A 70,745-nucleotide genomic window follows, 5' to 3' on the forward strand; every position below is an offset into this window, starting at 1 on the left:
AGATTTAATGGCTTACAACAATACAGATATGTTCTCTCACAGTTCTGGAGGTCATAAAATAAAAGTTTCTTTTTAAAGGTTTTATTTATTTATTTGACAGAGAGAGCACACGAGCTTGAGGGTGGGGTGGGGCAGAGGGAGAGGGAGGCTGAAGCAAGCTCAATCCCAGGACACTGGATCATGACCTGAGCCAAAAGCAGATGCTTAATTATGTGGTCAACAGAAATGACTTATAGACCCGCTAGATAGGAGAAGGCAGTTAAATAATATCTTTAAAGTTCTGAAAGAAAGGGGTGCCTGGGTGGCTCAGTCAGTTAAGTGTCTACCTTGGGCTCAGGTCATGATCCTAGGGTCCTGGGATGGAGCACCGTGTAGGGCTTCCAGCTCAGCAGGGATCCTGCCTCTCCCTCTGCCACCCCCCTACACTTGTGTGTGTTCTGTCTCTCTCAAATAAATAAAATAATTTTTTTAAAGATTTTATTTATTCACAAGAGGCACACACAGAGAGAGGGGCAGAGACTAGGCAGAGGGAGAAGCAGGCTCCATGTAGGAAGCCTGACATGGGGCTCAATCCCAGGATTCCGGGATCACGCTCTGTGCCAAAGGCAGCCGTTCAACTTCTGAGCCCTCCAGGTATCCCTCAACCAAGTGTTCTTAAGCCAACTAAATGACAATTCAAGATTGAGGCTCAAATGAAAGCACTGTTAGGCCAAAGAGAATGAAAAGAGTTTACCCCTGGCAGTTCCCCAGTGGAAATACTACAGAAGGTTGTGTTTCCAGAAGAAGAAAATTTGGAATACCCATGTTCACAGAAGCACTATTTACAATAGTCAAGAGGTGAAAGCAATCCACATGTCCATCAGTGGATGAATGAATGAACAGAATTTGATATATACATTCATACACACAATGAATATTATCTGACCTCTCAAAAAAGAATAAAGTTCTGATGGATAACTACAATCTGGATGAATCCTGAAGGCCTTAAACTAAGCCAGTCACATAAAGACAGATGCTGTATGATTCCACTGACATAAGGTATCTAAAGCAGTCGAATTCGTGGTAACAGAAGGTACAGTGGTGTCACCAGGGGCAGAGGGGAGGGAGAAATGGGTACAAGGTTTCAGTTTTGCAAGATGAAAGAGTTCCAGAGATCTGTTGCACAGCAACATGAGTACATATAACATTATTGAACTTCACACATAAAATGATTAAGATGGTTTAAAAAAGGAAGAAAGGAAAATTTAACCCAGATGGAAAGTATGAGATTCAAGAAGCAACACTGAGCAAAGAAACTGTAAATGTTGGTAAATTTAAATAAGAATTGAGTTAAATAATCTGTTTGCAATGCACAGAATGAATTAGAGGAAAACAAATCTAGGAGTGGGGACACTAGGATGGTGTTACAGTAATTCATTCTTGAACTACAACACCATCTTAATTTAAGGGACAGAATCAGTACCACCAGTCAGTTGAGAAGATGTGGTCAATGAAGGAGAGGCTGTCAGTGATGACGCCCAAGTTTTTGATTGGGGTCTGGGGCAGATGGTGAAGTTAGTCATTGAGGTGTAGAACATGCAAGCAGAGGATTTTAATTTTCTTGATGGTACAAAATAACAATGGGTCTACAATCAGAAGCTCTTTCAAAGGTGCTAATTTGAATAACAGGGAAGCTGGCCATGTTGTAGTGTTTAAGAGTTTGCCATCTGCAGCCAGACTGCCTTTTCAAATCCCAAATTCTCCAACTCACTAGCTGGTTAACCTTGAATAAGTTACATAATGTCTCTGTTCTTTATCTCTCTTTTCTGTAAAAGAGGATGATAATAGACTTACATCATGAGGTTGTCATGGGGGATAAGTAAATTAGTAGCCATCTAGCACTTAGAATATTCATCATTGATTTATTAAGTACTGAATAAATGTTAGTGTAATGGGATATTAAATTGGAAAATTTGGGATTTCAAGATGTAATGTTTTAGAAAATACAACATGTATGATGACACTCTGAAGTGACTTGCTAGTCTGAGATGAAATATTTCAAATAACAAAAAAAAGCCCCAAATAAAGAAATAATGGTTATGCCATTCTTAAGCCCTGTGCCCACATCAGAGTCATATACTATGGCAAAAGTTGTTGGAAATTAGAGAGAGGATATCTTTGGAAAGAGATATGCTGTTAGTTCTCCTCAAGGGTAAGGGGTGAGGGTGCTGCCTCCTGCATCTCAAACCTAGAGAGAGGGACCATCTAGAAGATGGTTGAACAATGCCCCAAAGGCCCACAGGGGCAGCATCTGGAACTCTCTTCCATGGAGAGTGCAGGGTTAGCTCTGGTCAAGACTCTGTGGCAATGAGTTATTCTCTCACCCACCACCTGCTGACCCAGCCTTGCCCCTTCCTTCCTCTGAAGGAGCTCCTGCTCTAGCAATGGGGCCGGGAATGGGGTGTCAGGCAGGTGTCACAGGTCTCACTGGGCCTGGTGGAGAGGGGCTTTGGCTCCCTGAGTTCCTGAGGGACATGGAGCAGAGGCCCATCAAGCAGTTTCACCCAGCCACACACACACACACACACACACACACACACACTCACATGCACATTCTTTTGTGTATAAACTTGTGCTTTGGGTACTTTGGCCAAAGTGGGGGACAGTGGAGGGCTTCATAGAGATTTAAACTTAAAGAAATTTTATCTGTTGTTGCCTTTGTGTACTGACCCTCCCCAACCCCCAACATGCAGAGGCCACTGCTCTCCTTTCAGATGGTTTCCAAAATCCCTGTTTCAGCGCACTTAAAAGAGGTACCCCTCACCCGCAACAACAGAAGGCTATTCTCCAGAGCCCATTCTTCAATAGCAGGGCTGCCGGCTCCTCCAGCTGCCTTTCTGTGCCAGGCTGCCAGGAATGAAGAGGGGAGGGGGAAGACGTGGGTGGTGGCAGGAGGCAGGGCCTGGGGGAGAGCTGGGACCCTGCTGGCTCCAGCCTGAGGACTCTGCCCTGCCTCTTTTCTCCGCTGTTGGTGCTCTTGCTCAGTGCTGCCAGGTGAGTACTGGGCAGAGAGCAACTGGGCTGGCGCAGGGGCCTGGGGGCAGTGGGAGTGGGGGCTGCCTGGGTGCTAGACTGGGTTTCTCTAACTCATGCATATACCAGGGACCTGGGGCGGTATTAGTACAATTCAGATTTGATTTGCTAAGCCTGGGATGCAGCCTGAGATTCTGCAATCCTGGTGATGCCTGTGCATCCAGGGGTCGTATTTTGGGTGCAAGAATCTAGAACGTTTTCCAGGCCAGATGGGGCAACACGGGAGCAGTGAGCCGGGTCCAGCACTGCCCTTGGTGCACGTCTCTCCCTCATGCCTTAATTGGCTGGGAGGGTTTCTGAAACCAAGGGGATCCTGAATTTTTCTTCCAAAGAACAGAAATGCTTAGAAACATTCTTACCAAAATCATGATGGAATTTTTAAAAATCTATTTACATATTTGAAAATCCCCTCACACTCTGGGCTTTCCACCCTCCCCCAAATCTTGAGTTCACGGGTATTGCTTCATTAAGTAAAATCATTATGCTGAGTGAAATAAGTCAATCGGAGAAGGACAAACATTATATGTTCTCATTCATTTGGGGAATATAAATAATAGTGAAAGGGAATAGAAGGGAAGGGAGAAGAAATGGGTAGGAAATATCAGAAAGGGAGACAGAACATAAAGACTCCTAACTCTGGGAAATGAACTAGGGGTGGTGGAAGGGGAGGAGGGCGGGGGGTGGGGGTGAATGGGTGACGGGCACTGAAGGGGGCACTTGACGGCATGAGCACTGGGTGTTATTCTGTATGTTGGCAAATTGAACACCAATAAAAAATAAATTTATTGTTAAAAAAAATCTTGACAGGGCTCAAATACTGCCAACTCCTTCCCAAAAGAGTTATTTTTGAACTATTTCTCCACTTCTAGAAACAGAATGGTGTCCCTTGAACTGAACTTTGAAAACAATGCTGAGCCCTAAGCTCCCCTAGTCCCATTCTAACTTGGGGCCTCTGGACCCATGGGCAAAGCTGTAGATGTGTTTGTAGGAGGGGAATGAGGGAGACCAGAGGGCTGGGGATGGCTAGAACAAATGGGACTACAAGCTCCCAAGAATGCAGGAGATGAGGGAGGAGGAAGGCCTGTATTTAGGCCCTGGTTTTTAAAGAAATTGCCTTTGGTCTCTAGACTTTGGGAGATGGAGCACAGTTTTGTGTGAACTTTCCAGGAGGTCCCAGGATTAGTTTTTGGTGGTAACAGCCACAGTGCAGAGGATCAGAAGAGTGCTCAGAATTAGATATGGAAGCTCCAAGCCATGGGGTTCTTGGGCAAATCCTTTTGTCCTGCTTTTTCTGTTCTCTCTCTCCCAAATCTCCAAAGCTCTGGAGACCCCAGTTCAGTTCCTAGAGCCTCTCAGAGGACATTGGGTGTCTGGCTACAGGTCTGGAGTGGGCACAGGAGAGAGAGAAAGAGAGAAGAACCAGGGATAGTGCCTCCAAGAATTACTAAAATTCCCAACATCAGAATATGCCAAGCCTGCTCTGTGTTAAATTCCAGGTCTGCTGGGAATGTGCTGGAGATGTGCTTAGAGCATGTTGGGCCTGTACTTTGAAATGTGGTGAGGCTGAGAGCCAGACATGAGAATTTACCAAGTTAGCTTTTAGTTTGGCAATGCTCCAGGAGAACCAGGGCGGAAGCCCCCAGAGCCTTCTGCCTCCCTGAAGTGGAAGGACCCCACAGCCTCACATAAGACAGGGAGAGGCTGCAGGCTTCCTCATAGATGGGGCTTGTTGAATGACAATGTGCAAGCAGCCTGGAAATGGGCTGGTCACTAAATAAATCCCCTCCGAGATGCTCCACTACAGATGTCTTGCTTACAGAGCTGGAGTGGTAATGGTCAGTGTCCTCCAAAGGTGGTAGTTCTCAACCGGGGTGCATCTGACCCTAGGGGACATTTAGCAGTGTCTGGAGACATTTGGGGGTTGGACATTTGTGGAGAAGTGTGCTACTGGCATCTAGTGGACCAAGGCCAGGAATGCTGCTAAACATCTCAAAACACACATGCCAGCATTCCCTACCCTAAATAAAATGATCAGGCTCCAGATATCACTGTTGCCAAGGCTGAGACCCACGGCCAGCCGTGGAAGCTGATCTTCCTTCTGGTTCTCTGTGGGACTCAGTATCCCTCCAAATCAAAACTTGGTTGAACATTTACAGAGCAACTTCTTTTTTTTTCCCCAGGCACTCCACTAAGTGTTTTCTCATCAATAAGCAAGCTAGTGATTTTGCTTTATTGTGGTCTTGATTTTCAAATTAGGAAACAGATTTTCAATGACTCATTTTTCTTCCTCTGAATTCTGGAAGAATTACCCATGTGCTTGCCAGCACCACAATCCGATTTGCCTTCAAAGTGGATTTTCGTTGTGCCACTAGTGATCTTTCTCCTCCCTTGTAGTGGGTTTAAATACTTAACGATCCATCTACTCTCATTTTCTCAGAGTCTTGGGAATTAGAGGGGGTAAATCTCTATCTTCAGTCTGCCATCTTTAATCATGAGGCCATGATATTGCATCTTTCTAAGGACTGAAAGTAGGTTTCTTCTAAAAATCTCAACTCAGTTTTATGGAGAAGAATCTTCAGTGGCCTGATTTACTCTGAGTCTTCACAGTCTGTGACAGAGGTAGAAACATAGGGACTGAGTGGCAGGTAGAAGAGGTTCTGACTCTGATTGCTAGTGGTTCCAAATACGGTTTCTCACAGCTGGTGGATAATGATATGGTTCTCTGGTCAATTAAGCCCCTTATAACAGTCGCTTGGAAGCAACTCATTCTATCTGTTCTGACTGCACAGAAGTGTCCATTCTGCCTAAACTCTGGCATAATGGCCTGTTCTTATCTATATACGTCACACTTGAATAACACAAATTTGAACCCTGCTGGTACACTTATATATGTATTTTTTAAAGTAATCTCTATGCTCAATGTGGGGCTCAAACTCATGACCCTGAGATCAAGAGTGGCATGCCCCTAGCCCGCAAGATGCCCCAGCAGATTTTTTTTTTAAGGAGTTGACAGCAAAAGCCACAATAAAGGCATTTATTTACAACTGCCCATTCCACTTCATGGGATGGAATGGAAGGCTACTAGGGCAGGAGTTGAGCCTGGTGCCCTTAAGTTCCCCAGGGAGGATTGCTAAGGACGTTGGCAGGGCTGTAGGTCATCCCGTGTGCTGTTGGAGTGGTCAGGTCGAACACCTGGGGTTTGGTGCTGCCCCAGGGCAGCTGTGCACCTAGACTTCTCCCTGCTGGGCATCGACCCCTCCTCAAGGTAGCTTCCTGGAGGTGGGCAACTCATGAGTGGCTGCAGCTGTCAATGGCTTCAGGCTGGTGGTGCATGTCCAGGCAGATGGGGCAGCTGTACTGTGCTGCTGGATGGCTGTCCCTGCCTGAGGATCCACTTGGAAGCTGCGTCCATTGAGTTGGGGTCATCAGGCTGTGGAACATCACTATCCTGGAGCCAGGCCAGGCCAGTAGCTGCACCTGCTCCTATCCCTGCCTTCCAGCCTATAGATGGTTTTTTTTTTCAATATACATAAACTAGTGTGAACATATTTTCTCTTCCTTATGATTTTCTCAGTAACATATTTTTTTCTGTAGCTTACTTTTACTGGAAGAATACAGTATATAATACTCATACAAAACGTGTTAATTGACTATGTTGTTGGCAAGACTTTTGCTCAACAGAAGGCTTAAGGAGTTAAGTTTTGGGGAGGAGCCAAAAGTTATATGTAGATTTTTGACTGTGTAGGGGTCAGTGCCCCCTAACCCCCACACTGTTCAAGGGTCAGCTATAGTTTATAACATGAGTACCCATTTAAATTGCCTTGTGTGTCTTTTTAGGTATTATGATTGGGAAGCTGATATGAGGCAAAATAGGGCATGTCTCATTTGCTGCCATGTCAAAAACTTAGAAATCCAGGTTGTTACTATTACTGGAGTTGAAAGGGACGCACCTAAGCAAGTGCAGAGAGGAAACAAGGGTGGATAAGTCCTTGATGCAGCTGGCAGGGGGCCAAGGACATAGGTCTGGGAGGGAGAGTGGACTTGGACAAGTGGAGAGCCACTTCTCTAATATCCGACAGGAATAAGTGGCATGACAAGAGGGGGGGGGGCTGCGTGGCTCCCCATCAAAGAGTTTCTATTTTTCCTTGTGGAATAAAAGGTTTTCAGGATCTTCTGAGACTGAAGGGATCCAGTGTATAAGAGTTTGGGCTGATTAATGGAAAAAAGATGTCATTTCCTAATTTTGATATCACTTTATAGGCATTTTTTAATGTGGGTCCCACAGATTGCTGATTTTATTTACCACTATTTCTTAAAAATTTACTATTATTTAGAAAGATTCAAATGCTTTTAGGGCTAATGTAATTTAAAAGGATGCTTACATTTTAAAATGTTATTAGAATTATGTACTTAAATCTATAATTATTTAATTACTGTGGAAAAGTCCAAGTCATTAAATTATATTGGCTGGGTTTGAAAATTTGAAAATCATCACCCTACTGAACTTATAAAGTAACTTGAAAATTTGAAAAAGAAATCATTTAAAAAGATGAATAAACTGTAATTAAGGGTATAATTTTCAACTAAAAGGATCAAATATATGTAAAAAGTAAAAAGCACAAACTAAAAAAGCAAAACATTACAGTAAGTGGTGAACTGATCTAAAAAGCATTACTTGTACATTCCTTTAAAAAGTTATTATTAGAGGACTCTTGAGTGGCTCAGCGGTTGAGCATCTGCCTTTGGCATAGGTTGTGATCCTGGGATCCGGGATTGGGTCCCGTGCCGGGCTCCCCATGGGGAGCCTGCTTCTCCCTCTGCCTGTGTCTCTGCCTCTCTCTCTATCTGTGTCTCTCATGAATAAATAAATAAAATATTTAAAAAATAAATAAAAGCCTCACTTAAAAATTAGAAGCAAAACAGTAATTTAATTATCCTCAAGGGAAAAAAAAAGAGTTTGGGCTGAACAGGGATGGTGAGAAACAGTGGCTGGGCATTGAGGAGGGCTCCCTGTTGTGACAAAGATAAAGATAGCATGAGGGCTGCAGCAGGGTGCTATTCTGTCTGGAGAAGTGACAGATTTCTGAACCCTGTTCCTGACCATGGTCACCTCTCACCATGCAGGAGAGATGAGCCCAAGGAACAATGACAAAGCAGGGCCGAATTTCAAATTTTTATCCAGTCAGCTCTGGCTTTAGCCTTATACCTCATTGCATTCCCTTAGTAGACTCTGCTGGGTTTTCTTTCTTTCTTTCTTTCTTTCTTTCTTTCTTCCTTCCTTCCTTCCTTCCTTCCTTCCTTCCTTCCTTCCTTTCTTTCTTTCTTTCTTTCTTTCTTTCTTTCTTTCTTTCTTTCTTTCTTTTTCTTTCTTTCTGTTTTTAATTTTTTTTTTTTAAGATTTTTAAAATTATTTATTCGTGAGAGAGAGAGAGAGAGAGGGAGGCAGGGACACAGGCATAGGAATCTGATGTGGGACTCGATCCCGGAACTCCAGGATCACACCCTGGGCCAAAGGCAGGTGCTAAACCCCTGAGCCACCCAGGGATCCCCCTTGGTTTTCTTTAAAATGTTCTCCTTTTCCAAAGCTGGTTAGGTCTAAGGAACACCAGACTAAAGCGGGCCTTGACACTCACTCTGTTCACTTGATCCACATTGAGCCCCCTATCCTAATCGCATCTCAGTCGTACTACCTTGATGAGAGTGAAGGCCAGACCCACACACCTGTGAGCAGCTGAGGCATGGTGGCAGAGAAAAGCAGAGGGCAAGAGAATGCATGTTCCCCTGGGGTCGTGTTCAGGTGCCACTGACAGTAGTAGCACCAGGCTAGGTGGCCATCAGCTGGGGAAGTGACTGTTTTCAGAGGGCTCTGGACTCTGACTAGCCTTTGGGAAAGCGACAGAGGGAGAGAGGGAAAGAGAGACAAAGATAGACCTTAGTCTTCTACCACACCGTACAGAGGGGGGCAGGAGAGAGAGCCATACCCACATCCACTCACTATTTTACATAGATGACTCCATTATCTGTAATTAGGAGCCATCAGTCTCGGGAATAAATCAACCAGACCCTTGGAGAAGAGCAAGAAGGATTGCTTTATCTATCCTTGGATTAACAGGAAAGAGGTGGTCTTGCCCTCCTCCTAAAGGACAGGGAGCAACACACCCACACTCATTATTGTCCTCTGGTCCCTAACAGGATGTGTGGCAGTTTCCTGAGGCAGCTGTTGGCTGAAGACAGCAGGCATTCCACTGCCGTGGGGCACCTCCTACTTCCCGTGCTCCTGGGATTCCGTCTTGTGCTGCTGGCTGCCAGTGGGACAGGGATCTATGGTGATGAGCAGAGTGAATTTGTGTGTCACACTCAGCAGGCAGGCTGCAAGGCCGCCTGCTATGATGCCTTCCACCCCTTCTCCCCACTGCGCTTCTGGGCCTTCCAGGTCATCTTGGTGGCTGTGCCCAGCACCCTGTACATGGGTCTCATTCTCTATCATGTGATCTGGCGGTGGGAAGAATCAGGGAAGGTGAAGGAGGAGACCCTGATCCACCAGGGGGAGAAGAGCAGAGATGCCTCAGGGGCTAGAAGCCCCAGGCTGCTCTGGGCCTATGTAGCACAGCTGGGGGTGCGGCTGGTCCTTGAGGGAGCAGCCTTGGGGTTGCAGTACCATCTGTATGGGTTCAAGATGCCTAGCTCCTTTGTATGTCGTCGAGAACCTTGCCTTGGTAGTATAACCTGTTACCTGTCCCGCCCCTTTGAGAAGACCATCTTCCTAAAGACCATGTTTGGGGTCAGTGGGCTCTGTCTCTTATTTACTCTTGTGGAGCTTGTGCTCCTGGGCCTGGGGAAATGGTGGAGGACCTGGAAGCACAAATCTCCTTCTAACTACTCTTCAACTTCAGAGAGTACCAAAAAACACAAGGATCCGACTGATAACTTCCCAGCGGTGGAAGCCAAAGAGCAGTTCCAAGAAGCAGGTGAGAAGGCACTGGCATCCCTCCTTCTTCTTGCTTCTGATGTCTCTGTCCTGATGATCTCCCACAGCAGGTCCCTCCACCTCTGGGAGGCACAACTCCCACATGTTGCAAAACAGAAAACCAGGTTCTAGGCAGATGTCTTCTGACCACTGCTCCCATTTCATCTCCCAATCCACATCTCTCTCAGTTTGACAATTCCTTCCAATGAATCAGGACCAGGGTACTCAGTCTGTTGTACTTCCTGCCTTTCCACTTAGTCTTCTTCCTACTTAGAAAAAGTCTCAGGTCCCATTTGGTTTTCTACTTTACAGAGTTATGAAGCTACCTGACTCACTTCTGAAGGGAACCCTATGATTGGATCTTCTTCCGAACATCCAGTGAGTGGGGATTTACTTCCATGACAAATTAGAGGCTGTTGAAGCATCTCTAAGGGCCATAGTGGCCACGCTGCCTGAAGCATTTCCCGGGACAACTCTTGCTTATGCCTTCCTACCAGAACCTTCTGGTGTCAGCCGCACAATTTTCACGGGCTTGGTTCCAGAGTCAGCCAGCAGAAGCCTCCATAAAACTGTGCTTCTCCCCTGTCCTGCACAATAATACTGCTGCTTTTGGCATTCCTGTTGCTGAATACGATTTCACTGTCATGGTGACTCTACTTACCCTTCCTCTGTTGTTCCATGTTCTCTGCTCCCCCCAACTTGAAAGGCCTGTAATCTATGAATGTCGCCAGCCCCACAGCATTTGTCATATTCAGATTGGCCTTCTGCACATATATAACCCATTGTCCTTGAACATTCAGATTTAATTTATCCAAACACTCAGCCATATCCCTTAGGCAGATTACTGTGAACTCAGAGGCTTATGTCGACTTGAGCCCACTGCCAGCTCGGACTTTTGCTCAATACTTGTTCTCCACTGGACAGAAACTATCCTCTTGTCTCCAGACCAGCAGCAACTCACATCTAGAGCCAAATTTCTACTTTTTAAACTCATATCCCTCATTTCACCCAGAAAAGATGGTAGAGTTTTGCTGCTGATTCAGGGGTAAAAGGAAGGGAGGTTTATATCACAGTATGATTTAGCAGATAATTTAAAACTAAATATCAAGCTTCTCTTTTCTTGAACCTCTCCATCCCATCTGTCTGAGGGTGTTCCAGCCTCTTACCTTCCTGTAGAAACATCTTCCCCCTCAGATCTCCCTTGCTCTCAAATTCTCAACGACCTGGTTTTGTTTTCTCCTTCTGAATCCAAAATTATCCCTGGGCAAATCAGGAAGGCTCATTCCTAAGGAAATACATTTGGTCCCCCCAAAAATCATTAACTAGAAAATTAATAATTTTTCTTTCTGCTATGCAAGTATTTTATAAAGAATCCCTCATCTACTGTAACCAGAGTCCAGCCAAGTAACCAAGGGTGGAAAAAACATGTCATTTGGAATTCCCCTGATAACATTTTAAAATAGCTTTATACAGTTTCATATGTCATATAATCCATCCACTTAAAGTTTACAATTCAATGGCTTTTAGTGTAGTCACAGGGTTGTGCATTTATTAATACAATTTTAGGACTTTTTCATCAACTTGAAAAGAAACCCTACAACTCTTAGTTTTTACCCCCAAACTTCCATGCTCCTTCCCCCCAAATAAACAACCACTGATATACTTTCTCTCCATATGTATATTTATTTCCTCTTGTATACAGATTTTCCTGTTCTGGACCTTTCCTATAAATGGAATCAATCATAGAATATGTGGTCTTTGTGACTGGCTTCTTTCACTTAGCATGCTTTTGAAGTGTATCTGTGTTGTAGCACATATCAGTACTTCATTCCTGTTTATGGTTTAATATGATTTCATTGTATGGCTTACACACATTTTGATCCATTTTTCAGTTGATGGACACCCGAACTGTTTCTACTTGTTGGCTATTATGAATAATGGTGCTATGAACATTCATATACTAGTTTTTGTGTGGATATATGTCTTCAACTCTCTTGGGTAAATACCTAGGAGTGGAATTGCTGGGGCATATGGTTACTCGTTTTAAGGAACTACAAAACTGTTTTCCAACAGCAGCTACACCATTTACATTCCCAGCAGCGATGTATAAATGGGTTTCAATTTATCCACATCCCCATCAATACTTGGTTATCCTCTTCCTACCTTCTTCCTTTTTCTTTCCTTCCTTCTCTTTTTTTTCTTTCTTTTTTAAAATTGTAGCCATCTTAGTGGGGTGAAGTGTTAGCTCATTGTGGTATGGTTCACATTTCCCTAATGATGTTAAATATCTTTTCATGTACTTATTGACTATTGGTATATTTTCTTTAGAGAAATGTCTACTCAGATCTTTTGCCCATTTTTTAATTGGGTTGTTTGTATGTTTGTTGTTGAGTTCTTTACATATTCTGGATACTAGGTTCTTAACTATGATTCCCAAATATTTTCACCCATTCAGTGGGTTTTCACTTCACTGATCATGTCCTTTGATGCAAAAGTTTTTAATTTTTTAAAAGAACTGAATACATTCTTGTTTTATTATTTTTAAAAATTTTATTTATTCATGAGAGACGAGAGAGAGAGAGAGAGACAGAGACAGAGACAGAGACAGAGGCAGAGACATAAGCCAGAGGGAGAAGCAGGCTCTCTGCAGGAGCCCAGTGTGGGGCTCAATCCCGGATTCTGGGACCATGCCCTGAGCCAAAGGCAGCTGGTCAACTGCTGAGCCACCCAGATGTCCCAAAAGTTTTTAATTTTGATGAAATTCAAGTTTTTCTTTTGCTGCTTCTGATTTTGGTGTTAGGTTTAAGAAACTGATACTTAATCCATGACTGTGAAGATTGACACCTATGTTTCCTTCTAAAGGTTTTATAGTTTCAGCTTTACATTTAGGTCTGATTGATTTTGAATTAATTTTTATATATGGTGTAAGGGTTCAATTCATTCTTTTGCATGTGGGTATCTAGTTGTCCCTTCACCATTTGTTGAAAAGCCCATTTTTCTTCTATATAATGATTTTTGGCATCCTTGTTGAAAATCTGTTGCTTTTCCATATATAGCACTATTTCTGGACTCTCAATTCTATTCCATTGATCTGTATTTTTACTCTTACCCTAGTATCACATGTTTTGATTGCTGTAGTTTTGTAGTAATGTTTGAAATTGGAAAGTATGAATCCTCTTACTTTGTTCTTTTTCAAGGTTGTTTGGCTATTTGGGGTCCCTTGAAATTCCATATGAATAAAACTGCGACTTAGCAATCCTCAGTATTTTCAGTAAAGAAGGAAGTTCATCTCAGAAGTATGGCAGGATAGAAAAAAAAAAAAAAGAAGTATGGCAGGATAGAAGCCATAAGGACCTTAAGGTGTCATGGGACATTGTTTGCCACTCAATACATAGGCAGACATACAGACACATACACACTTACATTACATTCATGGTAAAAAATCAGTAAATCAGTAACTGATGAGACCACTTCTTCCTGCTTAGTCCATATTAAGACTCAGATTCTTCTTACAGTATTCAATAGAATCAGTATTATTGTAATAACTTTGTACGGGGACAGATGGTGATTACACTTCTCGTGGGGAGAGCTAAGTAATGTACAGAATTGCTGAATCACTAAGCTGTAGCCCTGAAACTAATGTACCACTGTAAGTCGGTTATACTTGAATAAATACTAAAAAATAAAAAAAATAAAAAATACAGTATTCCAATTTTCAAAGAATATGCATTTATTAGTTGTATAAAAACCCAAAAAAGTAGATATTCTGTCGGACTTTTGTCAAAAACCCCAACACAGAGATCACAGGAACCCCCTTTTTAAGTCATTTAACTGGACATTCAGTAACTACTTACTGAGCATATTATGGAAAGGCAGTATTTAATATTGAAACACAAGAAGAGTTTAAAAATTTCATTCATAAGAAAAAGAATAGAGTGAGAAGAGGAAAATAAAAAATCCTATGAAGGGAAAGAGACAATTCTCTGAAAAAGGGAAGCATGTTGTTTGTTGAAAGCCTCCATGGATGTTTCTTGAGAGCAAAATGGTTGCTCTTCACGTTGGGTATCACAAAGGCTATAGCCATGCTTCGGAATCTTAACCATTCCCACCCGAAACAACTGATTTCCTTTCCTGGTCCTATCAGACTGTTCATGATGTCCTCCTTATTGACAGGTGCAGCTCCACTCTCCAGGCTATGTTCTGTCACCCTGGTCTTCACCTCCTCAGGTAGGAGGGTCGAGAACGCTCCAGCAGCTGGGGCTGCAGCTAGACCTGCTCCTTTCCAGTATGTTAGGTAGATCCACTCAGCAGGTCACCCCTAGTTGGCTTAGAGCATCCCATACACACAAACCTACTGCGAGTTGAACCACCGAACTGGTGGGAAGTCTTCTATTTGGGTAACACCATCTAACCCAAGATTCTTGACCCTGACAAGTGTTAGAAGCCCTATTTGCGCTGGGTGAGTGTGTTCCATGCTCTAAGAATGAACTTCTTTGACCTGGTGTTTGTCTCCTGTGCTTGGAAAGAGAGGGAAATCAGGCTGAAGCGGGGTAAACAGCCATCCCCGAGCTCGAGGGGGCTAAACACTCCCTTTCCTGGGGGCCTCTCCGAATACTGGCTCTTCAATTCGCCTGACCCCTCCAACACCTGGAGAATATGTGGGCTTCACAGTAGAAAATCCTGCCTTTCCAAGAGCTCAACTAGCCCTTGGGGCTGGACACCGAGAACCAAGGCTGACTGAAACGAACGGAGTTTAATCGCCCAGCGCCTCCTTTGTCCCCACTCCAGGCCCAGCTGCACAGGCCCGGGGCTGCCGCACGCCCAGAGAACCCGCCCGGGTTGCAGCTCTCCGAGGACGTCGGAACTTAAGCCTCCCCGAGCCGGGGGCAGACGCGAATCTCATCTCCCCGACGCGAAGGAAGGAAAGACTCGTTAGTGCCTCCCCGCTCGGCTCTCGCCGCGGCGGCTCGCCAGGACTCCGCGCGTCCGCTCTAGGCGTTCCCGGAGCTAGTTCCGCATCTCTATGGTTGGCCCGAGGGCAGCCAGCGTCCCGTCGTGCCCCGCGGCCAGGCCCGGGCAGCCCTGCACCGCCCTCGCGTCGCGGAAACACCGCCGCTGCCAGGCTCGTGCCCAGGCTCCGCAGCGGGCGCGCACGAGGGAGGGCGGGACCCGAGCCTCGAGCGCGGAGCTCCCGCACTGCCCCCTTCCGGCCGCCCGCAGCCAGCCGGCCGCGCCCGCGCCTGGCGTCCGACACAGGGCCCGACCCCGGGACAGAGAGGCGGCATGGAAGCCGAGGACCTGCAGGAGGACCTGACTTGCTCCATCTGCCTGGACTATTTCGAGGAACCGGTGTCCATCGAGTGCGGCCACAACTTCTGCCGCGGCTGCCTGCACCGCAGCTGGGCGCCGGGCGGTGGCTCGTTCCCCTGCCCCGAGTGCCGCCATCTGTCGCCGCCCGCCTCACTGCGGCCCAACTGGGCCCTGGCCCGGCTGACGGAGAAGACGCGGCGCCGCCGCCAGGGCCCCGTGCCCCCCGGCCAGTGCGGCCGCCACCGGGAAGCGCTGCGGCTCTTCTGCGAGGAAGACCAGCGGCCCGTGTGCTTGGTGTGCAGGGAGTCCCAGGAGCACCAGGCGCACACCATGGCGCCCATCGACGAGGCCTTCAGCAGCTACCGGGTGAGCCGGCCGTGGCGGGGCTGCGGTAGTCTCGGGACCGCTTACGTTGACCTCGAGACCCGCCAGGTGGCCGCTATTCCCACTGAATAAGGACGAGCCCCTCCCGCCCCCCGGTGCAAATTTAAAGCGATTGACGGATCGCAGAGCTGGGCTTAAAACTGGGATGGGGAGGGTCTGCGGAGAATTTTCAAGGTACTGGCTCCTGGGAGCTCCTAGTTGAAGACAGTCATACCGGGAGGGTGTAGATCAGTGTCGCCCTATAGAACCAGGATGCGAGCCACGTTTATAATAAAACTTTCCTAGTGGGTAAAAAGAAACGGGTGGTGCTAATTTTAATACTATATTTTATTGAACCCAATTATCCAGACTGTTATTCAGCAGTAATCGCTATGGAAAATTATCGGTAAGATATTTTACTTTTGTTTTTCATAATAGGCCTTTGCAGTCTGTGTTTATGTTGACTGTCCACATTTTGGGTGCTCACCTGGCTAATGGGTATTGTATTGGACAGTACAGATGTATAGCTACAGGTGTAACAGACAACTGATGTTTTGGGAAAAGCCAGGCTTGGAATGATGAGGCGGGGGTATGTTATGATCTTTCTTTCATCATTTGGGAAAAATCACTTAAATGTTTGAATTTGAGGATTATGTGTCCTGCCAATTTTATGGGTTAAGGAGTTTCAGTTGAATAAATCAGTTTATCTTAATTCTGCTCCAGCCACACTGCCTTCTTGCTTTTGTTTCAAGCCTGTTCTGTTTCTCTTACCTCCACCTTCCGTCCTTTACATCTTTTTAGCTTTTAGCTTGAAGACTTTCCTTGATCATCCTTTCCCGAGTAGTCCTATATCCTTCTATGCTGTAACTCCAGTGGTCTCCCAACAGATTTGGTATCTAGTAAGTACTGGTTGAATACGTGGGTTGAATGATACAAGTGTTTTGTAAACTATAAAATGCTGTACAGTTTTATCAATTGATTACAAACAGGAGATACGCCAAGTGGCACTACAAAGTATACATCCATTCCTTCACCCAGTAACATTTATTTATGCTTACTATATGCCAGGTGTTGTTCTAGGATCTGGACATAAACGGATAAGAAAGACATAGACCTTGTCTTGTAGGGGACAGCAGCGTGTAGACCAAAAATTTCAGTGTGTGAATCAGTTACCCCAGTTTGTATCAAGTGGATCAAAGGTCTGAGGTTGATCAGGGAAGAGTGAGAAATGGTTTCACCAAGTTGAACAGAAACTCACTCTTGGAGGGTGAGTACAATACTCACTGAGAGGATATTCAGGCGAAGGGAACAGCATATTCAACAGTGTGGTGGCTTGGAATGGCTTGTGATCAATCTAAGAGGACTGGAAGTTGCTCAGTACTTCTGGAGAGTAGAGGGAGGGAGGACGCTTGGAACTTGGGTTGAAGAACTGCTTGGTGTTGCTCTCCTGCCACTTCGTGGCAGTTTCTGTTATTGCAGGGAACGAGTTTTCTAATCCTGGAATTCTTATTTTTATTTGGGGGAGTGGGGGGGAAGCTGTTCATATTCTAGCTGTGGCAGGATTCAGTCTTGGAATAGAACCAATGATACAGGATAATTCATGCATGCTGGAATTGTTAGGGTTTTTTTTTAAAAAAAAAACTGAAAAATGCTATTTAAAAGATTATTTTTTCATTATTAAACAAAAATGAACACTTAAAAAATTCTTGGTCATATTCAAAACAACTAATCTGATTACAGACCTCCCATGTACATCAAATTTGATAGTAATCACAAAGTAGCAGTTACATAATTGATAAATGAATACAATTATTTGAAATAGCTTCCCAAGTAGCAGGTTATATGCCTATTTAAGTTAACAATTAGGGATGATAAATAGATTACATAAGGTTAGAAAGTGTTGTATTAGAAAGAAAATAGCACAGGTGATTTTGTGATGTATAACAGAACTATATAAATCCCTTTACAACCTAATCTCATCCCCTCTCAACATTTTAATATGCAAGTTCCAAGCAAATGTGAAAGTTGGAGGAATTTTATAGTAACACAAGTATACCCGCATCTACATTCTGCCACTAGCATTTTACTCCATTTATCACCTGTCTATCCATCTGTCTTTTCTCTGCATCCATCAATTCCTATTTCCTTTTGAGGCATTTAAAATTGATTGCAGACTTCCTCCTGTACTTTAGCATGCATACTGTCTACCACACTTAATGTTTGTTTGTGGTGTTTTTTGAAGTAACAATACAATTAAATATGCACATCTTTAGTATATGTTTGCTGAGCTTTGACAAATGCACACACCTGGGCACCTTAAATCCTCAAGATAAAGAATGATACCGGGGTGCCTGACTGGCTCAGTTGGTGTAAGATGTGACTCTTGATCTTGGGGCTGTAAGCTCGAGCCCCACATTGGAAATTACTTAAAAATAAAATCTTATATACATAGGGCAGCCCCAGTGGCACAGCAATTTAGCGCTGCCTGCAGTCCAGGGTGTGATCCTGGAGACCCGGGATCGAGTTCCACGTCAGGCTCCCTGTATGGAGCCTGTTTCTTCTGCCTGTGTCTCTGCCTTTCTCTCTCTCTCTCTCTCTTTCTGTGTATCTCTCATGAATAAAATCACTCAATCAATCAATAAAACAATATACATATATATGAATAAAAGACCATTATCATCACCCCAGAAAGCTCCTCCACTCTCTTTCCCAGTTAATCTCTGCTCTCTCCCCCCATGCAACCACAGTTCTAATTTTTTCCACTGAAGATTAGTTTAGCCTGTTGTTCTGGAACTTCATATAAATGGAATCGTATTGTCTGTACTCCTCTATATAGGCTCCTTTTGCTCAGCATTAGTTTGATATTCACCCATTTTGTGTGATCAGTAGCCTGTAACTTTTTGCTACTGAGTGGTATTCTGTTATATGAACATACCACAGTTTGTTTATCTTTCAATCACTGCATACCTGGGCTGTTCCCAGTTTTTGGCTCTTATGAATGAAGCTGATATATTCTCATACATGTCTTTTTGTGGACACACACGAAGGGGAGAGGAGCAGAGAGAGAGGGAGAAGCAGACTCCCCATTGAGCAGGGAGCCCCATGCAGGACTCGATCCCAGCACTCCAGGATCATGACCTGAGCCAAAGGCAGGCACTTCACTGACTGAGCCACCCAGGCGCCCCTTAGATCTCTTTCTTGACCCTTAACTGCTAACTGTACTGATTCGGATGTCCCCCACACAGCTCAAAGTCAGTTTATTCAAGTTGAATATAATTTTTCACCTTCTATTTACATACCACTCATTTCCCCGTATTACCTAATTTGGTAAATAGCCCACAGTCCTAGGGGTCAAGCCGGAACCCAGGGGCTGAATCTGGACTCCTTTCTCCTGCAGCCCTTTGGTAGCCAGTTCCTGCTGGTTTTCCTCCCGTGTGTGCATGCCTTGAACCTGCCTGCTTCTGTCTTCCGGGTGCTGCCCCTCCATAGCCCATTTGGTTAATTCCTTTTATTTTTTAAAGCTCCCTCAGGTTTTTAAATTACAAAATGGTATATGCCTTTTGTAGAAAATCAAACAAAACAAATTTAAAAAAATTTTAGTCCTCCTTTGCCCCAATTTCCAAGCCATTTTTATTCCCCAGAAATAACCAGGGTTAATAATAATTAGATATATATTTTTCCACATTTCTATTTAAATACAAACACACATACACATAGGGGCACTTGAGTAGCTCAATCACTGGTTGAGCGTCTGGCTCTTGATTTCATTTCAAGTCATGGTCTCCTGATAGTGGGATTGAGCCGGGTGAAGGGCTCCATGCTCAGTAGGGCATCTGCATGCTCTTCTTTCCCTCTGCTTCTCTCCCTGCTCACACATGCCCCCCCTCTCTCAAATAAATAAATCTTAAAAAAATAAATACAGAATTATATGATACTATTGTCTTGCAGCTTAGTTTTTTTGTTTTGTTTTGTTTTGTTTTGTTTTTAACATAAGATAGCATCAGCCTTAATGGGATGAGCACTGGGTGTTATATCTTGGCAGGTCGAACTCCAATAAAAAATATACAAAAAAAAAAAAAAAAAAAAAGATAGCATGTCAGTATATAGAGAGCTGCCTGAGAGTGGTATAGAGTATCAATATGCCATAATTTATTTCATAATTCCCCATTGATGGATAATGAATAATGCTGCAATGCATGTTCCTATACATACTGATTATTTTTACCAGTGTTTCATTGGACAGATTATTGGAAGTAGGATTATGCACATTTTAAATGATTCTAAATCCTGCTGGTTGCCCTTCAAAAAGATGGCAACTTTTTACAAAAATCTCATACTATTATAGTGTCAGAGGCCTCCCTTGCCAATATTAGATATTTATTAATCCTCTAATAGTTTTCATTTTTTGCCAGCTTAGTAGGCAGACTCTATGTAGTGTTAGGAAGATTTCAGACCAGAATACTTTTTATGCCTAAGTCTGTAACTGTCTTCCACATTTTCTCAATTTCATTTCCTGTTGTATTAGGTGAGTTTTAGCTCTTGAACAATCAGGATGCTGGGGGAGATGATTTCTCTGATACGTGTTTCTGCCGGCAGGACAAGCTTTGTAAGACTCAGTGTAGTCTGAAGGACAAGATAAAGAAAGCCATGCATTTACAGGACATGGAAGTGAAGAATGCTGCCGAGTGGAAGGTAATAGCAGAAGCTGTTGGGCATTTCTTGCCCCTGGGGCCCTTTGGTATTGTTGGGAAGAGTTGTGAGTCTCCCTGAAGATAAAGTGATAGAACAGAAAGTGTGTGTCTTTGCTGACCTGTGGCTTTGGGTGATGGGAGTTTCACATACTTCATCCCCATGTCTCTAAGGAAATGTTTTCTCCTTCCCACTTTTTCCTAAGTATACTCCCTAGGTTGTAGTTGGTTTGGGTCCACGGCACTGTGGAAAGGAAATTGGCTTTGCTTTCAGAGATACTAGTCTAGTTGGGAGGCATGAGGTGCATGCATACATGCCCACCTAAAGTTTTAAGGAAACTAAATTGTAGGTGTTCTGGAGGCTAAACCAACGAAGAGATGCAAAAGTGTATTTTAGTTTACAAAGTATATGAATAAGGCATTGCCACCAGCAGTAGAGACTCAAAGGTTACAAAGAATGAACTAATACTATACAGGCCAGTCCAAAGATGCCAAGTAGGGTATAAATAGATTAGCAGAAACTTGCAGAGGGCGGGCAGGAGCTTTCTGGAGTAGTGATTAGGATGCAAGCGCCAGGGATGCTTGGGGAGTCGCATGCATGGAACTGAGGAGCAGGCCAGACAGAACAAGGACTGAATGAATCTCATGTGGCTCTAGGAGAAGGTGAAGAGTCAGCGAATGAGACTCAGCGTAGAGTTTGCAAAACTGCACCTCTTCCTGACTGAAGAAGAACAACTATTTCTTCAGAGACTAAGTGAGGAAGAAGAAGAGATGAATAAGAAACACGATGAGAACATGTTAAAGCTCCATCAGATAATCACTTCCTTGAAGCAGCTCATCTTAGAGATCAGAGAGAAGAGCCAGAGCTCCACCCTCGTGTTGCTTCAGGTGAGACAGGGGAGGGTTTGGTTAACACTGCTCGCCCAGCTGCCCTGGTCTTTAGAGAAGAATGTCTTTCCTGGTGAGTGGGTTTAATAGAAGTGTATTCTCACTGTTGATAATTGCATTACTACCGTCATTGTACAATTAAAGAGTTGAAGATTCACCTTGCAAAGGAAATTAACATGAAAGGTATGCTGAGCTCAGGTATTATGAGATGCCTACATTCACTTGGTCTAATAGTTTGCCTAGGATCTGAGGCACATCTAAGACTTTTCATTCATCTTATTTATACATTTATTTTTTATTTAAGATTTTAATTCTTTATTTGACAGAGAGAGCACAAGCAGAGGGAGCAGCAGGCAGGGAGAGAGAGAAGCAGACCCCCGGATGAGCAGGGAGCTCAAAGTGGGGCTTGATCCCAGGATCCCGGGATCATGACCTGAGCCAAAGGCAGATGCTTAACTGACTGAGCCACCCAGGCACCCTTTTTGTGTACATTTATAATTCTTTGTTAAAATAGTAAAGCAAAAAAACCCTAAAATCACAAAGTAGATAACTGTGTCAATAGATTTTAAGATAAATTTTTCTTACTAATTTTTAATCATTACTATCATAGCTTGACAATATCTTTGCTCTTAGCTCCAGATTTTGATTGGTATATTCATTTATTATTTTGTTAATTATTTATTTATTTATTTTTGGTATATTCATTTAAATAATTTCTAATATCTGGCAACCTTTAAAAGGTTATAATTCTAATTCATTAGCACTCAGGGGTGTCTGGCTGGCTCAGTCAGTAGAGCATGTAACTCTTAAGGTTGGGAGTTCAAGCCCCACATTGGGTGTGGAGCCTACTAAAAAAAAAAAAAAAGAAAGTAAAAAGTAATTCATGAACACTTAGATTTGGGACATTAAGCCAGTTTATTATCAGTAGTCCTTCCTTGGAGTTAATCTTTACCTTTATATCCTCAGCAGGTCAAGTGTCCTTATAACTATTTCAGTTTTCAGATAGGATTTAACATTTGTGACCATCTTCTTTTTTTACTGCTGAGATAATTCACCTTTGGTCTTAGATCCCTCAGAACCTCTCCTTTCTCCATATGATGTCTTTGAAGAGGAAAGAACTGTTGAAGGACCCTTCAGTCTATGATTAATTTTTTTTTCTCTCTCATTAGGAGACAGTGTTCTACCTTTAAGAAAGAGAGACACATGGACCCACTCACCAGTTATTTTCAGCAAGAAATCACTAGCAGGGTGTTATATGTCATCTAAGTGTAATGATTTCCAAGAATTGTCTAGAACTTTTGTAACTTGCCTGAGTGTGAAGTTCCAGTTACATATCCAAACATATACTCTAGGATAACACATGTAAACATTTTTTTTCAATATAGGTTTAATATCTACTCAGAATCTGAAATCTCAGGATCCCTGGGTGACGCAGCAGTTTGGCACCTGCCTTTGGCCCAGGGCGCGATCCTGGAGTCCCAGGATCGAATCCCACGTCGGGCTCCCGGTGCATGAAGCCTGCTTCTCCCTCTGCCTGCCTGTGTCTCTGCCTCTCTCTCTCTCTGTGACTATCATAAATAAATACAAATTAAAAAAAAAAAAAAAGAATCTGAAACCTCATAGGTACACATGAACGAGCAGAATGCTTACCAAAAATATATCAGCCGATATAAGGGCAAGGTAGGGAAATGATTAAAGAAGATAGAATTAGATGATAGAGTCTCAGGGCCTAAGAGAACTTATTTTACCGATTCTTTCACCCATCTATGTATTTATTCCTTTATTCCTTAATTTTTTGCCCATTAGTTAATTCCATTCTTAGAACTATAGACACAAAACAAAACAAACAAACAAACAAAAACTATAGGAACATCATAAAAACTATACTGTTGTACCTAATTTTTGTCTTTTTATTTGAATGTGTTCTTGTATAATACACAGTATTGCTTTGGTTTACATATTTTTAATTTATGCAACAATTTAATCTTGTTGCATTGGATCTCTTGCTTTTTTCCTTAGACACTATGTTTCTAAGATCCATTCCTGTTGTCATATATACATTGGGTTTACATGTCCATCTACCACACTTTGCCAGTTCCTTCAATCCAAGTTGCCCTAACACTATTACCACTATAAGTAATGCTGCAGTTTAATCATTAATACCTGAAATTCTTGTTTTTATTATTATTTTATTAGTTCTTGGGTTTGCTCCATAGCTCTAGCTCTTTCTCAGCCTCTGAAGCTGGCCTGCTTAGCTTATCTACATTGACCCTTTCATTTGCTGGTAAATGTTTTTAAGCTATATTTTCACCTTTAAGTATTGTTTGTGTCCACAGATTCAGACAGCCTTGATTTTATTGTAATAATACAATAAACATGTTTAAAAACATTTTAAGTATAATATCTGTAGAGAAAAATGTATAAATCATAAACTTGACAGATTATCACCAAGGGATCCATCCATGAAACCACCAGCCTAGTCAAGTAATAGAACACAAGTAGCCTGCCAGATGCCCTGCCCTCCACCCCTATGCTTCTCTGTGAGGGTGCTCTTCCTCCAGACTTCTCACATGGTTTCATTTTGCCTGTTTTTGAATAAGAGTTTCAGTATGTGCTGCTTTTGCTTACCATTATGTTGTGAAATTAACCCATGTCACTGTAGATGGCAATTTGTTTCCTCACTGTGTAGTATTTCCCAACCAGGAGTGATTTTGCTTCTTCGGGGCAGTGCTGGAGACATTTTTGGTTGTCACAACGTGGGGGCGGGGACGGGGGGGACTCCTACCAACATCTGGTATGTAGAGGCCATGGATGCTCTTAAGCATCCTATAATGCACAGAACATGCCTCCATCCAGCTCCCAGCAAAGATTTATCCAGCCTAAAATGTTAATAGTGCCAAGGTTGAAAAACCCTGCTGTATAGTATTCCATTGTATTAATATACCAAAATCTACTATTCATTTTACTGTTAGCAAAATTTGGGTTGTTTCTAAAAGTTTTTACTGTTAATTAAAAAAGCAAGTTATGAACATGACTTTTTGATGCACGTATGTCCACATTTCTACCAGTTGTGTATCTTTGAAAGCAATTCCTAGTCACAGGGCATATATGTTGGTTCAGCTTTGCTATAACAAACTATTTTCCAAACTGGTTGCACCAGTTTGCACTGTGACTTGCAATATGTGAGAGATCCAGTTGCTCTCTATACTAGGCAGTACTTAAAATCGTCAGTTCTTTAATTTTGGCCATCCTGGATGGTGTGTAATGTTATCTCAGGTCCTCAGTCAGCACCCTTTCTCTCCCCCAGAAAAGGTAGATGCATTTCCCTAATGCCTAATGAGGTTGAGTATTTTTTTATGTGGCAATTAACCATTCTCATACTTTTTTTTTTAAGCTTTCTTGAGATATAATGTACATACCTTGTAATTCATCCACTTTAAATGTACTTTTTATAATTAAATAAGTGATTTTTTACAACTTTACCAAGTTGTGGAAACCTTACCAAAGTCCAGTTTTAGAGTATTTCAAACACCCCAATAAGATCACTCTGTGCTTTTTTATTTTTTATTTTTAAAAGATTTTTATTTATTTATTTATTTGAGAGAGGGAGAGAGAAACAGAGGGAGAGGGAGCAGGGAGCCCTGGTGAACAGGGAGCCTATGTGAAGCTCTATCCCAGGACACCAGGATCATGACCTGAGCAGAAGGCAGATGCTTAACTGATTGAGCCACCCATGCAGCCTACTTTGTGCTTGTTTATAGTTAATCTCTGTTCCTACTTCCAATCTCAGACAACCTACTTTATGACTCCATAGAGTACCCTTTTCTAAATATATAAACAGAGTCATACAGTGTGTAGTTTTTTGTCTATGGAATCTTTTATTTATAATGTCTTTGAGGATCATTCATGTTGTAGCATTTATTAGTATTATATTTGTATTCCTTTTTTTATTCCTGAATAATATTTTATTATAGTATATACCACATTTTGATTGTTCACCAATTGATGGACATTGGGTTGTTTCCACTTTTGGCTATTATGAATGATACTACTGTGAACATTCACCTGCCATTCTTCGTGTGGACATATGCATTTATTTCTCTTGGGTAGATGGTAGGAGCAGAATTGCTGGGTTGTATCATGTATTTATATTTAATTTGTTACACTGCCAAACTGTTTTCCAATGTGGCTGTACCATTTTGTATTCCCACGACATCTTCACCAACACTTGTTACTGTCTGTGGTTGAAAGAGAATAGATGGAGAAGTAGGCAAAAAGCCAGGAGAGAGTTAGCATCATGATGCCAAAGGAAAAAGATTAGAGTTTCAAGGAAGGGATTGGTTAATAATGTCGAAACAGTGCAGGGGGTCATGTGAGAAAAAAGACACCATGTGTTCAATGCATTCGTTTTGGCAGCATGAGGTTATATGTGACATTAACAAAAGTGACTGACAGAAAAGTGTCCACTCACAGAGTTGAGTACCAGATCTCAAGAGGAGGGGATGTAACTTAATTATATTTTTATTCTCTTCACAGAATCCAAAAGATGTGTTGAACAGGTATGAGCTGCTGTTTTCTCATGGTGGCCTGAGTCGGGGGGAAACAGGCCTGGGCTCCATAGATTGGTGTGGGTACACCTTGAGAGTCTGGGTGGAGGAGTTCTACCACTAACTTTCACAAGGGGCGGGTGGGAGAGCAGTGATCTGAGCTTTGGGCTTGGAACCTTCAGTGGGAGTTGGGGCCTTGGCTGCCCGAGTTTTCTCTGGAGAAGAGCAGGCTTCTGTGCCTTCCTTAGGAGTGAGAACCAGGATGTGAACTATTCCCCTGAAATTCTAAAGATGAAGACTGTGTGCCAGATACCAATGATGAAGGAAATGCTGAAGCAATTCCAAGGTAAGCATGGTTGGAGCTCCCAGAAATCTTTAAAATAAGAGAATAAGCAATGAGAAAAATCTAGAAAAGAGAGGAAACAAAACATGCAGCCAGCAAGAGGGTCAGGAGGAATGGTGGTAACTAGAATACATGGGTATATGCTTCATTCCAGAAGCATTCACTTAACATGTTACCCTGTGTTATAAGGTGTTTGTGATACAAAAAGGAAAAGACTGATTCTAAGAATTTAAGCAAACTAGAAAGACAGACTCCTATCACTTACTGTACCATTGTGGGATCTACTGTTTATCATGGTATAAATAAAATATGGAAGTCAGAGAAAGAACTCTGTTGCAGGGGAAGGGGGGAGTTTTCATACAGAGGTGACATTATTCTGAGATTTGAGGGATGAATAGGTGTTTGTCAAGTGGAAAATGGAGGTACACTCTTGTAAGTAGAGGGAGCAGCATGAGCTAAGGTGTGGAGAAAGTGGAGGGGAGGGTATCCAATGTGACTAAGCCATAAGGTGCATTGTGGGGAAAGGCAAGAGCTGGTTGAGATGGTGAGTATAGGAAAGTCTGAAGATAAACTTATTGGATCTCCAGGGACGTGCCAAGGCGTGTAGGTGTTGTAAAAGCTACACAGGCACATCCACATCTCTGATGAAGAACCATATGGTGGATGTCTACTTCCAGCTAAGATGACATATTGGGGACTGGATTTACTCTTTTTTTTTTTAATATTTTTTTTCTTTATTTATTTATGATAGTCACAGAGAGAGAGAGAGAGAGAGAGAGAGAGAGGCAGAGATATAGGCAGACGGAGAAGCAGGCTCCATGCACCGGGAGCCCAACGTGGGATGCGATCCCGGGTCTCCAGGATCGTGCCCTGGGCCAAAGGCAGGCGTCAAACCACTGCGCCACCCAGGGATCCCTGGATTTACTCTTCAGCCTGAAACTTAGCTAACTAATAAAACAAAAATAAAACAGACACAGTATATGAAACAACCATTTTCCCAAACCTGGATATCAAGCAGTACAGGACAAAGAAATGTGAAACAAATGAAATGAACTGCATGATTTTCTCCAGCCTCCAGCCTTAAGAGGGCTTCCAGGCCATCACAGGGAGTGGTAGGGGAGGTGGAGCCAGGTTGAGGAATGGAACGGCGTCCAGGGAGAACAAAGCAGTGAGAGCTTGCAGAGGACTGGCGAGGAGAGAGCCATCCAGAGGGCGATGATCTACAGAGGTGTCCCCTGAATTTTCAGCAGAGTAATGACCACTGACCAGCAAATGCTTTTGAAGAACTATCTTAGACTGAGCAAGGACGTTTCCAAAAATGATTAGAAAGAATAGTTCCTGGTGCTCCCACAAGGCCTAAACAAAGCCTGTTCCTAGCAGCCACACTAGAAGACTCTTAATTCCTGGGAAACTAGAAGACAATTCCTGGGAAAGTCTTGCCTCCTTAGTGGTGAATAATTAACCCTACACTGGGCACTGCTTTGGACCCACCTTATAAATCATGAATACTAGATCCAAAAGGATCAAATTATTTCAAAGTAACTGCATCCCAGGACAAAGCTCAAGAAAATTTTTAAAAATGAGCACCTAACAATGTATATTTACAATGTCTGGCATCCAATCAAAGATTACTGGGCATGCAGAAAGGTAGGAAAGCATGACCCATAGTGAGAATAATTGAAACTGACCCAGGATTGACCCAAATGTTAGCATAAGCACAGAAGGACTTTAATATAGTTATTATTGCTATCCCGTAAAGAAGTATTTGGAGACGTGGGAGATCTAAAAAATCCCAAGTCAAACCTCTGGAGATAAACTACAGTGATTGAGACAAATACACTGATTGGGATTAACAGGTGATGAGATGTTGCAGAAAAAATGGTTAGTGAATTTGAAGGTGCATCAGTGGAAACTACAAAATGAAACACACAGGAAAAAACCTTAAGCCATGAAAAGAGTGTTGGTGAGCTGGGGGATAATCTTATGCAGCCTTATGTGTGGTAAGTGGGATTCCTGAAGAGATGAGTGGGATGGGGATGAGACAGGAAAAATATCTGAAGAAATAGCTCCAAATTTTCCAAATTTGGTAAGTACCATAAGTCTATAGATCCAGTAAGTTCACAAGCCTAAGCACAAGAAATATGAGGGAAACTATACCTAAACCAGTGTAAAGAGAACATTTTGATGCAAGAAGAGGAAAAAAAAGAACATGATACTTAACAATGGAAAAAAAAGGATGATGTTCCATTTCTCTGAATTCACCAAATACTTAAGAAATCTCAAAAAAAAAAAAAAAAAAAGAAAAGAAAGAAATCTCCATTCTACATGAGCTCTGAACAAAAAAAAACTGAAGAGGGAAGAATGCCCAATTCATTCTACCTGGCCTGCATTATCAGGATACCCAGATCAGACAAAGAGATTATGAGAGAAAAGGGTGATAGATAAGTGTCCCTCATGGACACAGAGAATTCTGAAGATAATTTTAGCAATTTGAACCTATCTACATATTTACAGATAATGCATCACAACCAAATGTGTTTTTTTCTAGAAAAGCAAGATTGGTTTAACATTTGAAAAATCAGTGTAATTCACCACATTACCAAACTAAAAAAAAAAAGGAAAACTATATGAACACCTCAGTAGATGTACAAAAAGCATTTGTCAAAACCTAACATCCATTCCCAGTTAAAAAAAAAAAAAAAAAACTCTTGGGACACCTGGGTGGCTCAGTGATGGGAGCCTGCTTCTCCCTCTGCCTGTGTCTCTGCCTCTCTCATGAATACATAAATAAAATCTTTAAAAAAATTCAATAAACTGGAGAGACATGGAGAGTCTGGGAGGAAAGAGCTTTGGGAGGCAGGGAGGCCAGGGAGGAAACTAGAGACACAGTTCAAGTGGAGGATGTTGAAACTGAATGAAGATGGTGGCAATGGGATGGAGAGGAGGCAAAGAACTTGAGTGGTATTTCAGAGGTGAAATTGATAGGACTTGGTGATGAATAAGCCATCCAGGGTCAGAGGGAAAGAGGAGTCAGAGAACCTTAAGATTTCAAAGTGTAAGTGTTTAGGTGGAGGTAGTGCTCTTACAGCTCGGAGAATACAGAAGACAAGATATCTGCATGTAAGGGCTAGGAGTTTCAAGAGGATGGGAGGGGACTTAGGATAGTGAGTTGTGTTTTGAGTGATCTGTTATGTGCCTGTGGAGATGCCCAGCGAGCATTGAGGGGAAAACTTGTTAACAGTGCCACCTCCATGTCCCAGTGCAAAGCCCCAGCCTATCAGCCATCTCGGTCTGGTCTGATTCAACAAGGCAGAAGTTGGTAACATTTCTCCCAATTTAATGCTGTTTGTGAAGACTTGGGGCCATGAAATAATGAGCTTCCTGTTTTTAGGTCTTAGTGGTTTAGAGCAGAAGGGAAATGAAGATTTTACTGTGCATAAGGCCACCTCGTGGCCTGCTAGGCCCAGCTGAGGGTGAGCTGAGAGGCAGTGGAGAGTCTCATCCTCGACAGTTGTTGTTAGGAGAAGTTCTGAACTGAAGGAAGAGGGGCATTTCTGGTGGAGGGTTGGTGGTAAGCTATTGCATTATAAATCACTGCTCTCATTTTCTCTGCAGTGGCTGTAAGTCTAGCTGTGGATACAGCTCATCCCAAACTTGTCTTCTCCCAGGATGGGAGATACGTGAAGAATGGAGCATCAGCCAGTTCTTGGCCATTGTTTTCTTCAGCGTGGAGCTACGTTAGTGGATGGAGGAACCCTCAGAAGAACACAGCGTTTGTGGAAAGATTTCAGCACTTACCCTGTGTTTTGGGAAAAAACGTTTTTATTTCAGGGAGACATTACTGGGAAGTTGAGAACCGAGATAGCCTGGAGATTGCTGTGGGGGTGTGTCGGGAGGACGTCATGGGGCTTGCAGATGGTTCAAAAATGTCCCCCCATGTAGGAATCTGGGCTATTTGTTGGAGTTCTGCTGGCTTTTGGCCCCTAACAAGCTCTCCTGTAAGTCCTACCAAGCAAGAGCCTGCTCTTCACCGGGTGGGGGTTTTCCTAGATTCTGGGGCTGGGGACATCTCCTTCTACAGTGCTGTAGATGGCACGCATCTCCACACCTTCTCTTGCCCTCTGGTCTCCCGCCTCCGGCCATTTTTTTGGTTGAGTCCATTAGCATCTTTAGTCATCCCAGCAGTGACTGGTGGGAAATGAGGTTGTTCTTCTCCTGCCCAAGAATCTCCTCCCGTACCCCAGCCCAGAGACATACATCCCTTGGCCCTCTGCTCTCACTTCCCACATACTGGTCCAGGGAACACATCAGTACTGTCCATTCCATTTCATGTTTTGTTCACTCCCTGTGTGTGTGCTGTGCATAGACAGGGATGGCCGACCCCACTGGTTGCCTTCCCAGCAGCCACTTGCTCCACTTCCCTCCTCCTCTTCTGGTTCTTCCTAATTGAACTGTTTGATGGGCACCCTCCCTGCACTTCAGGAGAGCCAGTCCCACATGAGGCAATTCTGGCCAATGAGCTGGGATGAGAAATTTTCTAAGGTGCTTCTGGGGAAAGATTTTATAGCTTTAAAGAAGAGGTGTTTGAGGAGACACAGCCCCTTTTCTGATGTTAGCAGGTGTCTTGGAACTGCGGAGAGCACAGTAACAGTGGAAAGGAAGAAAACATGGTCATTGGCATCGCTGGACTATTGGAATTTCCTTAATCTGAAATTTCTTATTATAGGAGATGATTGCTCCCTTATTGTATAAGGCAGTCCAGGTTGCCTTTTGGTATAGGATTATTTCACTGTCCCTGAAATTTGACAAATTTGTAGGCTCTGCTTTTGTTCAGTCATGTAATTCTTCTCTCCAGTAAGTACCGATACCCCTCACTTTTTCTGGACCAGAAAGTTGAGATCTTCCCTTACTCTGCCTGTGTTTGCTGTTATTGTTCTTCGCCCACCCACGTCTGTGCCCTCAAGTATTCATTATGGTATTCATTTGTCAGATTCTTACATTGGATATGCAAGGTTTTAATGTCACACCTAAAATGTTGGGAGACACTTGCTAAATATTCACACTGTGGTGCTGGCCTCTTCGGTAATGCTCTCACACAACTCCTGGCAAAGCTCAGTGTGAGATGGAAATTAAAATCCTCTTTCTACAAGTAAGAAAACAGAAGTTTGGAGGAACTCAGTACTGTTTAGCTGGCAGATGAGAGTGTTGGGATTAAATCCAGATTTGTCTGAAGTAAAAGCCTGTGCTCTTTTCTAGTCTGTGTTTATTTTATTTTATTTTTTAGTCTGTGTTTATTTGTAAGTATTGAGCGCAGATTATAGGTCAGCATCACCTTTATTTCAGGTTTTTGTTTTGTTACATGTTTTTTTCCGTGTATATGTACTTTCCTGCATTTTAGCTTTCTTCCCTACATTATAAGCTCTCAGCAGATTGTAATAGATGCAGGGTAGTTATTTTTAAAACAATGATTATTTCTCTCTGGTTGGGTAAGTCATGTACTTACAAAATTTGGAACATACAAAAATATAAAGAAGCTGAAAGTTATTGATAATCTCACCACTTCTAATATTTTAATGTATTTCCTCCTAGACTTTCAGTAGACTTTCTGGCAGTGACTTAACAGGGTTTCTTATAAAACCTCCAACATCTTCCCTAACCTCTCCTCCCCTCCTATGTTCCTATCCATCCTGGCTTGTCTTCCTTTTCGCCTGAGCAATCCCCTCATTTAATGATTTCTGTTGAGTTCTCCTTAACTTTCCAAGGTACTTGCTGTTAGGAGTTGAATTGTGTCCTCCAAAAAGATATGATGAAGTCCTATCTGTGAATATGACCTTAAGAAATTAAGATAAGGTCATTAGGGTGGGCCCTGATACAATATGACTGGGACTGTGATAATTAGAGGGCAGTCTGCAGGTGTGCATGGAAATGCTGTGTGAAGACACAGAGGGAAGATGGAAGAAAACAGATGAACATATGGGAAGAGGGTAAAGAAAAAAAGGAGAGGGACACCTGGGTGGCTCAGTGGTTGAGCGTCTGCCTTTTGCTCAGGGTGTGATCCTGGGGTCCAGGGATTGAGCCCCGTATTGGGCTTCCTGCAGGGAGCCTGCTTCTCCCTCTGCCTATGTCTCTGCCTCTCTGAGTGTCTCTCATGAATAAATAAATAAAATCTTAAAAAGAAAAAAAAAAGGAGAGAGTGAACTAAGCCATAAGTGAATCTTGATAGAGAACAAACTCAGGCTTGAGGTGGGCAGGGGATAGGCCTGGTAGGTGATGGGTATTAAAGAAGGCACTTGCTGTGATCAGGAAAAAAAAAAGTTATTGTTTCTTTCCAACCTTGGTCCAGCAGAATGGGTCCCTCAAAGAAGGGTGTGAGAAGAAGGGCTGTTCTGCCAAAGAGGTAGTGGCAAGAGAATATACTGTCAACATTTACAAACATTCATGGGATGGGTTTCAAGAAGCATGTTCCTTGAGCACTCAAAGAAATCTAGGAATTTGCTATGAAGGAGGTGGGAACTCAAGTGCACATTGACACTAGGCTCAACAAAGCTGGCCCAAAGGAATAAGGAATGTTCCATACCATATCTGTGTGTGGTTGTCCAAAAGACATTGGATGAAAATTCACCAAATGAGCTCCATATATTTTAACCTATGTATTTGTCACAACTTTCAAAAATCAGCAATTAATGTGGATAAGAACTAGCCACTGATTGTCAAATAAAGGTATAAAATTGCAAAGAAAAAAAAAGTTTCTTTTTGATATAGTTGGACAAAAATATATTGTTTTGATAGTTTTTTTATTAGTTTCATTTTTCCTGTTTTATGCTGCCTCATTTTATTATGTTTTAAAAAATAAAATTCATTTTATTTCCTCTACTTATATATACTTCTTTTAAAAACATTTTTAGTCATTGCCATAGAGTTTGCATTGTACATTTTGAAAAATCTGAATCTACCCTCAAGGAACATGTCATATAATGCATGGTGAAAGACTTTATAATAGTAGACCTTGTTTTCCAGGCGATAAATGCCCAATACATTGTTACCTTTAATGCTTTAAACACTTACTTGCTTTAAACATCTCGTATGTTGCAAGTGTAAGGGGGCATGAACTGACACACACAAAAAAGGTGGAAAGGAGACAATGAAGAATCCAAGGTAACTGAAGAGGTTAAGAAAATGGTTTTGGAAAAATGACTTATAAGCAATTGACTCCATTTTTGGAGCCAAGAGAGACTCTCAGGAAACAGAGAAAGTCACAACTCCTCTGGAATCTGGATATCGACAGTTTACCCTTCAATTCTTCATGACCTGGAGTCTTTTCAGGGCTAAAAGAAAGAATACAGAAGATAGATAATTCTGAAATAGAAAAGATTTCCAGAGTCAAAAGTATCAGGGTCCTTTGAAAAACTTGAAGGTACAATTTATCTGCCTTTCCTCAGTTTTACCATTATCAGTGCTATGGTGGATATACAGAATGCTTGTTGACAGATTTTCATTTTCAGTTTCTCATTTAGCATGACATACACTTTCAGGTCTTGCTTCTTTACCCATTGTAAGAATCTCTGGCTTTTAGTTGAAATGTTTAGTCCATTTATACTTGATGAAATTATTGATATAGTTGAGTTTAAATCTATCAACTTGCTTGTTTTTGATTTCCCCTTTCTGCTTTTTTTTTTTGTATTACTCTCTTTGTGCCTTCTTTTGAGGTAATAAGATATTTAAAAATTTTATTTCATTTCAGCTTTTGGGTCTCTAAAGCTATACTACTATTAAAAAAATAAAATATTTAAAATTTGACATTTTGGTCAATTTTTCTTCAACAAGGGTGCCAGGAACACAGAATGAGGAAATTATTGGCTCTTCAATAAGTGGTTTTTGGGAAATTGGGTCCTTACACAAAAAGTCGAAATGAGGGGATCCCTGGGTGGCTCAGTGGTTTGGCGCCTGCCTTTGGCCCAGGGTGTGATCCTGGAGTCCTGGGATTGAGTCCCACATCAGGCTCCTGGCATGGAGTCTGCTTCTCCCTCTGCCTGTGTCTCTGCCTCTGTGTGTGTGTCTTTCATGAATAAATAAAATCTTTAAAAAATAAAATAAATCTTAAAAAAAGGCAAAATGATTTAGATATTAAATGTAAGATCTGAAATTGTAAAACCCCTAGAAGAAAACATAGAGAAAAATCTTTTTTTTTTTTTTTTTTTAAAGAAGACATGAATGGACAACGGGTACATAGAAAAAGTGCTCAACGTGCCGAATCATCAGGGAAATGCAAATCAAACGTGCAATGAAATATTGCCTCATTTATTTGGATGTCTATTACCAAGAAAGCAAAAGTTTATGGGAAACAGTATAGAGGTTCCTCAAAAAATTAGAACTACCATATGATCTAGAAATCCCACTTCTCACTATGGATCTTAAAGACTTGAAAACAGTATCTCAGATATCGTGCCCAGCACAGAGCCTGACATATGACCTGATCCCATGACCTTGAAGTCATGACCTGAGCTGAAGTCAAGAGTTGGACACCTAACTGCCTCATGGTCCTGCTATTTTTGACAACATGGATAAATCTGGAGGACTTAGCTAAGTGAAATAAATCAGATGCAAAAGGACAAATGCTACATGATACCACTTATACATATAAGGAATGTAAACTAGTCAATTTCATAGAAGCAGAGATTAGAGTGGTGGCTGCAAAGGACAGGATGGGGAGAGAAATGGGGAATTATTAGTTAAAGGGTATAAAGCTTCAGTTATACAAGAGGAATAAGTCCTGGAAATGTGCTGTACAGCACAGATCCTATAGTTAACAAAATTTTAAGTATACAATACAGTATTGTTAAGAGTGAGATCTTATGTTAAGTGTTCTTATCACCAAAAAATAATAAGGAAGGCAGCAGGAAATTTTGTAGGTGATGGGTATGTTTATGACATAGATTATAGTGATGGTTTTGTGGATGTACATTGATCTCCAAACTCATCACGTTTTATTCATTAAATATATACAGATTTTTGTATGTCAGTCATACCTTATTAGAGTGGTTTGAACAAAACAAAATATCTACTTATTTCTCTTCTGATTTCTCCTTTGATATGCATTAGAGTTATGCTATTTAGTTAATATTTAGGATTTTTCTGATATCTTTCTAATTGTGATCTGAAAAAATACTTTGTGTGACCTAAATTCTTAAAAAATTTAATGATGCTCTTATTATACACAGTATATGGTCCATCTTGATAAATGTTCCATATGCACTTGAAAGATGTGTACTATTCTTTTGTTGAAGGGGGTGTTCTACAAGTGTCAATCAGGTCTATTTAGTTCATAGTGTTTTTATTATTTCCTCAAATATTTTTTTCTATCCTTTCTGTCTCTGCTATTTCAGGACTCCAATTATATGTATATTAGACTATTTAAGGTTGTCCTAAAGCTCACAGATGCTCTGTTCATTATTTTTTACATTTTTTCCTGTCTTGTTTCATTTTGAATAGTTTTTATTGCTGTCTTCATACACCAGTATTTTCTTTTGCAATGTTCAATTTGCTGCTAATTACCCTGGATTATTTTTCATTATAGACACTGTAGTTTTCAATGCTATAAACATGTATGTGTGTGTGTTTTATTTTTCTTGCCTCTGCTAACATGCTTAATCTTTCCTTTAGCATTTTGAACAGATGGAATACAGTATTTTTTTAAAGATTTTATTTATTCATGAGCGACAGAGGTTGAGAGAGAAAGAGAGAGAGGGAGAGAGACAGGCAGAGGGAGAAGTAGGCTCTATCCAGGGAGCCTGATGTGGGACTCGATCCTGGGTCTCCAGGATTGCACCCTGGGCTGAAGGCGGTGCTAAACCGCTGAGCCACCTGGGCTGCCTGGAATACAATCTTAATAAGTGCAATGTCTTTGTGAATTCTGTCTGATCTAAACAATATAATCAGTAAGATACCCCAAGTTGGTATATTATCAGTTCTGGATTGTTTCAAGTCACAGATTTTTCTATTTATTATGGGTAATATTTTCCTGTTTCTTTGCATGCTTCTTAATTTTTTACCGGATGCTAGACATTGTGAATTTACCTTGGCATGTCCTGGATATTTTTGTATCCCTACAAATATTCTTGAGCTTTGTTCTGGAATGCAATTAGGATATTGTGATTTGAATCCATTTGGATCTTTCTTTTTAGGATTTGTTAGGCAGAACCATAGCAGTGTGTGGTCTAGATTTAATTATTCCTCAGGACCCTTCTGCGTATTACACCAATACTCTGAAACAGATTTTCTGATTTTTAAAAGATTTTATTTATTTATTCATGAGACACACACACACAGAAAGAGAGAGAGAGAGAGAGAGAGAGAGAGAGAGAGAGAGAGAGAGAGGGGCAGAGGGAGAAGCAGGCTCCATGCAGGGAGCCTGAAATGGGTCTCAATCCCAGGTCTCCAGGATCAGGCCCTGGGCTGAAGGTGGCGCTAAACCGCTGAGCCATCCGGGCTGCGCAGATTTTCTGATTGGATGGTGGGAACAACCACTGTTAAATTGGAGGTGGTAGAGTATTGGATGTGAAGCCATAAGTATAGCATCAGAGCTTCCAGATGTATGTATTCCCTCTATATAAAAATGCCTGAGAGAATATCAACAGAGAGACCCAAGCCAAGATGAAAGATAGGCAAAGAAGACACTCATATTTTTATGTTACTGAATCTAGCTGAGATCAGTTCTATCCCATTCATTGCTATGATTCCATACCCTTCCCTTAAGATAGTATAAGTTTTGTTTTATGTCACTTGAGTATTGTCACAAGAGTGTATTGATTAGTGCAAATTCTTAGTTGAACATGATATATTTATTTATTTACTTTATTTGTAAGTCCCATGGGGGAAGGGACTATGCTTGCATGTTAATCACTGTCCACATGCTACCCAAATACAGTGCTTTGGACACAGCAGATGCTTATCAAATATTTTTCAAAGAAATTAATGAATTGTATAAATGACATACTGCCTTAATTAGAGATTACATTCTGGTGAGAAAAAGAGCACCAGGTAAAAGTATTAGAAAGTAGGTTTTAAAAAATATTATATTTTTAAGTAATCTCTACACTCAATGTGGGTCTCAAACTTAACAATTCCAAGATCAAGAGTTGATGCTCTATTGACTGAGCCAGCCAGGTGCTCCAAAAGTGGGTTGTGAAGAAAATAATGATACATTGGATCTACCCAAAGAATAAACCACAAGCTAAAATCCATAAAGTAGACATTTTAGTGTCTCAGTTGAGATAGAGAACAGAGAATAGCTCAACATATCCCTATAATGGAAGAGCATGGTATCAGAATGAGATGGTAGTAAATAAAAAGAAGATGTACAGATATGTCATTTTCTTTTTAAACTTTTGTATCTGAAATCTTTTCACATATTAATGTAGTCTATAAAATTGGAGTTTGGCCCACAACTCCAATTGGAGTTTGGCCCATAATTGATGTCAACAGTGGTGACTGTATAGGGCAATATCTTCTCTACCATTCCACTGGTAAATGGAGATTTCCAGGATTAGATAAGGAAGTCTGATGAACACCTCAGAAAAAAAACCTGTTTGAATGATCAGTAGCCAGTGTGTGAGTCAGTGTGGACCTATTCAGCCTTCTCTATTCCACTTCTATACTTGTTCTGCCCACAAGTCTCTGCAGAGGGAATTTCAGGTAAGGTAAGGCTGGGACTAGGAAACCTTTATTAGAAACTAGGGCATCCTAAAGCATTGTCAGCTTATTTCCTCATCTCTTTAGCCTAAGGGTGATATTTGGTCAGTTCATGAAGAAAGCTGCCAGGGTGGGAAAGACTAGTGATAATTGCCTGCCTTCATTCTTTGACTTCTTTTCTATGATATGGCACATGAGGAAACCCTCAAAAGTGTGTTGTGAGCAATAGGGATTAGATCTTCCCTAGATTGTGCTCTCAAAAGAGTTGGATAGAAAGGGGTTAGAGAGATCTGGGTTCTAAGATGAAAAACAAGCCAAGACTCTAGGGATTACTTGACTTCATGGTTAATTGGCCCTTGGAGAAGATATTCCCATGTTATCTTCAGACTTACACTCCTCAAAATATCTCATTCCCCAGACCCCTACAAGCAAACTCCAAGCAAAGCCCTTTGGGAATGCTTATTTCAATGCATATGGCAAGTCTAATTGGCATCTTGAGTAATGGTTTCCAGAAGAGATTCAGGATGTGTCTTCTGGGCTGGGATCCCTGATGCCATATATGTAGTGTCCTCAGTTTGCCTCAGCTGACATCATAGGTCCTCTGGGTTAGGGGGATGTTCTATTTCTTGCAGATGGTACTCCTCTGTCCTCAAGATTGGTTCATGTCAGGTCAATTTTATTCTCATTATAACCCCTACGATTCCTGCTGAAGAATCATTTATGCAGTTAAGAAGGGGCCTATTCTAAAAATGCCAGTGCTAGGAAAAATTCTTATTTTATCAAGCAAGAAAGGAAGTATAAAGGAAGAAGAGAGTGCCTTGAGTTATTCAAAATAGGAGAAAATCCCAAACAGATTTTCTTTTGATTCTGGATTCATTGATGATTATGCTAGTATTAAATGTAGCTTCTTAATCAGATCACATTAATGCAAATTCAAAGTTTGCACTACCCTTTTGGGATGGAGCAGTGCTTCAGATATATGTTTAGAGGCAGATGAAGCATATGCATGATTCAAAGGCCCAACTGGTAGAGGTTAAAGAAGTTTAGTTATGCAATCTGTCCTGATGTGTACTGGAGTGTAAAATCTGAGTATCGATTGCAGGAGCATTACAGAATTTCATTTACTGTTGCTCCTGGTAATACTCTGTCACTAGGATAATTAATGTCAACAGTGGTGACTGTATAGGGCAATATCTTCTCTACCATTCCACTGGTAAATGGAGATTTCCAGGATTAGATAAGGAAGTCTGATGAACACCTCAGAAAAAAAACCTGTTTGAATGATCAGTAGCCAGTGTGTGAGTCAGTGTGGACCTATTCAGCCTTCTCTATTCCACTTCTATACTTGTTCTGCCCACAAGTCTCTGCAGAGGGAATTTCAGGTAAGGTAAGGCTGGGACTAGGAAACCTTTATTAGAAACTAGGGCATCCTAAAGCATTGTCAGCTTATTTCCTCATCTCTTTAGCCTAAGGGTGATATTTGGTCAGTTCATGAAGAAAGCTGCCAGAGAAGGCAGAAGAAAAAGTCACTCGAGGGCTACAAATCAGAAAGGGAAATTATTAGGAGAGTTGTCTAAGAGAAGAAGAGAGTCATGAATCAGGTGATGGAAAAGCTTACACTATGGGGCCTTACAGAGAAAGATGGAAACTGAGGAAGGAAATAGGGGAGCATATGGATACCTAAGTCAAAGCAAAATATGTGGGTGTTTCACTGTGTTGGAGTGATTGGAGGGAGCATGGAGAAAGTTTAGCTGTTAGTCCACAAGAGGCTAAGTTTGAAATAACAATGTGAGGTGGTGGTCAAAAATAGTCTGTATTAATATGGAGAGAGAGAATAATAAATGGGACTTCTTATTGGTCAAATTATACTTTGAAGAACACATTGGGTTCTGAGTTATCTGCTTTAAAAATGAAGTAGATAATCTGGAATGCATTAAAATCTAGGGAAATGTTCAGGGAGGAAAAACATAAAGAGGGATGGTGTGGATATTCTGGGGATCAATTTGGACTATTATTCTTTTGAGTTGGGCTTCACCATGCAGACTAAGCTTTCATTATGATCAGCATTCATGTAAGAATTAGATAAAGGGCGGATCAGAAAATCTGGCTGGTTAAATGTTATAATCCTACTTTTATCAACCTGGATTTGAAGGCTCTCAGGCCTATCCAGGTAATATCTCCCACTTATGTTCAAGTATATAAATATGGTGGCTTTGTTTATGTCCACTTGGCACCTATACACAACTCTTTAAACCATACTTAATTCCAAATAAAGACAATACCAAGTTGCATCTAACATGATACACCTATCCCATGTACAACCAAAAACATATTAAACTTTTCCTAAGAAGGGGATACAAAATACACCAAGTATTTTCCCATAAGATGATACAAAATCCCCTTTTTACCTTTAGATGAGTATTCATTCTACTCCTATCTCATTCATACTCCCCCTTTTATATCCTATAATTTTAAATACTGAGATATGAAGTTAACTATATTAATATATCTTATGTTAGGAAAGGGATGACCCAGGGGAAGAAAACCAAAACATATAGGTAATGCACATATACAAAATGTTCATATCAAAATAAGGAAGAAATGCCTATAACTATTACACTTTTTGTTTCTGCAGCTGTTCCCATGATCATGGCAGGTGTTTATAACTATCTTCTTTTACTACTGATTCCATATTCCCTTTGTCCACAATTGGTCATGGTTCCCTGTCTGTGGAGTTACCCAAATCTTCATTCCTGAAGGATCTGGGCCATTAGCAGACCTGTTTGAATTGGGTTGTTGTAGTTTTCCACTGACTTATCACAGGACATTTGAGTACAGAGAGGAAGCCTAGAAAATATCCTATATTCCTGACATACTCTTTATCCCTGCGGTGTGGTAGAAACTCAATTTCTCCTTACAAGTCAGGATCAATCACACCAAATCAGTAGAATAACCTCCTTTGCTTGTTGATTCAATGATATGAGGAGCCCAAAGTGGCAGGGTGGCAGTCTCAACTCTCAGTAAATGGAATCATTGTTGTTACCTGTGGAAGACTTTCTACCTTTGGAGCTAAGACCTTTAAACCAGCAAAGGCTAAAAGTCCAGAGATAGGAACAAAATGTTTGCTGGTGGATCATCGTTATAGATGTTAGAGTGAGAGGACTCATTTCCGTTTCCACCTCTTGATTCCTGGTCCTGTAAACCCTTGTGATGGGAGAAACAGCACCAGAAGCTGGATGCGGATTAAAAGCATATAGCACATCCTGGAGGACATTGCTCTAGCAATGGGAGTGTTGCCAACTAACTGTTGCTGTAACTGAATCTTCAAAAAGCTGTTCTACTGTTCTATCAAGACAGTTCTTTCAAGATGATAGTGTGGTAAGACTATTAGATTCCATGAACATGGGCCCAATCTCACACTTCATTTGTTGTGAAATGAGTTCCTTAGTCAGAAGCAATGGTTCTTGGAATACTATTATGGTGAATAAAACATTCTGTAAGTCCACAGGTGGTAGTTGTGGCAGTAGCACTGGAGGCAAGGAAGGCAAAACCATACCCAGAGTAAGTGTCTATTCCAGTCACAACAAAATTGTGTCCCTCCCACGATGGAAGCAGTCCAGCATAATCAGTCTGCCGCCAAGCAGCTGGCTGATTCCCCTGGTGAATGCTGCCATATCAGGGACTCTGTGTTGGTCTCTCGTTGGCTGACTGGGCACCAGCAGTGTCTGTAGCTAGGCTGGTTTTGGTGAGTGGAGGTCCATGTTGCTGAGCTGATTCCTGCCCCTTTGGCCACTTTGCTTGTGAGTCCATTGGAATGAACAGGAGTGACTGAAAGAGTGTTAACTGATGTCACAGAATGGGTTGACACTTAGGATGATTTTTTTTGTGGACAATAGTAATGGGTATTTCTTCCTTGTTTGTTATAGGAATATTTTGCATATTTTTGGTTGTATGCAGGATAGTTATGTTAGGCAGAAGGATGACTTTGTTGTGTTTGTTGGTTTAAGGAGATGCGTATGAATGCCAAACTAACAGGGGATGGGCTCTGGTGGTCTTGAAATGTGTCAGCTTGCCTAAGGTGAACTATACTTCTCAGAATTCCCATTTTTGTACACTTTTGTTGAAAGAGGGCTATAGGAGAGATTCTAAGGGAGATTAGAGGGTGGAAGGGAAGCCCCATTTTGTAACTTGCATATGTTGTTGCTGATCTGCTGACTTACCTCATTGGTATGAGGCAGCAACTGGGCCTGAGTTGCTCTACCTCCCCCTGGATCCTCCTCTAGTTTCTCTGACTTCTGGGCCAAGTGTGCATGGTTAGCCTCACTAGGAAGGGCCCCAGCTTCAGCAAGATAGCCATACCAACAATTCCAGAAGCAACAAGAGCTGATGTGGGTTTTAGTCTGCCTTTGTGGGTTTATTTAAGTTCATGCTTGTGGGTTCCAGCCTGCCCTTGATCTAATGCACTTCATTTCCATTTCCCTTCTTTACCATTAGCCCGATGGACTTCAAGTTCCACCATCAGACACTAAGGTGAGAGCCTTTTATATAGACTGCTTAACCAGCTTTCACAATTGTGTAAGGCCAAATTTCTGAACAATCCATTAAGTGCATATGTATATACCTTTATACTTACAAAAAATTGTACACATATATACTTATAAAAAAGTATATATCTAATATATATAATATTTAGTGCATATATAAAGTATATATATATATTTGTAAAAGTATATATGTGTATAAAGATATACACATATATGTGTGTGTATATATATTTCTTCCTTAATGAGGAGAGGCTTTTGTTTTGAAGTTTGGCACTTAATAGAATCTGTTCTGGAATTTCAGACTTACATTTGTACTGAGAGATTTGAAGTTCTTTCTTTCTTTCTTTCTTTTCTTCTTTCTTTCTTTTTTCTTTCTCTTTCTTTCTTTCTTTCTTTCTTTTCTTCTTTCTTCTTTCTTTTCTTTCTTTCTTCTTTCTTTCTTTCAGTTTAAGAATTAGAGCTGTTGAAGAATGAGAAATAGAAAAAAATTCTCTTCACAAATTCTTTGGTAGATCAAAAGGTGCTTACTGTCTTGTGTGCTGAACCCCAGTATTTCTGATATCACATTTCACCTCTGCTTCCTCTTTCCCCAGAGACTGAGAAAGGGGAGATGTGGCAGAGGAATCAGACCTTTCTGGCAGACTTCATCCTTGAAGGCCTCTTTGATGACTCTCTCATCCACCTTTTCCTTTTCTCCTTAACCATATTGGTCTTCCTTATTGCAGTGAGTGGCAACACGCTCACTATTCTCCTCATCTGTGCTGATGCCCAGCTTCACACACCCATGTACTTCCTGCTCAGTCAGCTCTCCCTCATGGATCTAATGCATGTCTCCACAACCATCCCAAAGATGGCTACCAATTACCTATCTGGCAAGAAGACCATCTCCTTTGTGGGCTGTGCTACCCAGCACTTCCTCTATTTGTCTCTGGGTGGTGGTGAGTGTCTTCTCTTAGTTCTCATGTCCTATGACCGCTATGTTGCCATTTGTCATCCACTTCGTTATACCATTCTCATGAACAGAAAGGTGGGATTGATGATGGCTGTCATGTCATGGTTGGGGGCATCCATAAACTCTCTAATTCACACAGTGATCTTGATGCATTTCCCTTTCTGTGGGTCTCGGAAAATCCACCACTTCTACTGTGAGTTTCCAGCTGTTGTGAAGTTGGTGTGTGGAGACATCACTGTTTATGAGACCATAGTGTATATCAGCAGTGTCATACTTCTCCTCCTCCCCATTTTCCTAGTTTCTACATCTTATGCCTTCATCCTCCACAGTGTCATTCGGATGCATTCAGCTGGGAGTAAGAGAAATGCCTTTGCTACTTGTAGCTCTCACCTCATTGTGGTTTCTTTCTGGTTTGGGGCCTGCATCTTTTCATATATGAGGCCCAGGTCCCAGCGTACTCCATTGCAAGACAAAGTTGGTTCTGTGTTTTATAGCATCATTACTCCTACCCTCAATCCTTTGATTTATACTCTCCGGAATAAGGATATAGCTAAGGCTCTGAGAAGAGTGCTAGGGAGAGATATTCTCACTCAGAGACAGCAATTGCCATTTCCCTGAATATAAGAGTGGAATGGGATAAGCTCCCTTAGTTGATCTGCATAAGCCTCTAAGATTTTCAAGAGTCCAGATCCCTGATGACTACTGCAAAAATGAAGTGGTTAACACACAATTCCAGTATTCTAATTTGCTCTCAGGCATCTAAGTACCGTAGAATATTATCGTAGCCCATTTGGGCTGCTGTAACAAAAATACCATAGGCTAGGTGGCTTAAACCACAAACATTTTATTTTCTCACAGTTCTGGAGGTTGAGAAGTCCAAGATCAACCACTGAAATTACTAGACACTCCTTTATTTCTTTTTGATTTCTTTAAAAAAACCTTGCCAAAACATGTTTCCCTAAGTGAAATAAGTCAGATAGAGAAAGACAAATACCATATGATTTCACTCATATATGGAGTTTAAGAAACAAAACAGATGAACATACGGTAGGGGGAAAATAAAGAGAAGGAAAAAAATCATAAGAGATCCTTAATTATGGAGAACAAACTCTGGGTTGATGGAGGGCAGTGGGTGGGGAGTGGGATAGATGGATGATGGGCCATAAGGATGGCACTTGGGATGAGCATCGGGTATTGCAGTATGTGATGAATCACTGAATTCTACTCCTGAAACCAATATTGTATTGTATGTTAGCCAGTTAAAATTTAAATAAAAATTTTAAAAAAGAAAAAAACCCAGCACTCTACATCTTCTGTCCTCTGCTTCTATTTTATAATACTATTTTGCACAATGCTGCATATTATATTATATTATGTTATGTTATATCATATTATATTATATTATATTATATTATATTATATTATAATCTGTCTTACTAGGATGTGAACTGTTGAGGGCAAGGACCTTACTTTACTATTGTCTCACCAGAGCCAAGAAAAGAGCCTGACATGAAAAAAGTACTCAGGAGCTATTTGTTGCATAGAACAATAAACAAAGGAACCTAGATTGTTTTAACTATCCCACATGACATTAATGACATTTAACTCAGAAAGGGGAAGAGATTATAAAAATGAATAATATAATAAATGGCTTGGCAGATATCCTTGATCTCAGACAGCCAAATGTTAATCCCTTGTAAATGCAGAGAGGTCTGATGTCTCAGTGAACTTTTCTGGGGTCTAATGGTTTGAGGGATTCCAAAGTAAAGACAAATTTCTATATCTTGCTTCTCTCTGAGTTAAAAAAGTCATGAATCTCTGGGACCTTCTTCAGATGAATCACACTTTAAGTTTGACAGCCAAGTTATGCCATTTTCCACAAGAAAGCATTTTCCTTTTGAGAAACAGCTTTCTGGTATTCTATAAGATGAGCCACTAGTTGGGTGCCATCTTACCCATGTAGCTCTAAGGTTAGATTTGCCAAGTAATACTCCAGTATCAAGTAGAATGGACCTTTGCCTGTGTTGTTTCCAAATGTGCAAGGGCTTTGCACAAACAGTGAGCTCACAGTCCCAAGTAAATAGAAGTGGTTCCACTGCTACCTCTCTTTCTACACATACAAGTATGACCGTGTCAGGAATGCTTTAAGATTATTTGAGAATGAAACAATATAAGCCAAATTTATGGATGGTTATTCATGTAATACTAGCATCTGCCAAAAGTAAATAACACAGTGTTGTATGGGCTTCCCTTGAGAAGAGATATAACACTATATCTCAGTATTATAATCATTCTTTATATAGTCTAGATATTAATCCCTTATCAGATATATGGTTTAGAAATCTTTTCTCTCATTCCATAGGTTGCCTTTTCATTCTGTTGATTGTGTCCTTTGATAAATGGAAGGTTGTTTGTTTTTTACAGATTTATGTATTTGTTTGTGAGAGAGCAACAATGAAATAACCAGATTTAAAAATGACCTAAAGGGGGATGCCTGGGTGGCTCAGTGGTTTAGCACCTGCTTTCAGCCCAGGCCGTGATCCTGGAGTCCCGGGATCAAGTCCCACATCAGGCTCCCTGTGTGGAGCCTGCTTCTCCCTCTGCCTATGACTCTGCCTCTCTCTCTCTCTCTCTCTCTCTCTCTCTCTCTCTGTCTCATGAATGAATAAATAAAATCTTTTAAAAAAATGACCAAAAGGCTTGAACAGACATTTCTCCAAACAGGTTATACCAATGGCCAACAAGCACATGAAAAGATGCTCAGTATCACGAATTGTTAGGGATATGATTAGGGAAAAAAATCAGCTCAAATTGGATTAAAAACTTGAAAGTAAGACCTGAAACCATAAAATTACTAGAAGAAAATGTAGGGGGTAGTCTCCTTGACATCAGTCTTGGCAATGAGTTTTTGGATTTGATACCAAAAGCCAAGGCAACGAAAACAAAGACAAAAAAATGGGACTATATCAAACCATAAAACTTCTGCACAAAGAAAATATTAGCAAAATGAAAAGGCAACCTACAGAATAGGAGAAAATATTTGGAAATCATATGTCTGATAAGGGGTTAATGATACAAAATGTATAAGGAACTCATCTAACTCAATAGCAAACAAAAAAATCTGATTTAAAAATGGTCAGAGTTATATAAAAAAAAAAATAAATAAAAAAATAAAAATGGTCAGAGAAGGGATCCCTGGGTGGCGCAGCGGTTTGGCGCCTGCCTTTGGCCCGGGGCGCGATCCTGGAGACCCGGGATCGAATCCCACGTCGGGCTCCCGGTGCATGGAGCCTGCTTCTCCCTCTGCCTATGTCTCTCTCTCTCTCTCTCTCTCTCTCTCTCTCTCTGTCTCTCTCTGTCTCTGTGTGTGTGTGTGTGTGTGTGTGACTATCATAAATAAATAAAAAAAATTAAAAAAAATGGTCAGAGGAACTAAATAGTTTCCAAAGAAGACATGCAAATGGCTAACAGGCATATAAAAAGATGCTCAACATCCTTAAAAATCAAGGAAATGCAAATCAAAACCACAATGAAGAAAGGGGAACCCTCTTGCACTGTTGGTGGAAATGTGAACTGGTACAGCCACTCTTGAAAACTGTGTGGAAGTTCCTCAAAGAGTTAAAAATAGAGCTGCCCTATGACCCAGCAATTACACTGCTGGGGATTTACCCCAGAGATACAGATACAGTGAAATGGCAGGACACCTGCACCCAATGTTTCTAGCAGCAATGTCCACAATAGCCAAACTGTGGAAGGAGCCTCGGTGTCCATCTAAAGACGAATGGATAAAGAAGATGTGGTCTATGCATACAATGGAATATTCCTCAGCCATTAGAAATGACAAATACCCACCATTTGCTTCAACATGGATGGAAATGGAGGGTAGTATGCTAAGTGGAGTAAGTCAATCGGAGAAGGACAAACATTATATGATCTTATTCATTTGGGGAATATAAAAAATAGTGAAAGGGAATAAAGGGGAAAGGAGAGAAAATGAGTGGGAAATATCAGTGAGGGAGACAGAACATGAGAGATTCCTAACTCTGGGAAACAAATAAGGGGTGGTGGAAACAGACAGAGGTGGGCAGGGGGTTGGGGTGACTGGGTGAGGGCACTGACTGGGACACTTGGCGGGATGAGCACTGGGTGTTATGCTATATGTTGGCAAATCGAACGCCAATAAAAAATATACGAAAAAACAAAAACAAAACAAAAACCACGATGAAATACTCCCCCACACCTGTTTGAATGGCTATTACTAAAAATATATAAATGCTGGCAAGGATGTGGAGAAAAGGAGCAAAGAGAACCCTTGTGCACTGTTGGTAGGAGTGTAAAGCAGTACAGCTACTACTGAAAACAGTATGGAGGTTCCTCAAAAAATTAAAAATAGAACTACCATATGATCCAGCAATTCTAGTTCTGGGTATATATCCAAAGGAAGTGAAATTACTATCACCCCAGGTTTATTGCAGCATTATATATATTAGCCAAGACATGGAAATGATCTAAATGTCCAAATCCATCTATGGATTGATTACTGGGTAAAGAAAAATGCACGTGTACACACACACACACACACACACACACACAGAGGAATTTAATTTAGCCACAAAAGGAAGGAAATCCTGCTATTTGCAGCAATATGGATGGACCTGGATATCATTCTGTCTATTCATTATGGCGATTGGTTGCCCACAATGTGAAGCTACTTAACACTATTGAATTGAACGCTTTTTAAAAAATTTAAATTCAATTTGCCAACATATAGTATAACACCCAGTGCTCATCCCATCAAGTGCCCCCCTCAGTGCCCATCACCCATCTACCTCATTTCCCTACCCACCTCCCTTTCAACAACCCTTTGTTTCCCAGAGTTAGGAGTCTCTCATGGTTTGTCTCCTTCTCTAACTTTTCCCCCTCAGTTCCCTTCCTTTCCCTTATAATTCCTTTCACTATTTCTTATATTCCATGTATGAGTGTGAACTGAACACTTAAAAATAGTTAATAGTAAATTTTGTTATGCGCATTTCATCATAATTTTAAAAATTTATGTAAAAAAATTAGGTTGGGTTGAACACAAAGCACTTTCATCATTTTTTTAGCACTTTCATCATTAATGAAATATTCATTTAGTTTTAAAAAAGGTATGATCCCAAAGCCTATTATAACATAAATTTTAATGGAAAAAATACCAAAAACATTCCCATGAAAGCCAAGAAAAATACAAAGCCTACTACTACAAATACAAAGTTACTACTACTATTAAGCATTATATGATTTTGCCAATATAATTAGAAGGATAAAACTTGAGCAGAAACATTTTATTATATTAATTTTCATATGTTAGATGTCCAAGAGAATCACTTACAATTAACTGGAACCAACAAGTAAGCTCAAGAAATGTACAAGAAACAATGCACTACTCAACTCAAATAACCAATCAGAAAATATAACAAAACATTAATAAATCAAGTTAAAATGAAAATGGAGATAAAGCACATTCCCTTCCACAATTTAATCTTTAAATTCAAAATGATTATAGTTCAAATCTCTTAGTATGTATTATGGAATCTACCAAGACAATTAAAAAAGTCAAATCACAGAGAAAATCTGTAAGATAAGCACAAAATAACTGAAAAAGAGCAACCATGAAGAACAGGTACTATCAGCTGTCAGAACATGCTATGAAATCCAGGAAATTCATTCAAGGAAAGAATCAATGAAAGAATAGTGAATTCAGAACACAAATTTATATATAAGAATTTAGTTTATAGTAATGACATTTCAAATCAGGGGGAAAATGATATAGAACATGTATATATCCATGTCAAGATGTGGGGAGAGAATGATCAAATACTGCTTAATTTTCAGCCTTTCTAAATATTTTATGAAATCACGAAATAGAGCCTTAAAATATTTTCTTCTAGAGTTGTTTTAATAAGATTTATTTATTTATTTAATTATTTATTTTAGAGAGAGAGTGTGTGCAAGTGGAGGGAGGGGCAGAAGGAGACGGAGAGAGAATCTCAAGTGAATTTCACGCTGAGCCCCATGTGGGGCTTGATCTCATGATCCTGAGCCAAATCAAGAGTGAGCTTAACTGACTGAGCCACCCAGGTGCCCCTCTCCTAGAATTTGTTTTACCACTTAATCTTGGCAAGTTTTTCTTAGTTGGCTTTGGGAGAATATTCCAGCACTTTGAAGCAAAGATGGTTCCTAGTAACCCAGCACTGGAAGCCCAGATAGAAAAGATATCTACAGCTGCCGTGACCTTCCCTTTAGTGCTATTATACACAGGGGGGGATGTGATTCAGGCACTAGAGAACATCAGTATGCTGAATGTCAGGAACTTGGTTTCAGTGGAAGTGTCAGGGAGGCTCCTGGCCAGGAAAGCCAAGGTGAAGCTTGCAAGGGCCAAGGGACCTGAATATCCTAAGGAACGGTAGAACATAATGACAGAGTTCTTACTGCACACAAGGAATCGGTGAGTAGATGGGAATGGCAGACTTGGTTGCCTCTAATAGTAACCACTACCTCACCTTTCTCCCTGGTGTTGTGATCTTGAAAGCCAGAACTACAGAGATTTTTCTTTTTTGTCAAAATGGTGGAAACAGCCACAGTGAACAGGACTCCAAGTGTCATTTGTTGGAGGATGCAGGTGGCAGTAATGGGATGGCCAAGGAAGAGTAAGGAGCAGAGGAAGCACAGGATGAGGTAGATGAACAGGATGTAACTGAGAGATTGGTTATTAGGTTTGACATGGGAATTTCCCTATATTTCACAAAAATCCCAAGAACCAGAGTTGTAAGGGCATACAAAGGGCTGCACAAGCAAGCACCAACCCCACAGATCTTCAGGACCCAAGAAAATCACAACCTTTAAGAGACAATGACCAGATCACTATTTGGGTATTGATTGGACACTTCATACATTGCTTCATATTTGGCAATAAAAACAAAGGGCCATTATCTTGGATTCAGTGAATCTTATGAGCTCCCCAAATACTCACATTTGGCCAAATTGCTAAAATTAGACACCAAATAAAGGAATGTTACAGAGAGAAAAAATCCAAGTTATCTATTTTTTCTTGGTATATCAAGGGCCAAGCAGCCCTGAATCACTTGTTTTGCTCATCTTCCATATGCAAGGAAATAAGTTTTTTCTTATAAACAAAAATTATACCCAATCATATCACTTAAATATAGGTAGAATAGGACATATCCTGGATTCAGTCACTTAAAAGCAAGCATTTATCGATTACCTGCAACAACACAGATAATATCCCAAGTTCTGCAGATAGAGATGACAAGACAAAAACTCTCACTTAAGAAGCTTCAAAGTTACATTATTTCTGCTGAGTAATTGCAAGCCTATCTCCTATTCATTATCACTTCCACTAATTTGTTCAGATTTGAGTAACTTCTTTTTTAACAAAATAACTCCCTAAATGAGACTCACTGTCTTCAGTCTTGAATATTTCTCATCTCTCATTCATTCAATCACACCTATTGATGTTTCTTTTTTTCTTAAGATTTTATTTATTTGAGAGAAAGAGAGAGTGTGTGTGTGAAAGTGAGTGAGAAAGAGAGTGAGCAAGAGCGAGGTAAGGGGCAGAGGGAGGAGCAGACTCCCAGCTGAGCAGGGAGCCTGATGTGGGACTGTATTCCTGGTCTTCAGGATCATGACCTCAGCTGAAGGCAGATGCTTAACTGATTGAGCCACCCAGGTGCCCCTGAAATTTACATTTCTAATAAATTCCCAAGCGATGTTGATGCTGTTGGCATAGGTTTGAGAGCCACTGTTCTAGATAAAGTCTAAACTGCTAGCAAAACATAAAAGGTTCATTATTATCTAGGTTCTGCCTACTTCCCTTGTAGTGCCTTTTTTGAGGCAGTAAGCTAGAAAGAATAAAGAAACTAGATTAAATCCACACAAATCTTAAGATTATTTGTTCCAACTCTCTAAAAAAAGTCCATGGCATTTTGAAAGGGATTGCATTGAATGTGTAAATTTCCCTGGGTAGCATAGACATTTTCACAATATTAATTCTTCCAAAAGACCCCGAATAGCCAGGGGAATATTGAAAAAGAAAACCAGAGCCGGAGACATCACAATGCCGGATTTCAGGTTGTACTACAAAGCTGTGATCATCAAGACAGTGTGGTACTGGCACAAAAACAGAATCATAGTTCAATGGAACAGAATAGAGAACCCAGAAATGGATCCTCAACTCTATGGTCAACTCATCTTCGACAAAGCAGGAAAGACTATCCACTAGAAAAAGGACAGTCTCTTCAATAAATGATGCTGGGAAAATTGGACAGCCACATGCAAAAGGATGAAACTAGACCATTCTCTTACACCATACACAAAGATAAACTCAAAATGGTAGAAAGATCTAAATGTGAGACAGGAATCCATCAAAATCCTAGGGGAGAACATGAGCAACACCCTTTTTGACTTGGCCACAGCAACTTCTTGCAAGATACATCCATAAAGGCAAGGGAAACAAAAGCAAAAATGAACTATTGGGACTTCATCAAGATAAGAAGCTTTTGCACAGCAAAGGATACAGTCAACAAAACTAAAAGACAACCTACAGAATGGGAGAAGATATTTGCAAATGGCATATCAGATAAAGGGCTAGTATCCAAGATCTATAAAGAACTTATTAAACTCAACACCCAAGAAACAAAAAATCCAATCATGAAATGAGTAGAAGACATGAACAGAAAATTCACCAAAGAAGACAAAGACATGGCCAACAAGCACATGAGAAAATGCTCTGCATCACTTGCCATCAGGGAAATACAAATCAAAACCATAATGAGATACCACCTCACACCAGAGAATGGTGAAGATTAACAAGACAGGAAACAACAAATGTTGGAGAGGATGAGGAGAAAGGGAAACCCTCTTGCATTGTTGGTGGGAATGTGAACTGATACAGCCACTCTGGAAAACTGTGTGGAGGTTCCTCAAAGAGTTAAAAATAAAGGGCTGCCCAGGTAGCTCAGTGGTTTAGTGCTGCCTTTGGCCCAGGACGTGTTCCTGGAGTCCCAGGATCCAGTCCCATGTTAGGCTTCCTGCATGGAGCCTGCTTCTCCCTCTGCTTGTGTCTCTGCCTCTCTCTCTCTTTCTCTCTCTCTCTCACGAATAAATAAATAAAATCTTTTTTTTTTTTAAAGAGTTAAAAATAGAACTACCCTACGACCCAGCAATTGCACTGTTGGGGATTTACCCCAAAGATTCAGATGAAATGAAACGCCGGGACACCTGCACCCCGATGTTTATAGCAGCAATGTCCACAATAGCCAAACTGTGGAAGGAGCCTCGGTGCCCACTGAAAGATGAATGGATAAAGAAGATGTGGTTCATGTATACAATGGAATATTACTGAGCCATTAGAAACAACGAATACCCACCATTTGGTGCAACATGGATGGAACTGGAGGGTATTATGCTGAGTGAAGTAAGTCAATTGGAGAAGGACAATCATTATATGGTTTCACTATATAGGGAATATAAAAAATAGTGAAAGGGATTATAGGGGAAAGGAGGGAAAATGAGTGGGAAATATCAGAGAGGGTGACAGAACATGAGAGACTCCTAACTCTGGGAAACAAACAAGGGGTAGTGGAAGGGGAGGTGGGCAGGGGGATGGGGTGACTGGGTGATGGCCACTGAGGGGGGCCCTTGATGGGATGAGCACTGGGAGGTTTTTTTTTTATTATTGGAGTTCGATTTAAGCACTGGGTGTTATATGTTGGCAAATTGAACTCCAATAAAAAATATACAAAAAAAAGGAAACTAAATTGAATGTACACCTGTGATATTCCAGGCACTCTGCTTGATATATCATATATCTCATTTCTCACACAATCTTGTGAGGCAGGTAAACAGTATCCAACCATTTTGCAGAAACAATTGAGACTTGAAGAGCTCAAATAATTCACCTAAGATCTTGGAGGTAGTGAAGGCAAGGCTAAGATCCAGCCAGACACAAGACCAGGGGGCTGGGCTGGGATGAAGCAAATGAGATGCTGGGGTGGGGGTGGGAGTTGGGCAAAATTTAAGCACTCACTTTTCAGAGGCCACCCATGGCCTTGCAGGGCCCAGAGAGAATCAGCACTTGTTTAAATTTTGTACCCCAGGCACTTCATCTTATCCTATTCCTGGCCCTATTCAGAACTATCTGACTCCAAAGTCTGTCATTTTTCCAATGCACACCTTTTGTTAACTTTATTTTTTTATTTTTAATAAATTAATTTTTATTGGTGTTCAATTTACCAACATACAGAATAACACCCTTTTGTTAACTTTAATACTTACTACAACCCTTTCTCTTAAAAAGCCATGATTCTCTTAGAATTAGAGGGCTTAGAGAAGTTTCTGTATTTTTTTCTCAATAGGAATTTATCAAGATTCAATTTCATAAATTTATCATTAAAAAGAAACTGCAGGGAAAATTCATTTATAAAATGCTAATAAATTAATTTAAAATAATATATTAGACAATCTCATCAAGTTCGTTAAAAAAATAGCACACTGCAGTCAATTGGGGCTTTTTAAATGTTTTCAAATGCAAGAACGTGAAATAATATATAACTTAGAGTTAGGCAGTAGTGAATTCAAAGTAGTTAAAATATTGGCATCAATTTTATTTTTTATTTATTTTTAGAACAGTGGGTTTTTTAAAAAAAGTTTATTTATTTATTTTTTTAGTAATCTCTATACACAGTGTGGGGCTTGAACTCATGATCCCAAGATCAAGAGTTGTATGCTCTTCCAACTGAGCCAGCCAGGTGCCCTGTTATCAATGTCATATTAAATTATAATAAATAAAAACAACAAAATTCCTGAAGTTTCCTTTTTCTTTAATTTCATGGTATAGTTCAAATTGAGTGAAAATCATCCATTTTCTGGAGGTTTGGTGGATTTCCCATGGGAACCTGTCTGAACCTAGTGCATTTGGGGGTGGGTACCCCTCTGATATCTTTTTTTAAAGTTTTTAATTTTGATTCCAATATAGCTATATGCAGTATTATATTAGTTTCAGGTGTACAATGTAGTGATTCAACACTTCCATATATCTCCCTGTGCTCATCACAAGGAGTGACCTCCTTAATCCTCGTCACCTACTCCCACCCTTCCCAGCCTCCCCTCTGGGAACCATCAGTTCTCTATAGTTTAGTTTGTTTCTTTCAACACTATATCAAAATCTTAAAATAAATCTATCTTTAATCTCAAAATGTTCCATTATCCTCATACCTGTGCATATAACACTTGCTTTTTCTTCTTCCTGGGACACCATTTCTTCCCTTGTATACATGGCTGACTGATTATAAACACCTGTCTCTAAATGAACTTGAATAATCTCACCTGAGAAGCGTGCCCACTAAAGGATAATTGACTCCATATTTCCTCAAGACATCCTGTTTATGTTTCTTTTTAAAAGTTTATTAATTAATTGATTAATTAATTAATTTTATTATTAGTATTTTAAAAGATTTTATTTGTTTGTTCATGAGAGACACACAGAGAGAGGCAGAGACATAGGCAGAGGGAGGAGCAGGCTCCCTGGAGGGAGCTTGCTGCAGGACTCAATCCTAGGACCCTGGGACCACGAACCAAAGGCAGACGCTCAACCATTGAGCCACCGAGGTGCCTGAAGTTTATTTATTTATTTTAATAATCTGTGCACCATTGCCAGGTTCAAACTCCCTACCTCAAGGTCAAGCGTCACATCTCCAGCTGAGCGAGCCAGACACCTCTCCCCTCCTTTTTATATTTCTATAATTACGTTTTTATACCTTATTGTACTTTACTTGCCTGCTTATATCACTAGGCTGGAGACATTCAATGGCAGTGTGTCTTCTTAGGAAAAAACAAGATTTGGAGTTAAAACAGTATTCAAAATTGGGCTTGTCTATTTACTAAGGGTCTGATCTTACTATTAATTTTGTGTGGGCGTTGCCGGCCAAGAGGGGAGCCTGAGACTCAGAAATTTGAATACCACAGTAGCATGGAGTGTGACCTCATGGAGACTGACATCTTGGAGTCGTTGGAAGAGCTAGTTTACAAGGGTCCACTGTTGGAAGATGGTGCTCTGTCTCAGACAGTCTCTGCTGGAGCCAGTTCCCCCGAGTTACCAAACTCTGTGCTTGGCTGGTGTCTGAATTAAGAGTGTTCTGTAAACTAGAGGAAAATGTGCAAGCAACTAACAGCAACTAACAGCCCGAGTGAAGCCGAAGAGTTCCAGCTTGAGGTGAGTGGGCTTGAGGTGAGTTCCAGCTTGAGATGAACTGTCCATATCTGTCACTGACATCTGGGGATGTGACCAAGCGGCTTCTCGTTCAGAACTGCCTCCTTTTGCTCACATACCTCTTCTCAGAACTAGAAGCTGCCAGAATGCTCTGTGTGAATACTCCTCCAAAAAAAGCCCAAGAAGGAGGCGGTAGTGAGGTCTTTCAAGAGATGAAAGGCATATGTATTGCTCTAGGAATGTCCAAACCTCCGGCCAATATAACTATGTTCCAATTCTTCAGCGGGATTGAAAAAAAAGTAAGACCTTTAGTACCAGATTGTAGTGTATTAAAGGCATAGTTCTACATTTGTTTGAAATGAATCAAGTTAATTTCTCGTAATGGGAACCTAATGTGAATATTATTGATTGTTGCTAAATGAGTTTTGGGTTTAAATCCTATCTACTTTAAAGAGAAATTAGTATTTTACTATTTTTTTGAACTTGTTAGCATGTTTCTTTTTCAAAAAGGAAACTTTACACTTTGATTTATAAGCTGAAATAAACTAGGTATAATGTAAAAAGAATGAAGACTTAAGTCCTTTTAAAAATTTTATCCTTGAACTTTGAGGCAATTAATTTTTAAGGTCTTTATCATTAAATGTTACCACCCTCCTTTCCATTGACTGGACAAAAAAGGATGTAAACGTTTTTGGTTTTTAATCCAGTCACTATGAATCTTACATGTTTCCATTGGCAAACTAGGTTTGTTGACTGCTAACATAATCTAGTATGTGAAAATAATTCAGAATTAATTTTATGCCACACATTAACTGTTAAGAGGTTTTTTAAAAAATATAATTGACTAGGAATAAGCAATTTTAGTAAATTAACGAATATAAGAGAAAAAAATTTTGTGTGTTTTTTTTCCAGCGAATTATGGTATCTTTCTCAAGAAGTATTTTATGACAACTTTTCTGGTATATATTTTTTACATTTGTTTTTATTTAAGTTTAATTTGCCAACATATAGTATAACACCCAGTGCTTATCCCATAAAGTGCCCTTCTCAGTGTCCATCATGCAGTTACCCTAATCCCCCGCCCACCTCCCCTTCCCCAACCCTTTGTTTCCCAGAGTTAGGAGTCTCTTACAGTTTGTCTCCCTCTCTAATTTTTCCCACTCAGTTCCCCTCCTTTCTCTTATAATCCCTTTCACTATTTCTTATATTTCCCGTATGAGTGAAACCATATGATTGTCCTTCTCTAATTGATTTACTTAACTCTGCATAATACCCTCCAGTTCCATCCACATCGAAGCAAATGGTGAGTATTCGTCCTTTCTAATGGCTGAGGAATACTCCATTGTGTATATATACCACATCTTCTTTATCCATTCATCTATAGAAGTATATCCAGGCTCCTAACACAGTTTGGCTACTGTGGACATTGCTGCTGTGAACACTGGGGTGCAGGTGTCCCAGCATTTCACTGCATCTGTGTCTTTGAGATAAATACCCAGTAGTGCAATTGCTGGGTCATAGGGTAGCTAAGTGTTACACACATTGTTAGTGTGTAGAAATGCAACTGATTTCTGTGCATTGATTTTATATCCTGCCACATTGCTGAACTGCTGTATGAGTTCTAGCAATCTTGGGGTGGAGTCTATTGGGCTTTCTTTCTTTTTTAAAAAAATATTTTATTTATTCATTCATGAGAGACACAGAGAGAGACAGAGAGAGGCAGAGACACAAGCAGAGGTAGAAGCGGGCTCCACACAGGGAGCCCGATGTGGGACTCAATCCCAGGTCTCCAGGATCAGGCCCTCGGCTGAAGGCAGCACTAAACCACTGAGCCACCCTGACTGCCCTCTTTTGGATCTTCTATATACAGTACCATGTCATTGGGGAAGAGAGAGAGTTTGACTCCTTCTTTGCCAATATGAATGCCTTTTATTTCTTTTTGTTGTCTGATTGCTGAGGCTAGGACTTCTAGTACTGTGTTGAATAACAGTGATGAAAGTGGACATCCCTGTTGTGTTCCTGATCTTAGGGGAAAGGCTCTCAGTTTTTCCCCATTGAGACTGATATTCACTGTGGGCTTTTCATATATAGCTTTTATGATATTGAGGAATGTCCCCTGTATCCCTACGCTTTGAAGAGTTTTAATCAGGATGCTGTATTTTGTCAAATGCTTTCTCTGCATCTATTGAGAGGATCATATGGTTCTTGTTTTTTCTCTTGTTGATGTGATCTATCACGTTGATTGTTTTACGAGTGTTGAACCACCCCTGCATCCTGGAGATAAATCCCACTTGGTCATGGTGAATAATCCTCTTAATGTACTGTTGGATCCTAATGGCTAGTATCATGGTGAGTTTTTTTGCATCCCTGTTCATCAGGGATATTGATCTATAATTCTGCTTTTTTGGTGGAGTCATTGTCTGGTCTTGGGATCAAGGTAATGTTGGCCATATAGAACGAGTTTGGAAGTATTGTCTCCCTTCCTCTCCTTTGAAACAGCTGTAGTAGAATAGGTATTATTTCTTCTTTAAATGTTTGGTAGAATTGCCCTGGGAAGCCATCTGCCCCTGGACTTTTGTTTCTTGGGAGATTTTTTTTTAAATTGGAGTTCAATTTGCCGACATATAGCATAACACCCAGTGCTCATCCCATCAACTGCCCCCCTCAGTGCCCATCACCCAGTCACCTCCACCCCCCTGCCCACCTCCCTTTCCACCACTCCTTGTTCGTTTCCCAGAGTTAGCAGTCTCTCATGTTCTGTCTCCCTCTCTGATATTTCTCACTCATTTTCTCTCCTTTCCCCTTTATTCCCTTTCACTATTTTTTATATTCCCCAAATGAATGAGACCATATAATGTTTGTCCTTCTCCAATTATTTCACTCAGCATAATACCCTCCAGTTCCATCCATGTCGAAGCAAATGGTGGGTATTTGTCGTTTCTAATGGCTCAGTAATATCCCATTGTATATATATACCACATCTTCTTTATCCATTCTTCTTTCAATGGGCACCGAGACTCCTTCCACAGTTTGGCTATTGTGGATGTTGCTGCTGTAAACATTGGGGTGCAGGTGTCCCGGTGTTTCACTGCATCTGTATCTTTGGGGTAAATCCCTAGCAGTGCAATTGCTGGGTCGTAGGGAAGATCTATTTTTAACTCTTTGAGGAACCTCCACACAGTTTTCCAGAGTGGCTGCACCAGTTCACATTCCCACCAACAGTGCAAGAGGGTTCCCCTTTCTCCAAATCCTCCCCAACATTTGTTGTTTCCTGCCTTGTTAATTTTCCCCATTCTCACTGGTATGGTATCTCAGGTGGTATCTCATTGTGGTTTTGATTTGTATTTCCCTGATGGCCAGTGATGCAGAGCATTTTCTCATGTGCTTGTTGGCCACGTCAATGTCTTCCTCTGTGAGATTTCTCTTCATGTCTTCTACTCATTTCATGATTGGATTTTTTGTTTCTTTGGTGTTGAGTTTAATAAGTTCTTTATAGATCTTGGATACTAGCCCTTTATCTGATAGGTCATTTGCAAATATCTTCTCCCATTTTGTAAGTTGTCTTTTAGTTTTGTTGACTGTTTCTTTTGCTGTGCAAAAGCTTCTTATCTTGATGAAGTTTCTTGGGAGATTTTTGATGACTGCTTCAATTTCCTCGCTGGTTATTGGCCTGTTCCAGTTTTCTACTTCTTCCTGTTCCAGTTTTGGTAATATGCAGGTTTCCGGAAATGCATCCATTTCTTCTAAATTGCCTAATTTGTTGGTATAAAGCTGCTCATAAGACGTCTTTAAAATCGTTTGTATTTCCTTGGTATTGGTTGTGATCTCTCCTCTTTCATTTGTGACTTTATTAATTTGAGTCTTTTCTTTTTAATGAGGCTGGCTAGGGATTTATCTATCTTATTAATTATTTCAAAGAACCAGCTCCTGGTTTTGCTGAACTGTTCCACAGTTCTTGCGATCTCTATTTCACTGAGTTCTGCTTGAACCTTTATTATCTCTCTTCTTCTGCGTGGTGTCACTTTATTTGCTATTCTTTCTCCAATTCCTTTAGGTGCAAGATTAGCTTGTGTATTTGAGTTTTTTCCAATTTTTTTTTTAGGAAGGCTTGTGTTGCGATGTATTTCCCTCTTAGGACTGCTTTTGCTGTATCCCAAAGATTTTGAATAGTTGTATCTTCATTCTCATTAGTTTCCATGAATCTTTTTAATTCTTCTCTAATTTCCTGGTGGACCCATTCATCTTTTAGTAGGATGATCTTTAACCTCCATGTGTTTGAGTTTCTTCCAAGTTTCTTCTTGTGATTGAGTTCTAGTTTCAAAGCACTGTGGTCTGAAAATATGCCGGGACAATCCCAATCTTTTGGTATCGGTTGAGACCTGATTTGTGACCCAATATGTGGTCTATTTTGAAGAAAGTTCCATGTGCACTTGAGAAAAATGTGCATTCAGTTGCATTTGGATGGAAAGTTCTGTATATATCTGTCAAATCTATTCTGTCCAGTGTATCATTTAAGGCCCTTGTTTCTTCGGTGATGTTGTGCTTATTCTAAGCACATCTGTCGTTTGCTGAAAGTGCAATGTTGAAGTCTCCTACTCTTAATATATTATTATCTAAGTATCTCTTTACTTTGGTTACTAATTGATTGATATACTTGTCTGCTCCCACATTAGGGGCATAAATATTCATAATTGGTCTTCTTGTTGGATGGACCCTTTAAATATGTTATAGTGTTCCTCTTTATCTCTTATTAGAGACTTTGGTATAAACTTAATTTATTCAATATGAGGATCGCTACCCCAGCTTTCTTTTGAGGATCATTTGAATGGTAAATGGTATCCACCCCCTCATTTTCAGGCTAGAGGCATCCTTAGGTCTAAAATGAGTCTCTTCAGAACATAAAGACTCCTAACTCGGGGAAACGAACTAGGGGTGGTGGAAGGGGGGAGGAGGGCGGGTGTTGGAGGGGAATGGGTGACGGGCACTGAGGTGGACACTTGACGGGATGAGCACTGGGTGTTTTTCTGTATGTTGGTAAATTGAACACCAATAAAAATTAATTAAAAAAAAATAAAATAAAATGAGTCTCTTGTAGACAGCATATAGATGGGTCTTGCTTTTTTATCCAGTCTGATACCCTGTGTCTTTTGATGGAATTATTTAGCCATTCACATTCAGGGTAACTATTGAAAGATATGAATATAGTGTCATAGTAATACCTATGCAGTCCCTGTTTTTTGGATTGTTTCTTTGGGCTCCTTCCTTCTTTTATGGGGTCCCCCTTAATATTTCTTGCAGAGCCAGTTTGGTGGCCTCATATTCTTTCAGTTGCTGTCTATCCTGGAAGCTCTTTATCTCTCCTATTCTGAATGACAGCCTTGCTGGATAAAGTATTCTTGGCTGCAGGTTTTTCTCAGTATCCTGAATATATCATGCCAGCCCTTTCTGGCCTGCCAGGTCTCTGTGGAGAGGTCTACTAATAATCTATTTCTCCTCATATAAGTTAAGAATCTCTTGTCTCTTGCTACTTAAAACTTTTATTTTTATCTTTGAAGTTTGCGAGTTTCACTATTAAATGTCAAGGTGTTGAACAGTTTTATTAATTTTTTGGGGGGTGGTCCTCTTTTATCTCTTGGATCTGAATAATTGTTACCTTCCCCAAATTTGGGAAATTCTCAGCTATGATTTGTTCAAATATACTTTGTGGTCCTCTCTCTCTCTCTCTCTCTCAGCCTCTTCTGGAATCCCAATTAGAAGTATATCCTTCCTTCTCAATGTATCATTTATTTCCCTAAGACTTTCCTCATGGGTTCTTAATTGTTTTTCTTTTTTTCTCAGCTTCCTTCCTTACCATCAACTTGTCCTCTATGTCACTATTTCTTCCACCTCATTAACCCTAGCAGTTAGAACATCCAGTTTGGATTGCATCTCATTTAATTGATTTTTAATTTCGGCCTGATTAGATCTCAATTCTGCAATAACGAAATCTCTAGAGTCCTTTACACTTTTTCCAGAGCCACCAGTAGCTTTATAATTGTACTTCTGAATTGAATTTCTGACATCATATTTAAATCCAAATTCTGTAATTCTGTAGCAGAGAGTATTGTTTCCAGTTCTTTCTTTTGTGGTGAATTCTTCCTTCCAGTCATTTTTTTAAAATTTTTATTTATTTATGATAGTCACAGAGAGAGAGAGAGAGAGGCAGAGACATAGGCGGAGGGAGAAGCAGGCTCCATGCACTGGGAGCCCGATGTGGGATTTGATCCCGGGTATCCAGGATCGCGCCCTGGGCCAAAGGCAGGCGCCAAACCGCTGCGCCACCCAGGGATCCCCCTTCCAGTCATTTTATCCAGTGCAAAGTGGCTGTATGAGCAGGCTGAGTAAAAAATATCAACCACGACCTTTACATGTAAAATACACTCTAGTTGCTTCCAAAGAGGTCAGAGACCAGAAAATAGAAGAAAAAGAACAGAACAAAATAAAAGGACCACTAAAGTGAAAAACAAATTTTAAAACAAAGTACTAAAAATAAAAAACCAAAAACAAAGAAGAAAGAAGGAAAAGAAAATAAAGAAAAGAGGAAAAAGAAAAAAGAGGGGGGAGATGGTGGTGGTAAGGAACTGGTAATGGAGAGAGAATGTAGTCTACCTGAGGGCTCCTAGAGGGTGATCCTCTTGGTTCTGAGTGTATTTTGTTCTGTATGTTAGAAGATGCTCAATCCCAAATTTATATAAACCAGCAATACTTATATAAACCCCCAACACTGACCACAAAAACATAAACAAGATAAAAGAGGAGGGCAGAATGGGAAGGAAGAGAGAATATAATCTCAGAGAATGAACCAACACTGAATTCCACTTGGTTCTGGGTGTATGTTGGTCATGTTTTACAAGGTACTAATTTCCACCATTGTAAAACAAAACAAGGCAGAAAAAAAATAAAAGACTAAAAACAAATACCCATATCTTGTATATCTAGCAAAATTAAATTGAATACGTTGAAGGAAATTCAGAAGTGAAAAATATATCTAAGACATGTAATTATAGAAATACGAAATATGTCAAAAAGGAAAAAACTGAAAAATGAAGAGCCAGTAAAATACTGTAGTTAAGGTGGAAAAAGAAAAAATATTGGAAATTTTTAGTCTGATATAAAAACGAGTGGTAATGGAAAAAGAATGAAAAAAAAGGACCTTCTAGTTCTATATACTATTTTTCCTCAGTCCTGGCGCTTTCCAGTACTGCTTATTTGGTCAATAAATTTGTTCTTCCCTTGTTCTTCCAGGAGTTCTTCTGGGGGAGGTCTGCTGTGATGATTCTCAGGTGTCTGTGGCTGGGCGGAGATGCCCTGCCCCTTGCCAGGTGCTGGGCTCAGTATGAGCTGTTTATTCTGTGAGGCCTTTGTTCCCTTGAGGCCACACCTCTCCCAGGCACACAGTGAAACAAAGAGGAAACACAAAAATGGCAGTGGCCAGATTTCCAGTTCTGGAGTTGAGCTCCTGGACTGTAACTAACCACAGTCTCCCAGTCTGCACTGGCCTAGATGCTCCTGGGGGCAGGCACAGCTGCACTGATCTGCACAGCTTGTGGGGCACCCAGCAGCAGGAGAATTCTTTCTTTCCTGTGCCCTCCCCACTTCCACCTGTCCCAGGGGGAACAGAGGATCGCCGGCTTTGTCAGCTTGGGTGCCCAGGATCTGGGGCCCTGTGCTGCTGGACCTGCACTCCCAGGACCCACCTTTCCTGAAGGGAATGGGACATAGCCACCTCCGGTTGCCAGCCTCTAGGGTAAAGGCAACTCCGGAGCCGGCCGGCCTAACCGATTGGCTTCTCCCAAATGCCCCAGAGGCTGCAGCACTCCAGCCCTTTACCGATATCAGACTGTGGTTTGCAGTGAGCTTTCCCCGGGGCACCCCTCCTCTTAGAGTGACTCCAGGAATCTTGAGGCTTAGCTGCCCGTCTTGCAATTTTGCCTGATTTCCCTGATGAGCACTTTTCTGTTGGGGAAAACCCTGGCACAAATTTTTAAAGTTCCTGCTTCTTCAGGGCTGGGCTTTCCTGCCCCGGAGGCTTTTGGTGCTCCGCTTTAGCCCTGCTAGTCGCGGTTCTCCTCCCCCACTTTATTATTTTTATTTTTGCCTTCTTACTTTGTTAGAAGTGAAAACTTTTCTCCCTGTAGTATTCCAACTGTTCTCTCTTTAAATCTCAGGTCGAAAAAAAAATAAATAAATAAAAATAAAAATAAATAAAAATAAATAAATCTCAGGTCGAATTCATAGATGTTCAGGAAGTTTTGAAAGTTAGCTAGGTAAGTTTGTGGGGCCAGGTGAGTTGAGGACCCCTACTCTTCCGCCATCTTGCCCCTCCCTCCTACTATCAATTTTGTTAATAAACAATTATTCAAAACTTGGGAATAACCTAAGAGGATGGCTGAATACCCTTTCAATGGCATACTGCAGCATTGTTTAGCAAACCAACCCATGGCTTATTTATTTATCTCTCAGAATGTTTCTGTTTGACTTTGTGATTTACTATTTAACTAGACCCCATTGTGCACTGTTAGCCTGATTTATGTCTGAGAAAAAGACAAACCCAAAGATTATGGGTTTTATTGCCCTGTAGGACATTACTCACTTTTCTATCTGACCTAGAAATCTTATTCTCACATTCTTTTCTTGATGTATTGTCAAAAATGCCTTTACTGATGAACTCTACAAACTTCTGTTTTACAAAAGCCCTTGGAAGCAGTTTTCTCTTATGATCTCCATATTACTTAAAAGTTGAATAAAATCTTTGACACATGTTGACTCCACATTTTTGAAAGTCATGTGCTTAACTTTTAAAAACTTATACTCACAGTAAAATGGCAATGATGATAACACCAAACCCCATAGGCTTTTTTTATGGAAAAAAAAAAGAGTACATGTGTATGTACCTGTAACAGTGTCCTAATAAATGGTATTTGTAGTTAACACTACTTCCTCTTACATAGGTACATTGTATATTATATATGTATATTATATAAGTATATCACACCTAATAGGCACTCAATATATATTTGTTGAATCCACATATTGTTGAATACAAATACAGTTATGTAATTTTTTAAAAGATTTTATTTATTTATTCATGAGAGACACAGAGAAAGAGACAGAGGCAGAGGGAGAAGCAGGCTCCATGCAGGGAGCCCGATGTAGGACTCGATCTCAGTACCATGGGATCATGCCCTGAGCTGAAGGCAGACACTCAACTGCTGAGCCACCCAGGTGTCCCCAAATACAGTTATTTGTTGAATGGATGCCTGGATCACCAACAATGAGATAAGACAAAATAGTGACACATTCATCTTCAGTAAGCACAAGTTTCTAGGTGTTAATTGACACTAAAAATGCTGTTTCCATCTGCCTCCCTAAATCTGAGCTGTGTAGTTTTTAAATTAATTTTCAAATTTTGAGGGGCACCTGGGTGGCTCAATCAGTTAAGTGTCTGCCTTTGGCTCAGGTCATGATCTCAGGGTTCTGGGATCAAGCTCTGCATGGGGCTCCTTGATCAGAGGGGAGCCTGCTTCTCCCTCTCCCCCTGCTCATGCTCTCTCTCTCACTATCTGTCTCTCAAATAAATACAGTCTTTAGAAAATAATTTTTAAATTTTGAGATAACTGTAGATTAACATGTAGTTGTGAGAAATAACACAAGGAGATCTTGGGTGCCCTTTAGCTTTCTCCAATGGTAACACTGAATGAAACTAGAGTACAATATCACAACCAGAATATTAACATCGATATTCATTCATTGCTGAAGCTTTTTATTTCTTTGTTAAAGCTTTCTATTTTTGTTTGTTTGTGTTTGTCTGAAGCATGTTTTAAAAATATTTTAATTATTTATTCATGAGAGACACACAGAGAAAGGCAGAGACACAGTCAGAGGGAGAAGTAGGCTCCCTGCAGGGAGTCCAATGTGGGACTCAATCCCAGGACCTCGGGATCACTGAAGGCAGATGCTCAACCACTGAGCCACCAAGGTGCCCGGATGGAATTTTTCATAAGGAATCTTGATTGAACTTTCAGGCCTCTCTAGGCCAGAAGCCAAGCCAAATAATTGCCATCAGACATGCCTTCAATACCTATAGATTTGGGCAAATTCCTCTTCTTGAGGTCCCAACACATCCTGAGGCTCCTGCACCTGCCAGAAAGTGACATTCTTTTTTTAAAAAAATATTTTATTTATTTAATCATGAGAGACACACAGAGAGAGGCAGAGACACAGGCAGAGGGAGAAGCAGGTTTCAGGCAGGGAGCCTGATGTGGGACTCGATCCCGGGACTCCAGGATCATGCCCTGGGCCAAAGGTAGGCACTAAACCATTAAGCCACCCAGGGATCCCCCCCAGAAAGTGACATTCTTTACTCACCTGGTAAGGCTGCTGGAAACCCTGGAAGCAAAGTATCAGGCCAACATTTCTAAGGGGCTTTATTGGATCCATAAAGCCAACCTCAGTTCTTTAAAGCTGTCTGTTCATATCTGAGTCTATGTGTGTCTCTCAACTATGACATTCCAGTCAAAGTCTTGCTAAAATAACCAATGTTTCCATTGGTGTCCTGTTACAAGGAGAACAGATGCTTATTGAATTTATGGAAATGATTATTACTGCCATGAAAGAAAGAATACTCTCTGAGACTTTTTGGAGAGAAAAGTTAGATGCTTCCATTTGTTCACATTTCTGTAAGCCATAGATATCTTAGGAGAAAGTTTCCTTAATCTGGAAGAGCAAACATTAGAGAACCAGCTACATTTCAAACAAGAGTCACAGCAGTATAATAATCTTTAGTTCATTTAGTTCCATCTTACTAATTTGAATGGAGCTTTTTAGTCAATTCTGGAAGGCAGCTGGTTAGCTTGGTTAGAGACCAAAGACGTTCTGCAAGAGGTTCTTAGATCAGGGTCCTGGTTTAGGGCTAGGACACTTGAGCAAGGCATGTATAGGACTTGTGACCCCTGGGAGGAGTTCCAGCATAGGAGATCAAGCTACAAAACAGAATCTTTTTTTTTTTTTATTATTGGTGTTCAATTTGCCAACATATAGAATAACACCCAGTGCTCATCCCATCAAGTGCCTCTCTCTGTGCCTGTCACCTAGTCACCCCCACCCCCCGCCCACCTCCCTTTCCATCACCCCTTGTTCGTTTCCCAGAGTTAGGAGTCTCTCATGTTCTGTCTCCCTTTCTGATATTTCCCACTCATTTTTCCCCTTTCCCCTTTATTCCCTTTCACTATTTTTTATATTCCCCAAATGAATGAGACTATATAATGTTTGTCCTTCTCCGACTGACTTCTAGAAAACAGATTCTTTTTTTTTTTTAATTTTTATTTATGATAGTTACAGAGAGAGAGAGAGAGAGAGAGGCAGAGACGCAGGCAGAGGGAGAAGCAGGCTCCATGCACCGGGAGCCCGATGCGGGATTCGATCCCGGGTCTCCAGGATCGCGCCCTGGGCCAAAGGCAAGCGCCAAACCGCTGCGCCACCCAGGGATCCCTAGAAAACAGATTCTTAAAAGAGAGTTAGTTCTGTGGAAATCCATAGTCTTGATCTGGGAGTTTGTACTGAGGGCAGGAATCATAAAAAGATGAGATATTTTTCTTCAGTCCCTGGGGGTCAGATTTCTTCCAGCTTAAAAAAAAAGTATATACATATGAGAGAGAAGGAGGGAGAGGAGTGGAGGGAGAGAATCTCAAGCAGACTCCCTGCTGAGATTCATTCATTCCCCCCAATGTGGGGCTCAATCTCACACCCTGAGATCAAGACCTGAGCCAAAACCAAGAGTCCAATGCTCAACTGACTGAACCACCCAGGCACCTCAGATTTCTTCCAGCCTTTAAGAACACAGCTCAAAGATTCCCATTGTGGGAGAAACAGGTTGCCGATTCCCACTGGGAACATCACAAAAGGGAATGGAACTCTGGCTTGAGGTCAACATTTCACAGAGTGACCTGCCTGACCTGGGAAAAGACCAGTCCTATACCTGGCAACCGACTTCTGGTGGCATGTCATTGATGAAGGAACAGAAGCCTAGCTGAGGACAAAGCACAAGCTGACACCCCACAAACAACACTCCCCCCCCCACCCATTGGAATATGTGTGACATTCCTCAGGCACTCCTGGCTACCCTAAAGCTAAGGGGAAGAAAAAACAAATAGTTAATTTATAGAGATTATAATCCTATACACATGAGTTTCCCTCAGTTTACAAAATGTCTTAGTGATTTATAAGACAAAAAGCATTCTTATCAATAACCTAACTTCCAGAAGGAAACTGCCAACTATCTTAATGCTTTACTAAAGGGAAAGACAATCTTAACTTGACAATGGCAAGGCTTCCAATATTTTTTAGGTCCTCTTTAGCATACAAAAATTCTTTTGAAAACCTTCCTTTTCCTTACCTCCCCCAACTCCCAAGTATATAATCAGCCACCCCTCACAACCGTGGGGCAGCAGCTCCTTCTGCCCACAGGTCCTGTCCCCCTGCTTTAATAAAACCACCATTTTGCATCAAAGACATCTCAAGAATTCTTTCTTGGTTGTGGGCTCCAGATCGCACTCTGCCAAACCTCACCTACACTCCAAAACTACATCATGACCACAGAGAGGGTCACGGGAACCCCACAGCACTCCCTGGGGGACATCCTCTGGCAACAAGGAGAGCCAGACACCAGTGTGGCCAGACCCGCTGGGAAGAGGAGCGCGAAGGCTCACCACTCACACCAGGAACGGCTTTGCCCGCAGATCAGGACTGCAGCTGGACCTCCGGTGGAGGCCAAGGAAACCAGGTGGCTGAGAGTCGCCAGCCTCAGGAAAGGCTCCCAGCTGAGTCTGTAAGGTGCACGGATTTGCCAGGGGCCAGTGGGCAGTTGCTCAGGCCTCTGGGAGTAGAACTGCAGGCAGAGCAGGAAAGCAGAGGGAAGGAGTGCTTCGCCCTGGATGGCGGGCAGTCTCACCTGTTGGCCCTCAGCTCTCAGACCACACCTGAGAGCCATCCGCAGCCAGACACCTTCCCTTGTGTGAGAAGTACTAGAGTTAGACTGAGGAAGGATCCCAAATAGAGAGGAGAGGCAGAAAGGGTCCCTCCGCAGAGCAGGAGGGGAAATCCCTCACCTTTCTGGGCAGCGGCATTGGGGCTCCTTCCCCCTCGGACCCCGAGGAGTCACCTCCACAAGAGGTCATCAGCTCCCTGAGGACTAGAGTGTGTCCATGATGAAAAGTGGAGAAATTCCTGAAGAATACGGGGAGAGTCCCAGACTGGCAAAGGCTCCTTGTGTGAGGGTTCCCTCCTCCAAATGGGGGGTGCACAGACTCCCCGTGTGCAGCCCCCAAAGGTGATATATAATCGGGGTATCCGTCCTGGGGGTATGGGGGCCCCCAAATGTGGGGTGAGGATTGTGTGGAAGCCGGGACACAAGCCAGGAAAGAATTCACATGAAGCAGAGCAAAGGACACAAAAGAAGTTTATTGGGTACACCCCCAGGGAGCAGCGGGCAGGACAGCAAACCAGAGGCTGTCTGCAAGGAGGCAGTGGGTGGGGGTTGTTTTAATTAATTAATTAATTATTTTTTATTGGAGTTCAATTTGCCAACATATAGCATATCACCCAGTGCTCATCCCGTCAAGTGCCTGTGGGGGTTGTTTTTAAAGAGGGAAGCTGGGGAAGTATGGGGACTTAGGGCAATTTCCCTTTTTTGGTGACTGTGCCTGCTTGTAAGTAGCCCATGGGTAAGTTAGGGCCTTATGGATATTTGGAGGTACATCCTCTGATGGGTGTGTTGCTATTCAGCCGGGGGTTCACTGTGGGCCCTTCCAACAATCCATTTCCTGAAGCCTGTTTGCCAAAAAGTGGACTCCACACTATGTTTCTATCAGGAGAAAAGGGGAAGCTGGGAAGGCTGTTATAAACTGGAGTTCATTGGAGTAACCCCGGAGTTAGAAGTGTGGCAGCTTCTCATTTGCAAAGCTCTTGTGGGGAGGAGTGGGGAGTTGTGGTGAAAAGGAGAGCCCTTCTTCCTGCAGTTGGGATAGTAAAATACAGCAAGGACAAGTCCTTGCAAGGTCAAGTCCATCTCTTCCTTTGGGTCTGTGTGGTAGGGGTGAGGGCGCCCCTTGTTGAAACTGCCCCACTCCACCTCAGTGATGCACATTATTCTCTCTTGACAAAGGCTTTTCTAGAATGGGGATGTTTATATTGTTCTTTAGAAATTTCCTGACTATGGGATGCCTGGATAGCTCAATGGTTGAGCGTCTGCCTTTGACTCAGGATGTGATCCCCAAGTCCTGGGATCAAGTCCTGCATCGGGCTCCCAGAAGGGACATGTTTCTCCCTCTGCCTATGTGTCTGCCTTTCTCTCTGTGTCTCTCATGAAAAAATAAATAAAACCTTTTTTTTTTTAAAGAAAATTCCTGAACAACATCAGCTGAGACATAAATAGCTTGTAGTTAAATTAAACCTCTCGAAAGATGTATGCAAATACTTTCCCAAATGGCAGATTTGAAGATGGACTTGACTAGGCTGGAGCCCAAAGATCAAACCAACCTGGCCTCCTGAGGACTGAGGATAATACAGCTATGAAAGTAATAGCTGACACTGATTATGTGCTCACTGCATGCTCTGTGCTGTGTCCTAAATAACTCACTACATCATCTGGTTTCACTGTCATGTCAGATAGGCACTGGCATTATGCCCCTATTTTAGGAATCTGGGGCACTAAATACTGAACAGTAAGGTACTAGGTAATTTGTTCAAGGTCTCGGGTATAAATATCTGTAGTGGAGTGTGGCCCAAGCCCTGTAGGCCCAGCTATGTAAAGCAGACATCTTTCCTCATTTACCCAAAGCGAGTAGTTTAGGCTCAGTTCTGGACTGAGCTGGGATTTAAGCCCAGGAGCACCAGCCTTAGAGCTCCCCATCTCTCACTGTGTGGTGCTGCCTTGTTTTTATTAAATAATACAAGTCAGACTAAGGCAAGAGCTGAGGAGAGCTGTATTAGGCTCAAAGTGCTTTTGTGACCTACTCCCCAAAACAATCACAACCTTCCAGAAGAATCTATTTTAAGAATTATGTTCCCGACACATCTC

General features: G+C 41.2%; 3 protein-coding genes and 1 pseudogene across 3 annotated transcripts; all 4 read left to right on the forward strand.

The window, feature by feature from the left end:
• The first annotated feature begins 2,842 nt into the window (after positions 1-2,842).
• Positions 2,843-13,759, forward strand: GJC3 (gap junction protein gamma 3). The gene is made up of 3 exons (XM_026019694.2): positions 2,843-3,033; positions 9,265-10,040; positions 10,352-13,759. The coding sequence occupies exons 2-3, from the start codon at positions 9,266-9,268 to the stop codon at positions 10,357-10,359; spliced, it is 783 nt and encodes a 260-aa protein (XP_025875479.1). The 5' UTR covers positions 2,843-3,033; position 9,265; the 3' UTR covers positions 10,360-13,759.
• A 1,333-nt stretch (positions 13,760-15,092) lies between these two features.
• On the forward strand, positions 15,093-33,975 carry TRIM4 (tripartite motif containing 4). The gene is made up of 6 exons (XM_026019472.2): positions 15,093-15,715; positions 20,309-20,404; positions 21,058-21,288; positions 25,825-25,847; positions 26,084-26,181; positions 29,794-33,975. Exons 1-6 carry the CDS (start codon positions 15,323-15,325, stop codon positions 30,378-30,380), a joined length of 1,428 nt encoding a protein of 475 aa, XP_025875257.1. The 5' UTR covers positions 15,093-15,322; the 3' UTR covers positions 30,381-33,975.
• Positions 33,976-42,971: 8,996 nt separating this feature from the next.
• OR2AE1 (olfactory receptor family 2 subfamily AE member 1) lies at positions 42,972-44,095 on the forward strand. Its single transcript, XM_026019627.2, has one exon. The coding sequence runs from the start codon at positions 43,021-43,023 to the stop codon at positions 43,978-43,980; it is 960 nt and encodes a 319-aa protein (XP_025875412.1). The 5' UTR covers positions 42,972-43,020; the 3' UTR covers positions 43,981-44,095.
• An 11,280-nt stretch (positions 44,096-55,375) lies between these two features.
• Positions 55,376-55,998, forward strand: LOC112935782 (protein FAM98A-like; annotated as a pseudogene).
• The last annotated feature ends 14,747 nt before the right edge of the window (positions 55,999-70,745 follow it).

This window comes from Vulpes vulpes, chromosome 3 (genome assembly GCF_048418805.1).
Source record: "Vulpes vulpes isolate BD-2025 chromosome 3, VulVul3, whole genome shotgun sequence".
Taxonomy (NCBI): domain Eukaryota; kingdom Metazoa; phylum Chordata; class Mammalia; order Carnivora; family Canidae; genus Vulpes; species Vulpes vulpes.

Coding starts and splice junctions, on each gene's coding strand:
- TRIM4 (XM_026019472.2), top strand. CDS start 15,323: ATGGAAGCCGAGGACCTGCAGGAGGACCTGACTTGCTCCATCTGCCTG. Junction 20,405..21,057: donor AGAATGCTGCCGAGTGGAAG/GTAATAGCAGAA, acceptor ATGTGGCTCTAG/GAGAAGGTGAAGAGTCAGCG. Junction 21,289..25,824: donor CCACCCTCGTGTTGCTTCAG/GTGAGACAGGGG, acceptor TTCTCTTCACAG/AATCCAAAAGATGTGTTGAA.
- OR2AE1 (XM_026019627.2), top strand. CDS start 43,021: ATGTGGCAGAGGAATCAGACCTTTCTGGCAGACTTCATCCTTGAAGGC.
- GJC3 (XM_026019694.2), top strand. CDS start 9,266: ATGTGTGGCAGTTTCCTGAGGCAGCTGTTGGCTGAAGACAGCAGGCAT.